At 38.1% G+C, this 58,560-nt stretch overlaps 1 protein-coding gene across 1 annotated transcript; it reads left to right on the forward strand.

Annotated features, from left to right (window-relative positions):
- Window positions 1-11,149: 11,149 nt before the first annotated feature.
- Window positions 11,150-56,817, forward strand: WDR7 (WD repeat domain 7). The gene is made up of 20 exons (XM_010295497.1): window positions 11,150-11,308; window positions 12,491-12,597; window positions 15,800-15,878; window positions 16,423-16,597; window positions 18,456-18,532; window positions 21,653-21,772; window positions 21,955-22,100; window positions 23,139-23,241; window positions 24,237-24,378; window positions 24,935-25,183; window positions 26,728-26,948; window positions 27,680-27,875; window positions 29,010-29,224; window positions 34,362-35,131; window positions 35,690-35,778; window positions 39,451-39,540; window positions 41,552-41,670; window positions 43,240-43,363; window positions 50,569-50,682; window positions 56,765-56,817. The coding sequence occupies exons 1-20, from the start codon at window positions 11,150-11,152 to the stop codon at window positions 56,815-56,817; spliced, it is 3,348 nt and encodes a 1,115-aa protein (XP_010293799.1).
- The last annotated feature ends 1,743 nt before the right edge of the window (window positions 56,818-58,560 follow it).

Genomic DNA, 58,560 nt, shown 5'->3' on the forward strand with positions numbered 1-58,560 from the left:
GGCTGTCCGCCGTGACGCTGGACCTGCCAGCGGGCTTCCCCGGGCCTGGCCTTTCGGTGAGTTTCAAGCCACAACGCACCGTGGGCTTTTTGTAATGCCTCGCGTGGGTGGCGGGAGTCGGTAATAAGCGACCGCTTATTAATAGGATGTAGAGCTCTTGCTCTGATAACGGAAAGTTATCTAGGGAGTGACTTTTCATACAGAAATATCTGGGGAATAATCATTTGTAGGAACTTGAATTTCTTTTAATGACAAGTTTTCATTACTTCACGGCCTCTCTATTTTCTTTTTCTGAGACAGCCACGATATTATTGGCCACTAGGGATGTGATGTAGGGTTTACTTTGCAACTGCTTTGGATAACTGTCCTTCATGTGATCATGACAGTTTTAGGCAGGAAAAAATATATGTGGATTTGATGTGTCATCAAATTAAGTGCCAGAAAAACCAGCAAAGAGCTTTCAAAGGTATCTGTTAACTACAATGAAAGATTTGTAGTTCCAAATTATTATTTCCTGCTCTTTCTTGTTTTATAACCTTCTGTGTATACAGGGAGTGGTGGAGTCTTTTGGGGGGATAACCAATTTTTTTTCATATTGTTAAATATTTTTAAATCAGACTTTTGTAGTCATTCACTCAGCTGGGGCAAGGGGCAAGCAATAATCCTTAATTGGATTGTCACTTGTTATTGCCACCTAAAGGTTAAGGAAGAGCTTGTGTCTTACCTAGTTTTCAGTTTCTGGTTTGGAACACAAGTTTGTATTTGTTGCATTTGTTTTTGATCCTGAGTGTATTGGGATGGCTCGACAGTAACATTTACAATCTTTTTATTTAGATTACTGTAATATGTAATGACCAATTCAAGACATAGAGCCCTGTAACAAGTATTATTTTGGCATGCTTGAAATACAAATATGTTGTACGATGTAGCACTGCAATTTGGAGAGAGCTCTTGCAGGTAAATTGACTTTGGGGGACATAGAGGTAATGGCTGCACAATGTTATGGAGAAGCTCCTGATTTAGGGGAAAAGTGAAGAAGCCTTGAGGTGATGGAATTTTTAGTCAACAAAGTACATGGGGATGAAAGAAGGTCAGGTGCTATTAATGTTTTAATCCTTGGTCAGCATAATGAGAACACTGGTCTGGTTTGTTAGTTGTTATTACCTTGATTGAAATCACCTTTTCACTTCACATAAAATTCAGTGTAACCTAACAGTTTTGACCAAGTTCAAAATAGTAGGTTAGTTTTCTCCTGCAGATATGCTTAGTTCTGTTTTAATGAGTAGGGTTAGTGAGGTCAGTGTGAACACTCATAGTAGTAAAATAAGTATGCTGTGTTTCTGAAATTGGGGCCTTTCAAAAGTCCTTGCACCTCTTCATGATGGAGGGATACATCAGTTCCCCTTCATAGCTGTTGGGGTTTTATTGTGTATATTGAAAAGAATTTCAAAATAAACATGGTTGCCAGTTTAACTCCCCAGCTGCTACCCCCTTTTGTGTGTATTTGTGTGTGTGTGCATGTCCATGTGCATCCGGGTGGCATTAAAACTGCTGGTTTACCTATCTTTGGTTGCTGTCACTGTGAACGAATTGTTTCTTGATTGTATAGTTAACAATTTATTGCATTCTTCACCTGTTTACTCATACCACTCCCTTAGTGAAAAATTGCATTTTTTCAAATACTTCTTTTTTATAAGCAGTTTTTAGCATAGTGTTGCAATAATCTTTTTGTGGTTGCAAAAGAAAGTGTACTGTTAATTGGATAAACTATAAAGGTACAGTTGTCATTCTCTAAGTTTTGCATTCAGTGCTTACCATATGCAAGCTGAAATGATAATGATTTGATGCATGTGTCAAAGCGTAAGATCTGTCCTAATAGATTGTTTGATAGTATTTTGTATCCTGCAGACCAGGTCCAAAATTTCTTTTAGCTAAAAAAACCCCAACAATAAAAAAATCAGGGATTTATTTGCTGAAAAAGTATTACCTTTTTAAAAGCTTTCACAGACTTCCCAGTTGGCATGGATTTACAAAGGGTGAGTTGTGCATAACGAAGATGACAGCCTCCTGCGATGAGATGACGAGCAGTGAGTGTTGTTTAGCTTGACTATAGTAAGGCTTCAACACAGTTTCCCATAAGATCCTTACAGACGAGCTGCTGATGAAAACCCACGGAATGGTCGGGCTCAACGGGCTGCCGTTGTCAGCATGATGGCCAGCTGGAGGGTGGTTGAGTGCTGAAACAGGTTGCACAGGGTGAGGTTGTGGAGTCCCCATCCTTGGAGATATCCAGAACTCCACTGGACACGGTCCAGGGCAACCTGCTGTAGCTGGCCTAGCTTTTGCAGGGGTCTGGAGGGTGTGATTGTCCCGAGGTGCCTGTCAACCTCAGCTGTTCTCTGATTCAAACTTGCTTTGTTAGATTAATGATAGGTTAAGGAAGCAAAAGTATTTCACATTTGATCCCTTTGTAGTGATTCAGAACTAACTCCAAAAGAAACTGAAAATTACTGACAGACCTTCAGTGACAAGCAGAATTTAATTGACATAGCAAACTTTACTGACCATTTGTATTTAATAACAGAAATGTTTATTTCTTCACAATATATTTAAAGAAAGGCATGATTGTTTAAATATGTGGGTTCTTAGAGTGAAAAATCTCTGCAGCTCTGGGTAAAGTACTTAATTTTCTTCTCCCTACCTCATTAATCATTTTTCTCCATCCCCAAGTATTAAATGGATAAGGTAACTTGTAATTAAATCATCAGATTTTTAGAAAATGGACTGGATTATTCAAATGGAAGCCATGATTTAACAGAAATGAGCCTTTATCATAAATGTATGATTTTTTTTTTATGTAAATTGTTTTAGGAGGGGTGTTACAATGCTTAACTAATGTCTTTATGAATGAAAGATTCTGTATGCATGAAAAATATTAGGCATAAAAATTGCTGTTCACTTGAAAATATGCAATCCACTTAGAAGATTTGTCCTGATGTCATGGATGGCAGCCATCTCTGTATTTATTGATGGCAACTCTGAATAATAATGTAATTTAAACACTGCTGAAAATACAGAAAAATGGCATTACCATGTGCTAAACATTGATAGGGAAAGTGATGATTTATTCTTAACCTATCTGAGTTGCTTTGTTTGAACATAAGCACAGTTACATTTATTTAAAAGCAGATGTTCATTTGGAAGCCTTTAATGGTTCATTTTGGAGCTGTTACATACTGAGAACGTATATGATAAAGAAACAGTCAATTCATAGATGTATTTCTTTGGCAGATTCTTTTAGTGTCCACACATATCCTGAGATTAATTCTTTATATGCATGTGCTTTAATTGAAATAAATGTGTTTGGAAACAGTTGCTCTTGGCTTTTGCTGTGCTTTGTTAAGACTAAGGTAGATTTACTTATCTTTTAATTTCTTTCCCAAAAGATGCGTTCCTTTCTCCTGGCCTGCCTTGTATCCTGCCCTTGCGCTTGGTGTACCAGGATCTATCTCCCTGAGGAGACAGGCTCTAGTGCAGCACAGGGCTCACTGAGCTGAGTTCTGGCAGCCTCATACCACAGTGCTGTAATGGGACATGAAAGTACTAATCTGACTGGGTTTATGCACAGCTGATACTCTCTGTCTCTGTTTGGGGAGATATCGCTGTGATTTGTTCCAGACTGCAGTAATTCCTAGCGCTTAGGTGTGCAGTGCTTCCAAAAGTGCCCAGGTAACTCTGAATTCCAGCAGGGTCACACGTGGCAGATAGCAACATGATGATTGCTTATTGCTCATGCACATAGACAACACCTAAAACAGGTTTCTTTTTGGTGACATAACTGAAGTTACTCTCCTGATTTTGTAATTCTAGCAATACTACTAATTTTTAAAGTTATGTGTGCAAACTGTTAGGGCTAAGTGCTGTAAGAGGGTGAAGAATTTGTGTGGTTCTGCCTGCCCTGTCTGTGCTTTGATAGTTGTGAGCAGATCAGATGAGTTGGGCAGTAGTGTTTAGTTGTACTGAAGGACGATGTTAATTGTACTTTCTGGTTCTCTCGCCTGCAATCCGTGTTCTGTTCTTCTATCCTTTCCTTTAGCTTTGTTTTCTGCTTGTGCAGCCTGCAACATCATTATCCCTGCTGCTTCTTAAACCTTTCCTCATATATCTACCCACTGAAATGTTTGAGGGCAAGGAAATCTACGTACGCATCAGATGCTGTTCTGATACTGCCAGCTAGAGCATTATATCCACCTGCTAATGACAGGTGCAAAAGGAAACTGGTTTTATTTTCCCAGGGCAAGGCAGAGGGGAAAAGTCACTCTCACTAGCTCCTTGTCTTTCTACCATAAATTAATTTTGGTTTTGTGTGCTTTTTCTGGCTGTAAAAATCCTTATTATAGATGCTGTTTCAGCACAAATAACTTGAGGCTTGCAAGGTTTAATCAGGTCTCAAGGCTTCCCATCATGACTGAAAGCTGTGGGAAGACTTGAGGAAATTGCAAATAAAATGTTCCTTCAACAGGAACAGTTTGTATACAGGTGGAGGAAGGTTTGTGGATTTATTATTTTTTTGCCTCTCTGTTGCTGTCACTTGGAAAGATAAAAGTATGTGCGAAAACTGGACGGACAGGAACACTAAGCATTTTTTAAAATACTGGACGTTTCCAGGCGTGAGTTGTGGCAGAAGCTAATAACCCATATGATAAAGGCTTTGAGTCCTGCTGTGGTTTGTATGCAGAATCTTCTTTTTCAGGTGTTATTCTGGATTGGTGCATATTAGGTTTATTTTATGAGACAGCTAAAGTAGAGGAACAAAAAAATTACATGACTCTATCTTTAATCTATTATAGAAACAATTGTTATAAAGCCCTCTGACTGTGCATCTGACCTTTGTCTTTATACCTGTGGCTATCCTACCTGGTCATTCTCCTGACTGTATTGAACGTAAGCTACTGTTAACTTGAAAATTTTCTATGCATCTGCCTTGTAACTTCATCATCAGACTTTGATTTGACATTACTATTATGTTTTCTGATTGTAATTTCGTTCAATAAGTTAGCTGTGAATAGTTTATCATAGCTTACTAGTCCTGAAAGTGCTAGTTAGTGTTTAGAGGACGATGGCTTGATAAAGATGTTTATGTGAGTCTTTGATTCAGTATTTAATATGGTGTACATGAGAAATCAGTTTAATAGCTTTATTCAAATAGGAATTTATCCCAGATTATGAAATTTGCCTAAATACCAGCCTTAAATAGTGCAGTTGAAAGAGTCACTTGACTGTTCTACCAGATCAGCATATTATTTTTTTACTTTTTTTGGATCATCTGCTAATCTAAAGAATCACTTCCTCCTCAAATACAAAGAGCATAGCTGAGATGTATTTGTCTATATCTCTAACTGGCTTATATTTTGACAATATAGTGGACCTAGTAACAAAAGCATGAAAAAGGCTGAGGTACTCAACGCCATTTTTGCCTTGGTTTTCACAGGGAAGATAAAAATCCGTAGGAGCAGAGAGTGGCTAATGTGATTGGGAGGCTGCTCTCTACGGTTGGAAGGTCGTGGTGATGGCGTGAAGTCCCTGGTGGCCGTGGAAAGTCCTGGATCTGAAATGGCACATGGGCTGCACAGCAGCTTTGCAGAAAAGCAACTGGGCATCCTGGTAGGGAAGCAGCTGTGTGTCCTTGTGGCCAAGAGAGTTGCATGCTGGACTGTACTAGCAAGGCTGTGGCCAGCCGGTCAAGAAAAGGAGGCTGCACTGCGGTACTGTGTGCGGCCTGGGGCTTCCTGGTACAAGGAAGCTGTTGGTATGTTGGAGTGATCTGGTGGAGGGCTGCCGGGGTGGTTCAGCCTTTGTGTCTGCAGTTAGGTAAAGATACAGCAGCAGAAAACTGGACATCTAGGATACTTCCATTTAAATGAAAAAAATAGACACATCTTTATTTTATATTTCTCTAATTGTTCTGTCTGGCGAAACATGCCCCACTACTCTGGACTGTTCTGGTACACCCTCAGAGAGACGGTGACGCATGGGAGTAAGCGGTTATCCGCTGTAGGCAAATAGCGGAAGAGCCAGCTTTAGAGGGAATTTGAGAGACTATGGGTTTGTTCAGGGTTGTGCAAAGGGACTGAAGAAGAGGGGCTTTGACTCCAAAGATGTGAGTGGAAATAACTTCCTAAGGCACTGCAAATGGGAGTGCTGCTGTGATTTACATTGCAACTTTTACCTTATGAAAAAGCAAATATGAGGGAGAGAAAAGATCCTGTGATGTGGGGCAGAGAATGAAAAAGAGAGCCTCCGCTTTTGTCAAGTCTTTTCAGGAGAGTCTTTTCCCACATCCCTGCACCTGTGTATTGTCTCTTTGAGACAGGTAATTTGAAAGTGAAGTAAAATAACTACAGGTATGCATTTGTATGTACACATGTCTGTATACACACATACCCCCCTACATACATGCAGTAACACCAACCCATTCTTTTATTGGGAGTTTGGAGGAAGGAAACTGGGATTCTGGCACTCATGGAAGTGACAGAGAAAAACTTAACAATCCCGATGAAGACAGAGGGGTATTAAGCAGGAAGAACTCAACTCAGTTTGACATCGCCATTTTCCAGTTCAAAGTTCCCGTTCCCTTTTCTGCAAAAATAGTTTATTCTTGAAAGGTATAAATGACTAGAATGTGGGATTTCATTTATAATGACTCACTGTGTGCTTTTTGACCATTTGTTAGTTGTACAGTGTTTACTTGCTGCTGCAGTTTGTGATCATTGATGTAAAAAAGTTATTGATTGCTTACAGACAGTGAGTGAGTTTTGGTTTTTGCAGGGGATGTATTCAGTGTTTGCCAATGATAGAGAAGGGTTGTTCTTTGTAGACTGAAGTCTTCAGCTGTTAAAATGAGCTTGTGGTACTTTCTGAAAACGAAGTTTTTAATGAAGGCATTGCGGTACCATAATAAAAAACTAGAAGGAAAGAGGTAGTTTTTCTTTTTGCTCTCTCTCCCAAGGGTTGATGTGAAATATTTTAAGAATTCTGCTTCTCTTAGATAAAAGTTTTGAAATATGAATATCTGTAAGCCTTTAGAAAGTATTTTGCTGTTGATGTTTTCAGTACTTTCTCTGCATGGAAAATATAAAATACATTAAGTTACTTATATGTGCTAATACTGTTGTGTGTTGTAATATCCTATATGTTCCTTCTGAAAATTCAGTTTAAGTATATATTTATAGTGCTATTGATTTTAAAGGTTTTTTTATCAGTAGTTTGGAAGAGCATTAAACTGACTGCAAAATTTCAAGGAGCAATTTTATCTCTTGGTAGGGGATCTTCTGTATTTGTTCAAAAGTGCAACCGTTTGCATTGCTGAAGCAATCAGGTGACATGTAAATACTGTGACTTGGTCCCTGAACTGTGAGCAACAGGAAAGGAATGAGAACGTATTTTTACATTGCTTACCAGCATTTTTCCTCGTACATTTTTCATCTCTGAAATTATTGATGGATTGCTTTCTTATCCATTAAAACTTAGTGCATAGATTACACTGCTGATCAAACCCTATTTACTGTCATGAAAAAAACACCCTTGGAGGAAGTGTGGTCGAACAAGTGCTTTTGAGATCACCGCGAACCAGTGTGTCTTCTAGTCGGGGGTGAGAGGAGTGCGCTGTGTGTTACCTGCGGGGGCTGCCATTGTGGCATCTCTCAGGATTAATCTAGGCAGTCTTGCATTTCTGCTCCACCGTAGTGGAGCTGCTGAAGGGAGCTTTTTGCAGGTAGCAAGGGAAGAACACTTGGTAAAGAATATTGCACCGTAATTGGTATTCAAGTGCTTTAATATATAAAAAGCAAAGAAATTTCTGTCTCTCCCTACCTTTCCTAGTGTGTCCTTTGTTTTATTTCATTACAAAAACTGGGTGATAAGAGTTAGATGGGTATTTTTATTTGTTTGTTTTGGTGATTGTTGTTGTTGTTCTTGTTTCTGATTGCATGTTTTTGTATTACATCTCAACTCTTTATTTCTGTTTTTCACTGTGTTTTTATGGTAATTTCACTCTTAAATCAAGTATTTTTAGAAGTGTAGCTCTTAGTAATATCACCATGTTCCTTAAAATTTTTAAATTATTTAACGGTTCTGTGTTGTGATGGTCCAGACAGAACAATTGATCTACCATTGCGTAACAATTAACACTACATTTACAGGCATGTTTTACAACTACTAATTCCAGGGCAGCTGTTAGGATGTTGCAGTAGATTGCAACTGCTTGATTGTTGGTCTTTATTTATACTTGTCCATTAAATGACAACTCTGACTAAAATAAGTAGTTGTTAATAAAGACAGTCCAACTGGATGCAAGAAAAGAGTTGGCATAAAATGGCATTTCATAGTAAGTGAAACTACTGCTTTTATGCTATGGATTTTGTGAAAAAACCTTAACACATTTCTCACTTTTCAGAAGTTCGAGTACCTCTAGCTGGCCCCCTAAGATGTTTTACGGTTCGTCATACTTAGCTATTCATTACACTGCTCTTGCTGCCTTCCCTTCCCCCATTTTTCCATGTACATTATCAGGTTCGATTTCTCTGGCTGCAGAGCTTGGTTGCACTAGGAGTACAGGCAGCATTGGTCAAAATTAATTAAAAAAATGCTTTCTTGTAGAAATCGCACTGTAATTTTCATACAGATGAGATGACATTAATTTATGTTAAACTCCATGTAGTATAGTAAAAAAAAATGTTCTGAAATAGAAGGTATTTTTGGTACAGAAAGCACTTGTTTAAGTGTGGGAGTCACCACTAGGAATGGCCAGGGTAGTGTAAGATCAAAAGGTCAAGTTCGTGGCTGGTACAATCACGGTCTCTGTAGTTGCCTCTACTTATATCAAATCTGAGTTTGTCTCAAAGGGGAGACACTAAACCTTGCGTGATAGTTTTCAGTGGAACAGAATTTTGATTAAGTTCCCACAACTTCCATGGAAATCTGGAGCTCATGCTTGTGCTCCCTTTGCTAAAAGGGCAGGCGGGGTTGCTTTGTGGTGGTTGGCGGTAGCTGGGCAGAGGCTCAGCATGACTCCACTAGGTTTGCTAGTTAGTTCCGTATAACCACGGCAGTTGTCTGATCGGAGTATCACGGGGACACCAGCGGAACTGTGGTTATCACAGTGGGGAAGTAAAGTTCTAGTGAACCCGACTTGGATTCAGGATGACCTTTATTTTTCCTTTGTCATAATTCAGAATTTTTTTCCCTCCTCTGAAGTAGAATGCACTATAACTTAAGTTCCAGCATTTTTGCAGAATATACGTAAAAATATACCCAAATGAGTCATGAGCTCAGCTGGTTACCTGGAAAGCAGAAGAAAGTCTTGTATTTACTGTTTCCTTTCCCTGTGCGTGGGCTTTCTTGTGTTCCCTGCCAGAGGGGTGCAGGCAGGCAGTTCCCAGAGCTGCTGCTCGCATCGGCCCTTGCCCAGCCGTTGACAACATCAGTATAAGCAAACTCACATTCAAGGATTGTACAGAATCAAAACACTGAAGTTGCTGGCAAGCTCAGAATGCTGATAACAAAAACAGTGGTTTGTTTTGGTGTTTAAATCTTGTGCTAATCCTCCTAACTGGTTTTTATTACTACAACTTGAATTTCTATCATTTCTTCCTCTCTGAAGTTATGATTCGAACATGTTTGTTGTTCTCTATTTCCCAGTCACCAAGAAAATTTTGGCTTTGACAGATAAAAATTTCCCCATGTTACTTGTGTCAATATATTTATAGGATACTAAATGTTGCTGTGAAGATAGTGTTGCATCTATTTCTTGTTGGATAGTGCGCAGAATCTTGTTCAGATGGCAAATCACGGTGATTGAAACTACCTTCACATATTTAATAAGCACATCTAGTGCTACTGTGCACATCTAGTGGATCCTGAAGTGCTGTAGTGCAGGGTGTTGCAGGAATAAGTCAGTGCCTGCTTGTTGAATCTCAGTCTCTAAATCCCTTCAGTTCTCGTTTGGGATTGGGCTCATGGTGGTTGGTAGCGGTGGAGAAATGAGAGTGCATCAGAAGTGGTCTGTATTTGCTGTTTTCTTTCTTTCCTAGCTTTCCTTAGTTCTAAATAGTGTTGATAATGCTAGTAAGGATTTTTTCCCCTCAGAGCACATCTTTTGATTTTGCATGTTCTCATTCCTTTTCCATCACCCCGTCTAAGGAGCTTTTGCTTGCATCTGGCTCTGCTAGCCCTAGAAGGCAGGCTATAGAAGTAAATCTTGAGCCACCGACATTAGAGAGGCGACACTTTGAAAACATTTACCGCTCAGGCTTAGAAACCAGAAACTGAAAGGTTCAAAACCGACATAGATTTTTAATCACACTATTTCTATTTCTAATTGGCTTTTGTTTGTTTATTTAGCCTCTTTAGCTGTGTGAGAGGTGGTATGAACTATCAGAGTAAGAGTATGAGTTAAGGAGTGGCATAAACCTTGAAAATGTTTTCTACCTCTAATTTCACCTAATGCAGGGTACTACATATTCTGACACAAATATCCATTTGAAAAAGCCATGTCAGTGTGACACTGTTCTAACAGAACGGTATTTTTGGTAAGTGCATCGTTGTCTATGGAAAGCTCCAGAGCCTATTTTTGACTAAAGGTGGTTGCATTTGCAGATGGGGATGAACCCTACTATCGGGCATATAACAGCTGCTGCGGCCCTTGACTTAAAGCATTTGTTACTTCAAAATTGTTCTAAAAGGAGTGATTGTGGCAAAAGTACCTGCGTGCATAGGGATATAATATTTGGTACCTATACATGTAGATGAAAAGTATCTTTTGCAAAATGTGTAAGAAGTCAAAATTGTGAGGTTATAATCCTATTGCAGTTCACTGTATTTTTTTCAATTTACAAAGAATTTTGTTTGATCCATATAGGAAGTTGAATGCATTCTCTGATGAGAGTAGGGGTAAGATTGTGTATTGTAATTTATTTGAAGAGTGGCATACATGGTGACTATGTTTCATTTGTGTAACAAGTTTATGAAGTTGCTTCAGACTAATTTTTAAAGTTTTTGTGAGGATAAGAATGTGCTAAGTGCAGGAATGGCATACCTGCTGAGATGTAATATTTATCATCTTGATTACATTGGCAGGAGTGAAAGCAAAATGGCAGGAAACAGCCTCGTTCTGCCCATCGTCTTGTGGGGCCGCAAAGCCCCCACGCACTGCATATCCACCCTGCTGCTCATGGAGGACGCATCAGTCATTGTCACAGGATGCCACGATGGACAAATATGTCTCTGGGACCTTTCTTTGGATTTAGAGGTAAGACTAAAGTCTGTGTAATCTTAATTTTATTTGTGTTTAAGGTGTGTACCATTGTCGCCAGTGTGATTTTCTTCTTTGATACTATAGTATCCATTCTGGTCTTCAGTTCTTTCTACACCCTGTTCACCTGTCCTTTCTTCCTCCCTCTTATGAGCCCTGTATTGACACTACATGCTTCCTGTAGTGAATATTTCAGACTAGCAAGAGACACACTTGCTCTTGAACTTTATTGCTGCTCCTGCAGTAATTTTTTTTTTTAAGTAATTACTTCCTCTTTTCTGGAACTGCTCTAAACTGGTTGCTAATCTCAAGTTTAGCTGCTTAATATTGTTTTGTGAAAACCGATGCCAGTGATCAGAGGACTGTACTTTAATAACCTTTAAAAGTTCTCTTTTTATTCAACCATTTTTTTCCTTGAAAGCTGAAAGAGGAAAAAAAGCCTAGTAGCAGAGGTAAAGGTTGATGATGAATTATTTTATGCCAGTGACTGCCGTGGAGTAGAAACCTGCAAGTGTCTGTTTTGAATACGATCTTGTAGTTTGCCTTGGTACAAAGAGTTTTAAACTCTTGGAATGGAATAGCAAAACAATCCTTTCTTTGGGGGGGAGCGGGAAAAAAAAGGCAGCATGCTTCACTGAATACCTAAAAATCTCTGTGAGTTACCCCCATAAATTATGTTTGTCTGGTATATTTAAAAAGAGAGACCAGGAGAAAGCAACTAGTTCTTTTTAGAAAGGACAAATAAAGGGCAGTTTTCTTTTTTATCTTTAATCTATGCGTGGGCTTTACATAAACTTATTTATGAATATATAGAGTTGTGAACTATACTTCATTGGGGGAGAAGGCTATTGTTGCAGTACAACACAATTTTTTCATTCAAATTGGGCCAAATTCAGCTTATGATTTAAAAATGTAGATAGCATGAGTTTGCAAAATGCATTTTTTCACAAATTTGCATTATGGTATTAGGCCGAAACTTTTTTCATGTTACTATAGCAGCATTCTGTGCAAACTCTTAAGATTATACATCTGCTGCTATGCTAATTAAGTGTGTGTATATAGGTATTAACACACATATATTTATATAATATGTAAAATGGAAATCTGGAATATGTATATTCTGGTTAAGTAATAGTGCTTATGCTGTTTTTACTTCACATTTTATTTCCCTGATTCTAGATTAATCCCAGAGCTCTGTTGTTTGGTCATACAGCCTCAATTACTTGTTTATCAAAGGCCTCTGCTTCCAGTGAAAAGCAGTATATAGTGAGTGCATCAGAAAGCGGGTGAGTTTCCTGAGGATTTATTAATATGCAGATCTGTTAAAAAATGGAAATTGAGGGTAGAGATCAGTTTGTTTACATACACAGTATTTTTTACTAAGTATAAGGTCTCTGTATAATGCCTAGTATGATGTCCAAATGATGGTACTTCTGCACTGTAGATATTGAGTGTGGTGTGCATTTTGGATTCGTGGCCTGACAAGAGCATAGGGAAGTGCCGGTGATGCTGGAGGGCTTCTTCTGATGTTTGTTGTACCTTGGGAGGCAGCGGCAGAACGCTGCGTGTTGTACGTAAAGCAGTATGTGGAGCACTGGGTGTGATTTATGTTTGGATGGGCAGTGAGATGTGTGACGTTGTTTCCTTCAGTCAAGCAAGGCACTTCTGTGCTTTCTGTCATCTTTTTGCTTGAGTGAGTTGGTCAGTTCAGTTGACAGTAGATCTGTATTTTGCACCTTTTTCTCAGCTTATCCAAGATCTGTTTCTTGAGTGAAAGCAAGCTTGAATTGTACTGTAGCTTGTTGGCAGGAAAGGATTCCTAACGTTTCAAAACTTGGAAACCTGTCACACAATTTTTCTGTATTTCTGTTGTAATGTTTGGTTTTTATCCTTAAGAAAAAGAAGTAAAAAAATACATTTTATTTTTAAGTGGTTTTATTTACTAATCAGAGCAACTGTTTAGAGGGTGGAAGGGGGAAGGATTTCTCATGCAATTGACATAAATGGGGATTGCAGTCAGGTAATTTGAAGAAAATAAAATCTTATTCTAACTTTTAAATATACTTTGTACACTCACATTTAAGCCTAGATTTTTGGCTAATTTCTTGAAAAGATGCACAATTTGATAAATAGCAGGCCAAAGCTTTGGGGCCAACTAGTTTTGCGGTTTATAACTCACGTGTTAATTCCCTCCACGTCTTCTCCTTCCCGTCCTCTACCCCAAGCTGAGTACAGGATCTTTAGTAACTGACTACCCTCTGCTGGGAGAGCACTTTCAGCTGGCTAAATAACTTGTCCTACTGCAGTTTCATGCTGTAGCTTTTGCTGTCTGAATTCAGTTCCCCTCCCACTATGGAGAGATTTTCCCCGTGCCCCTGTGCGTTAGTAGCCGGCAGGAGCTGGAGCCGTGCTTGGCAGCACAGCATAGCTCAGGCCGGACGGGAAGAGGGCCCAGCTTAAACAGCCTTGCAGAGATGAGGAGCCCTCACCGAGACATCTTCTGGTGCTTTCTCAAGAGCTCTTCAAGGCCAGACAGCAGTAAACAAAGTTGTTCGTGAGCCCAGGCCAGCACCTGCAAGTGGGAGGATGCATTCCCTGTGTCCTTGTGTATGCACTCGTACTCTGGCTGGCTATATGAAAGCGAGTCCTCATTACCAGTGAGCAGTTTCTAGGAAACAGGCCATGGTCTTGGTCTTCTGATAGTATCATTCTGGAAGGCAGGAGACTTTTTTTCCCCCAAAATATGAGCCTAGTTTTCATTCAGGGAGTTGGAATAATTACTGCTGTTACCAAGAGTTTAGAATAGTTTCTGAGTTCCTAAGTAGAGGTGCCAGCACTTCAGTTATAAATGAATTGTCTTCCTCAATGGACTTGCATTGAACAAGATGGGTTGCCCTTCACTCCTGTCTTATGGCAGGCCTTCTCATAATACTGCTGATTTTTAGCACCTCTTTCTTGAGTCTTAACAGCACGGGGAATGCTACGTGTTGAGGTATGGTATAGGTTTAAAAAGGATTAGCTCTCTTTGTGGAGATGGTTACTTTTATTCCAGAATAACAGTATTTTGGAAAGAAGTTGTAATTACACATCATAATATTCCTTCTTAAACTAGTGAAGATGTTGAACACTTTAATGTGGTATGCATGTGCAATTTCTTTTTAAAACATGCCTTTCCACTTTGCCTTTTCAAAGTTTGCTTTGAAAAGTTAACATTTCCAACTCTGCTGCCTTTCATTAGGCAAAATATTTAACCTGAAAGTATTTGCCAAGGTATTCCCTGAGCATCAGTCTGTTCTTGAGGGTTGCTTTTTCATTGATGCATGGAACTTGCTGTTGACAAAAAAAGGTCAAAAAAGTACAAAAGTACTGAATGACAGACTTTTCTGCTGTGCAAAGCAAACTTATAAAAGGAAGAAGAAGTTTGTGAGGCTGCAGTTTTTTTGTTTGTTTGCTTTGTTTTTAAGAGGCTGTTTGCCAAAAGGTGGATCTCCAGGCTGAGGCTGATTTTGATCAACTCTGGTTGAGGAGGAAATTTCTTAACCTCTGCCTGTATAAATGTAGCTGGCCAGGTATAGGTCTGTTATGTATCCAAATAAAATAAAGAAGTTTTTCATCTGGAAAAGGTGGGGAACAATATGACTAAATAATCTTTTAACATTGAAGTTGATAGTAGAATTTCCACCTTGTACTGGTTTCAGTACTAAGTAATCTTTTCCTTTGGATTTTGAACCAAAATATGTTTTTTGTTGTGAAATGATATATCTGATGTAAAGGGGAAAAAGATGAGAAAGCAGCCGGCAGATTCTGTTCTGATGAAATTTTAATATAAAATTTTTAAAGTAATATTTTTTAAATACCATAAATAGGGGGAATGGCTGCTAATTTGAATGAATACATAGGGGTAACTGTAATCTTTGCTTATAAGGCAAATCAGAAAAGTATCTACTGGAACTATTTATAGTTCGTTGCTCAGTGCTTTCAGTTTGCCCTTAGAAGTGCTGAAGAGTAGCAGGTGATGCTTCCACATCTTAACAGCCTGGGCCCTCAGAAAAACCCGCAGGGCCCACTGCCATCTGACACAGATCTGTTTTCTGTAATACTGTTTTCTTCCTCACAAATGCAGAGAAGGCAAGCTAATCTTTAGGTGACTTAGGGGGTGTGGCAGAAGTATATGTAATGACCTGAAACATTTGTGAGAAATTCTCAGTTACCTCCTTGAGTTTACTTAATATTGTTTGTTTACGATGCACCTTGACATTTGACTTGTTTCCCCTTATCTTTTTATGGAAGAAGAGGTTGTGTAGATTCAGATAGAAGGACTGGAAATTCAAGTTGATTTTGATGAAGTTTTCTTTATCTAAATACTGTCCATATAGTCACTAACAAATTGTTCAAATGGTTAAGTTTCTTTCCAGTGTAAATGATTTTTAAACCCTTGGAAGACTGAAATATTTTCCGTGTAGTTTTAATTTGCCTTTTCTGTTTTAGGGAGATGTGTCTGTGGGATGTGAATGATGGGAGATGCATAGAGTTTACTAAACTAGCCTGTACACATACTGGCATACAGGTTAGTACTTTGTGTATGTTTCAGAGGACCTCTTCTACATTGTAAAGCATAGATAACTGTAGATTAGTTATCAAAACAAGGCTGTTTGGATTCTTTTTAGGCTTAATAATGACACTATATGCATACTGAAGTATCCCATAAATAGTTTATGCTGTATCATCAAATGTCCTAAAGCTGGAAATACGTGTGTGCCTCAGCATTTGAAAAAATGTATCATAATTAGAGAGACTGGAAAGAAAGGAGGAAAAGGAGAAGATTTTTGGAGGAGTACTGCCAGGTGAAGTGGGAGCATGAGGATGATCTTAGCAGGGAAGGCTGAGGCAGGCTTTTGTCAGCTACAGGAGCTGAGTGTACAGGGCAAGGATTGCCTTGGGAGGGTAACAGGAGAAAGGAGGCCTCTGCAAAAAGTTCTCCTCATCAGTGCAGTAATTTTTAAACATACAGGCATTAGAATATACTTAGGAAATCATGGTTTTGATTAAAAATGAAGTAATCAATGTCTCACAAGGAGTGTAACTTTTGTATTTTGTTAATATCCATTTAGTTCTATCAGTTTACAGTTGGGACTCAGCGTGAAGGGAGACTATTGTGCCATGGACACTATCCAGAAATTCTTGTTGTGGATGCTACCAGCCTTGAAGTTCTTTATTCTTTATTATCAAAGATATCCCCTGACTGGATCAGCTCCATGACTATCATTAGATCCGATAGAACACAAGGTAATTATTTTAGTTGCTTTTATTATGCCTTTGGCTCCCTCTAAGAGAAATGCTATCTTCAACTTTTCCAAGAACCTGGGGAGTAGCTAGAATGTTACTTCTTGTGAACTTGGGCAACACCCAGCAAGCACTAACCCTTCAGAAAAGCAAAGCATACATAGTTGTTTCCAGTCCCTGAAAAAGAGGCTAGGTTATTATCTATGCAGTATTGTCTCTATTGTTGTTCCATCAAATGGGAGTTCTGACTCTGGCTAAAATGTAACTGCTTTCTCATGAACAGAACCTAAAATTTAGCTACCACTCTGTGTGCACACTTGGCAGGATCCAGGCTCACCTAGTGAATAGATTGAGTTCTGTCATCTTCAGCGTGTGCATGTGCTGAAACCTGAAGGACAAGGAACCTTCCTATAAGAAGAGTGATTTTTTTTTTTTTTTTTTTTTTTAAATAAAAGCGCTTTCCACTAAGGTGATAACTTGTTTTCTCTTTGAGAATTGGGAAAGAGATCTGGAGAGCACTCTTTGACAGCTAGAGCCTGGAAACTGGCACAAGACTGAAGGAAGGCGTACAAGCACTCTAAATGCTATGGCTGTCATCTGCATTACTAACGTGATGTGTAGAATACATCTGAGATCATTTGGCAAACTATACGTTGTAATTTTTGACAAGATACATACCAGGAGTATTTCTTTGTGATTAGTAGCTTTACAGAAAGCACTGTGGTAACATTTTCAAAGCTATTATTGTGGGAAACGTGTTTAAGGAATGTGCTGATTAAAGTACACAATAGGATTAAAAAGCCTGAAGACTGTAGGGGGAGGAACTTCTAAGTGTGATGACAGTCAGTTTAGTGGAGAGGAGTGTGAGTAGGCTTATGTTCGGTGGTGGATTCGTTGACATAGTTTGAAGTGATACCTGTCCGTGCATCTGTTTTGCTCTGCTAGTTTGTGTTAATTTGCTACGCTTTAAATTCTGGCAGCTGAGCAGGAGAGGTGTCGCATTCAGGTATTCTTGTTGTGGAGACCATAATTCCCAAGAGGTTTGGGAAACACTAAGGAAGAAAATCCTGACTTTTATCTTGAATTAAGGCTGATGGCAGTTGTATACTGAGTGTTGACAACGTCCTGTACTGGGAAAGCTCAGATGCTGTCCCCACAACATCTAAGTTGGTGGAACAATTGGAAGTGAACTCTGGTATTAAGTGTTTCCTGATACTGCCTTTAATTTTATTTCTTTTTTTTTTTGTAATCAAGAAGTTACCCCTTGGATTTTGGTCTTAGACCAGACTTGTCTGGTAGAAACAGGAATGTCTAGAAAGTTTGACTAGCACTTGATATACCTTTTTCTTTCGTGAAGGTAATGACTCTAGTGGAGTAACTTAACAGAGATGCCCTTTGGGAACCCACAGTCAAGAGATGCTCAGGCAGCGATACAACTAGAGTATGTTAAAATTCATACTCCCCACGCAACTTCAGTGTCCCCGCAGGCTGCTGTGGGCAGGCAGCTAGGCATAAGCAAGAAATCTCCTCTTGCCTGTGGGGAGAGTGGTGGGATAACACACAGTGTCTGATAGTTGTACTAGAAACAACTGTGACTTCCCTTCCCCCCATTTAATTTGAGCCCTAGTATTAATTAAGAGAGAAGGGAATGAGACTGTAACACAAAACCATGGAATCTGTGTTTGTGCATGTGCATATGTGCTTCTGGAATACCTCTTTGCAAAGCAAACGCTTCAGGAATATTTTGATAAACTTTCATGTTGAGGTACTCTCAGTACATTTTTGTACTCGGATATGCGCAAGTGTGCAACAAAATGAAGACCTCCTTGTACTTACCAGCCTAATGTTTGTTTTTCCCCAGAGGATACTGTTGTAGCAGTCTCGGTGACTGGCATCCTGAAAGTATGGATAATAACCTCTGAAGTTAGTCGGATGCAGGTAAACAAAGGTTTCTGAATTAATGATATTTCCTGTTGTGATGAAGGGAGAACTTCTATTAATGCTGTTTCCTGTTCTTCCGGCTACCTAGTGATACTACCTTTTTTTCCTCTTTGCCATTTGAAAATCAACTTCCTTGCTTTTGCTTTGCTGATTCTTCAAGTTACCAACAGAACTCCTAATCTTTCTCAGCTTTGGCTCAGAGAACTTATTTCAAAATTATGACTAGGATAATCTCTGATTTCTAAAATTTTTTTTTATTTGTACCATGTAATCATTTGTGTTAATATACAAATGTTCTGTACACAAATATTTTTTCTTTTAATTGCCCCCCCTCTTTAAAAGTACTTTTCTTTTGTGAAGTCATCTTCTACTACATTTCACAGGACTTTTGAGTTCCAAAGGGAATTTAGTAACAAAGAATGTTACAGTAATATTTAATTTTCCAAACCAATACAGGTGCTGTACTGCATGCGTAACTTTATTCAGTACAGGCAAAACTTATACTGCAAGGTCTTGCGTATAAAAGTACTCATTAGTTGAAAGAGGTGATGCTAACAAATACATGTTTACTCTGTATAGTACAGGTAGAAGAAATAAGTCACAGAGTTAAAGCTTGCCCTGTACTGCACAGGAAGTGTGTGTCTTAATGTGGTGGTGCCATTATAGGAGTGACTTTATCACAGTACTTTTCGTTTTTAAGATTAAGTTCTCCAGCACATTTCTTGTGCTCTTAAAGATATCTACACTTAACATCTACAAATTTTTCATTATAGTTTTATTATACTATACTATATTACTATTATTAATAAATTTAGTATTAAATTTTATTTATTATTAAATGTAGTATTTCCTTTGAGAAAGATAAGTGCAGTGTTGGATTATCTACAGCTTGCTTTGTTATTTGGCAGTTCCTGCCCTCCTGTATACTAATGAATAAAAGTCTTAAAGGAGATTCGATATGTGACTTGTAGACCTCTGGCAAATTAGCTATTTGCAGAAACCTCTTGTAAAAGATATACCCGACTATAGGTGTTTATGTCCTGGTTTCCCAGCAGCGGGAAAATAACATGATATATAAATGAACTATTTTTTTTATGAATGTGTTTATTTCCAGAATATTTATAATGCAAAAGCAACACAGTTTGCATTAGCTTGGAACACCAATATAAAGGATTCCTTGCTTTTGGCCCAGTCAGGGCCAGAGGTGGTATTCACGTTTGTTTCATAGTTTCAAACTTGGTGAAAGTATGTTTGCTCTCAAAGCATTTTCTGGAAACCCTTCTCATGCAGCTACTAATGTTTCAGCTAACATCACATTTAACAGTTACACTTTAAAAGGCAACTGTGAGCAGTGAGGAGTATTGACTGTTACTAAAGTAAGAAACACAAAGACATAACTAAATGGGAGCTTATCACAGTCTAGTCTATCTGGGATATGGGGAATCTTGAAAGAATGAAATGTGAGCTGAATCTGCTTACTTTTTTGGCCGATTATCTGGATGCAAGGTAATTCATTGACACTGATGATACTAAATAGGCAACACTAATCTGTCCAGCTGGGGAATTTGTTAGACTTAAGTGACAAAAGAGGATACCACATGTTCTTGCAGGTTGTCTTATGAGGAATAACAGAATAATAACTTCTATGAGTGTTTGATTTTTCCTTAGAAGTTAGCCATCTAGCATCTTATGAAACAGCATAGTCCCTTTTCCATCACATGGTCTCTGCCATGTTCCTAAGTTCAATCTGAGCAAGAAAAAGAATCAGCTGGGTATTTTCTTGTTATCCAATTTACATCTGCATGTTGTTCTGTGTTTCTGTGTTTTCTGTGAAACTCAGTTGCAGATGCTGGTTGCTGTCACACTGTCTGAGCACTTAAATGGTTTCTGTGTAGAACAGAATGCGTATTCCCCATCTTGAAGATGAGGAAATAATATTTCGGGAAAATAACTTACCGCAGAGGTTTGTAACAGTAAGGAGTTATGATCTAGAACATCTGGGTCCCTGCTTCTCCCTTAGTTGCCTGGATATCCTGGTTTTCTCTGCCCTGTCTCAGTACAGTGGTTTTTTTAATGAAAGAGAAGAGCCCTGTGAGATTGGTTAAAGTGAGTGTCTTTGCAGGCAGGTCTTTCTGTAAGTCTCCTGTTTATACCCACAGCAGGGTATCTGCAACCTTCTGTTGTTTCAGCCAGGTTTTTGTAACTGTAAGCCAAACCCTTCAAATGATGAATGGCATGGCTGTCCCTCCTTCCTTCAAGGTATCCTAAGTCAGAGTGAAGATGGACAATCAGTCAGATGTTCAGCTCACAACTGTGGATTAGGTTGGGAGCTAGTTTGTATGTGTTCTGGATTTGGACAAGTTAGCAGTGACCACCCTCAATACAACCAGAAGAGAAGGTTTTGTTCTGAGGTGCGCTCAGACGAATCAAAGTATGGAACCAATGTGATGGACCAGTCTGATACTCAGACTCAGCAAAGGGTGTTTGGCCAAATGGTTAAGCTCCCGTGCTATTTGATAGTGCTAGATTGAATCTCAGAAGAATGTCATCAGCAGTGACTGAATCTTAACCTCTGGCCTAGGGTCAGTCTACGGCTGAAAACTTTGAGATGTGGTCGTGCTAGTGGACATGAGGAAGGGAACGGGCTCATGTGTCCAGCAGTTGGGTGCTCTGGCTCTGCTGACCTGCTGGTCAGTTACTTGCACCTGATTATGGTTAATAGATATGCTCTCTAAATAAAAGTGATAACCTCCTGTTAGTGTCACTTTTGTCTGTCTCTACAAGCCAATTTCTTACCTATCGCTTCTTTTAGTTCTGTGCTTCAGCATATGTGCTATTCTTGTACTTGTGACAGAGTCTGCAGGTTTGACTCTTTATCACAGGAAAGTTGGTATTTTACATATGATATTAATCATAGGAGCATCAAAATAAAATATTAAGTGTTTAAGTTAAAATTTACAGAAACAAGCTCATGACTTAAGCAAATTTAAAACCATTGAGAACTGCCTTTTTTGGAGATGTTGCTATTACAGAGGGTAATATGGCTGTCTTTTTATTTAAAATTATACACCTGAAATTAATGTGGTTAATTTAATGTTGGTTTTGTTTGTTTTTTAGGATACAACACCAGTATTTGAAGAGGAGTCAAAACCTATTTATTGTCAAAACTGTCAAAGCATTTCTTTCTGTGCATTTACCCAGCGGTCGTTGTTGGTAGTGTGTTCCAAATACTGGAGGGTAAGGAAAGCTAGCTGCTTTTTCACTGTAGAAGCTGATTTAATTAAATTTCCAGTAAAACATTTAGATCAAGATGCTTTAAGTCCTTTTAATGTGGCTATATTGAAACTGAAATTAGCTGCTGTCTGGGCATTTTAATCTGTAGTTGGTTAATGACAATAGACTTCTCTGTTTCTTTTCAGGTTTTTGATGCTGGAGATTACTCCCTCTTATGTTCAGTTCCTAGTGAAAATGATCAGACCTGGACTGGTGGCGACTTTGTGTCAGCTGATAAAGTGATTGTATGGACGGAAGATGGACAAAGTTTCATATATAAATTACCAGCCAGGTAGTCAACGATGAAATGCTCCGTTTATTTATTTTTTGAGATAAAAACATGAGCAACTTTGAAGAAATATTGAGTATCTTTGGCTTTTATTTTGATACAAAGTCATATAGATGTTGCAGAAACTACTATTCCATGAGCATACGTTAAAGTGTGGGTCCCCTGAATGTATCATGGTGAAGCAATGCTGAGTAATTTAGATTGCTTCAATCAAGATTGCTTCACTATTTTCTGATATTACACTCTTTTTCACTTCCTAATGGAGCTTGTGATGGGAAGAGGTACATTTTGCTGTTGAACAAGTGTCATAAATTACAATAAAATATAATTTAAATATTTCCTTAACCAGGTCCAAATAAGGAAGAAATAAGGTTTTGCTATATGGAGTAGAATGGAAATGATGATTGTATTATTGTAACAGAGTGTTGTTTCAGCCCATTAAGAGAAGGCACTAACAGCTGAGTTTGTGCGTGTAAATGTGAAAATATAAAATTAATTTAAAATTAGTATCAAAGAGGCTAAATAAATGTAGAATGACAAAAGTAAAATAAAAACCTTTTTAGTTTTCTTTGGATATCTTCATGACATGCAAACTTCTCTGTTCTGGGTAGACATACAGTTTTATCTTGGAGACCTTTGAATATTCTCACATAAATCAGGCAAGGACTGCTTTCTCACCCTCTTATGTCATAAGAGCATAAGAATGCAAGCAGATCTATCTGATGATCTGTCAGAGTCGTCCTTGGGTTTGGTGTGTTTTGGTCCTGAGTCTGAGGCCAGAGGTGTTGAAGCCCAAAGCAGACCTAAAGCCAGGCTTCCTTCATTTTTTTTTTCCCTTCAATTCTGAACGTGTGTGGGAACCGAGCTGGATACATCTAATGTAATGTGAGTAATGATCTGCTTTATGCTGTATTAACAGTTGAAAACATATAATGTTTAAGGGCTTGGGTGTTGTTTTTGCTTAGTGTTATTCAGTGATGTAGTAATGGCTTTCTAGTAATGTAAGGAATTTTATTCCTCTGTCTTTGTTCTTAAACCCAGCTGTCTACCAGCTAGTGACTCATTTCGCAGAGATGTGGGGAAAGCAGTAGAAAATTTAATTCCACCTTTATTGTACAGTGTGTTGGACAGAGGAGATAAACAGGTAAAATATATGTTTGGGATTTCTTTTATGGACTGCATTTCTCTTTGTGAGTTGAAACATGCGTACGTCATGACCAGTTCTTTTTCAAAGTAGACCTTTAGGATTTCTCCTTTCCCTAGAGAAAGTAAATAGATGCAATTTCCTTGCTGTTTAGTTTGGTTTGGTTCTTGTTGGTTTTCAGATAAATGCAGAGCTTAGTCTCTAGTGAAGTGAATCTTCAGTTCCTATATACTAACAGTTTTATCATTCGTCAATGCCTGGAGAATTAGAAGTCAAGTTGTGATGTGCATGATGATTAGGCAATAACTGAGCATGTACTTTTAGAATCACAACTTTGAATTTGAAAGCTTAAATCCTTGCGAAGTAAAGAAAATACACTTTTGTAGGCCAAAGTCCTCATTGAGCTATACTTTATTTTTATATTGTACTGTGAACTGTATCTGCTATAAACTAATATATCTAAGACTGCTGTATAAGTAACTCGGATTTACAAATGCTGTTATTACAAGACTATTGTAGGAATCCTTTTTTTATCTTAACCATTTAGTCTGTTGTCAAATTTGGACACTGAAACATTTATATGTTTGATTTTTTTTTTTCTTTATGCTGTCAATCTAATATTAAAACTTTGCTTCTGTCATGGACTGTGTTCCTTTGAGTAGTGTGTCTTCAGCTCACCACTGCAGTTAGAATGTTAACAATTGTAGAACAAGCACACACATATATAACATGTTCTAAATATATTTAGAACAAAACCATATGTATATAAAAGTCTTTTTTCTTCTCCTCTAAACCTGTGACTTGTAACTAACCACAGTTTCTTGTGATTCATATTGCTGTATTTATTCTTTCTCCTGTGAGAATGATAAAGCATAAAGTAGCTCGTTTTTGTCCTGCTTGTAGAAGGTACAGTGGATTATGTGGGGCAAGTATGTTTTGAGGTTAGTACCCGATTTTCATGTGTTCTGAGGTTGTTAATTATGTTTCTTTAACAGCTGCTAATATGTCCTCCAGTTACTCGGTTCTTCTGTGGACACAGGGAGTTTTTCTACAAGCTGTTAATCCAAGGCGATTCTTCAGGGAGACTGTGTATTTGGAGTGTGCCTGATACTGCTGAACAACAAGGTAGTGCAAAAGGTATACCGAATTAACAGACATCTTGCCAAGTCTTTTAATGGGCATCTGGGCATCTCTCTGTTTTGTTACGTGTTTTGTTGCTGGGTAAAACATTGCTGCTTTTTCTACAAATTCATGAAGCTGGCTGCTATTTTAATTGTTAGCTTCTTGTAAGAGTTGTAGTAACTTAATTTTTTTCATATATGCTCAATATCTTAATTTACTATGAGTATTTTTCAGGTATTGAGTTTTAACTGCTTTTTTTTTTTTTTTTTCAAATACTAGCTATGGTCATTGCTGTCTGCCTGCGTAACTTCCTCTTGCAGCTTAAATCATATACTTTTCCATATGTTGTTTCTGTGTTACACAGTCAGTAAATTAATCTCTAGTATGTAACTTTTACTTTGTTCAAAGTGTTATAACATGGCATATTTGAAGTTTGAGATCTTGCCAGAAAAACATTCCTAATTTCTATTCTTTTTTATTTTGGTTTGGTTTGGTTTAAATCCTCCTCCTGCCTTACTGCTGCTTTTTTTTTTTTTTTTTTTGGTGTGGGTGTGTGTGTCTTTTTAAACAGGGCTGCAAACAACAACTTCAATATCCCTCCAGGAAGCTTTTGATAAACTTACTCCTCGCCCTGCTGGGATTATAGACCAACTAAGCTTAATACCAAACATCAACGAACCACTTAAAGTTACAGCCAGTGTGTATATCCCAGCACACGGGCGTTTGGTTTGCGGTCGTGAAGATGGAAGCATTGTTATTGTGCCAGCAACACAAACGGCTATTGTTCAGCTGCTGCAAGGAGAGCATATGCTTAGGAGAGGTATGCGAATAAGCTTCGAAAAGCATGGCTGGGTAACAGCGTGCGCCTGTCATGAGATAAATTAAAGTACAAAATAGTTCCATGAAGTAAACATTAAGTCATTTTACAGGTAGAAATCATAGAATTGTTTTCTTAACAACTCTGATGTTCTATTATGTAATGAGAAACCTAAGTAAGAAATTAACTGTGGCCAGCTTGCATCAATTTGAGGGGTGGTCCCTTCACTGGAAAGCCTTGGATATTTCTCCTGGGTTTTTGAAATGCAGTAGCAAAGATGTGGCACGGGACATCTCCTGTCTCTTCCAGAATAGTTCTGGCACTGCGTTCAGCTGGGGTGTCTTCATTGGGAGAATAATGCATCTGAAAGAGAATTCCTCTTTGTGTATTTTGTGGTTAGTTGAGTGTTATGCATTGGCCTGCTTTTGTATATTTTGGTTCCATATAATGTTGTTATAATACTTTTGTGATCATAGTTGCAGAACAAATATTTGGGTTTTGATTTTTACAAATGCTGATAAATGAAAAAGACATGTAAATATATTTCTGTAAATATACCTATGAGCTTGTCAGTTATATATGAAGCTGTTTGTTGTACTGTTTCCTTTCTATAACTGATTTACTCTACATAACTTTATACAAAAATGATTTTTTCTTAATGTGAAGTTTAATTGCATTGAAGTTGATACATTATTCTGCAAATAAGCATTGGTGGTTCATACCCTCATAAAGATACAAAAGTACCTGTGCGTGTTCTACGTAAGCTTTGCTGTGCCTGCTAAAAAGCATAATCACATAGAAGAAAAAAGTTAAGCTATACCATGCAGGTATTGCATAGAATACTTGATGCTGGTATTTAATTTACTGGGCCCTTTTTGTCGTATTTGCCATCTAAAGAAGACATTTTTTCTAAGCATCTTTTGCAATAGTTAAAAGGTTAGAATGAGAATGATTTTACTATTGTATTTGATCTCAGTGAACAGAAGACTCGCCATTCTTGCTCTGTGTTCACAAAAACTATTTTCCTTTTTAAATTTAGAATTGATGTCATTAACCTGTTCTGCACAAGCACCAAAAGCACAACACTGCAGACTTGCATGCTACTGTTGTGGCTGTGCAGAACAAGACTATGAAATTTTGCTGGTACTGGTCCTTTTGGTTACAGCTTTGGATAAAGTCATCTGTGATGGGGAAGGAAATTTATTTTTCATATCTTTGTGGCCTTTTTAAATTATTTGTTTTTCTGGGATATTTTTTGCAGGAGGCTGTTTTAAGACAGCTTAATTACTTTAAAGTGAGATTGTACAGCAAGACAAAAGGAATTATTTGGTACATGTGCAGTAAAAAAAACTATGAACATTTAAAAAAAAAGACAGGCCTAATTCTATAAGAACTCTGTCAGAAATTGCAGTATGTCTGTATTATTTTTTTTATCAAGAACAGTGTTTTGGATTGTTAACTGTTCTATTGAATTATATTTTTTTTCCTCTGTTTTTCTTTTTTTTTTTTTTTTCTTTCCCCCTACCACCCCTTACCCAATTTCACAGGCTGGCCACCTCACCGGACTCTCCGAGGCCACCGAAACAAAATTACTTGTTTACTGTATCCTCATCAGGTTTCTTCTCGTTATGATCAAAGGTATTTGATCTCGGGTGGTGTGGATTTCTCAGTCATCATATGGGATATATTTTCTGGAGAGATGAAACATATCTTCTGTGTACATGGTGGAGAAATCACACAACTTCTAGTTCCACCAGAAAACTGTAGTGTAAGTTTTACATAATATGTCTGATAACCTGTCTCACTTTCCATAAATGGTACAACTCCTCAGATCCTTCTCGATAATGTGTGTAATATGAAATACTGAAGATTTAGTACTGTCACAACGTATAACTCTTGCAGACACTTAAAAGGAGTTTAATTGTTCTTTTAATCTTGGTTTTGTTCGCATCATGTTTTAGCTACATAAAGGATTAAAAGCAGTGGAGAAAACTGAGTAGCAAAACCTAGCTAGTGAAGGAAATGCTTGGCATTTTATCAAATACAGCATTAACAGTGGGAGGGGATTTCCATGATGTAGAAGTAGTCCTTCCCTGAAGGTGTTTGAGCATGTAATAAGCAAGCATTCCCCACCGGTCAGCCCATAGGTTTTAAAGGCAATTTTGTCTTTCCTAACTTGGATGAGTCGGTAGAATTTAATGAACAAAATGACATTGATTTACTTGAAAATGGTGCTTTCTCTTTTCTGTTCAACAAAACAGGTTCTAGTACCTGTTTGCTCTTAGTGATGTGCAAGAGATGGGATTCAAGTGAGTTTCTGCAAGTGAAATTCTGTTTCTAGTGGCCTCAATGAGTTTAGCCATAGACTTATGAGCCTGTTTCTTGTTTATAAAATAGGTTGTTGATCACCATGCTTGGTCCAGTGAAGAAGAGACTATTAAATGCAAACTCTGCATTATGGTTAACATTTCTTTTCTTTTTTTTCCCCCCTTTTATTAGGCAAGAGTCCAGCACTGTATTTGCTCTGTTGCCAGTGATCACTCAGTAGGCCTTCTGAGTCTGCGGGAGAAAAAATGCATCATGCTGGCATCCCGTCACCTTTTCCCTATTCAAGTAATAAAATGGAGGCCTTCCGATGACTATCTGGTGGTAGGATGTTCAGATGGGTCTGTCTATGTCTGGCAAATGGATACTGGTAAGGTTAAGTTCAAAGATGTTGATTAAACAATTTTTTTAATATATATATATATGGTTATAGTTCTGTTTAAGTTGCATCTGAGAGAAGAGTTAAATTTTTTTGCACATTTATATTTGGAAATTTAGCACTCCACACATTCCTGAAATTTGTAGATTATGTAAGCTTTTGTTAAATGTATATTTTAGTATTTGGAATAACTTATTTAATTTTGGAGAGGTATAGCTTGCTGTGGCTATCTTCCCTCTATATGTTTTCCTAGTTATCTTTAGAGACACTAGTTAATGTTGGCTGCACGTGTAATGTCCTCTCAGTTTGTTAGTGTCTATGCTTCCTCAGCAATTTTCTTGAAAGCTTGGTGTGTAAGTCCAACACCTTGAATCTACGATAGTTACCTCATCTGCAGAATGAAGAAAGTGTTTGTCTGGGTTTTGTTGTTTGGTGTGGTGTGTTTTTTGGTTGTGTTTTTTTTTTTTTTAGAAAGGGACTAATGCCTAGTTTTTCTTAAAACTAAAAATGAGCCTTAACAGAATGAGCAACAAGGCATAAAATAAAAACAGCTTTGTTGTAGAAAATTTTGTGATATTTGAAAGGGAGAAAGTGAGGGGAAAAATGTATCAAAATGTATGCAGTATATAATTACCTTTTAACTCCTTAACTCACTTAAGGAAAAACCACAAACCTGCAATAATGCCTGAATATTACTTTCACCTTATTGTGAAAATTAGGTGAGAACTGTTTTTTATTGAAGCTCTAGGAAGCAGAGAGGAACTTGAGATCCATCGTGGAAAATTTAATCCACACAGGTGTTTGGGTGGGAGAGGGAAATCGAAATGATTGAAAACAGCCTTCCACTAAAAATGTTGAACAACTGCAGTCATTACTCTCTGGTCAGTACAGAACCATACTGTGGGGTTTTCAAACTTGACTTTTGTTAATGTGTTTTTTCCTTACGCACTTCAGCTTCATGGAAATTTAGGAGAATTCCATCCCTTTTGGAATATTAGTTCTAAAAATAGCTGCTAACACAATGGAAAACTTTATGCATTGCACCCTGTAGTATATGTTATTTTTGCCTTTTGCTGTACTTGTGATATTTTGGGCATTCTGAATTGTTTCTGCTTTTCAAAATAGGTGCGCTGGACAGGTGTGTGATGGGAATAACAGCAGTGGAAATCTTGAATGCCTGTGATGAGGCAGTCCCAGCGGCTGTGGATTCCCTGAGCCATCCTGCCGTCAACCTGAAGCAGGCCATGACTAGGCGTAGCCTGGCTGCTCTGAAAAACGTGGCGCATCAGAAACTACAGACTCTTGCCACTAACCTGCTCGCTTCCGAAGCGTCTGACAAGGTAAGTTGTGTTTCAGTTTGTTTTTAGTGCAGCACCTGGAACATCTATTTCCATAAATAATTGAATAAAATATGGGGAGTCTTCATCGTTGTAACTGACAGGGTCTTATCCAATGCTCTCTGAAATTTTAATAAAGACCTAAACTAGCTTTACCTGGCCTGGGGTCAGTCTCAGGAGTTCACTATCCTTGAACAAAAAGTATCAGCCTGCTACTTAGCACTTCGGTGTGTGCTCCTCTGTATTTTTTCAGGCTGAATTTATTTAAAATCTGGATTTAGTAGCATTTCATAGAATCGAGACTATTTGTTCAATTGTGTATGTCCTGTTAATTTATGGTATTGATGGGTACACAGGGAAACCAGCCTGTGATCCATATCCATCAGAAGCAAATCTCTCCCTTTTGTTTTGTGCTAACTTTGAGGAATGGAATCAGCATTGATATGTTGTTTTCCCCTTTTTCCCCCCATATTGGACATGCTTTATGTGTTCCTGCAGGTCTTGCTAAATGTGGAACTGGAGCTTGATTTTATTTCATTTTGGTAATTGCTGCTGTGTGACAATTCAGAAAAAGTATTATTAAAATATATGTACAAATAGATAAAAATAGAGCCAAAATAACTTAAATGCTGAAAATTAATTATGGTTTGGGAAATGTTTTAAGTGTTTAATGCTAAAAGATATTAATGGGCTTAGCTGATTCCTAAATATTTCAATGCTTAATGTTTACGGACTTTTTAAAGTTATGTGTCTTCATTTAGAAAACACAACTTTACAATTTATATCGATGTTACTGACTACAACAACAGGCTGCTTGCTGATCTGAGGAATAAGTAAATGCTTTTCATTAAGAACTCTGCTAAGCAGACCTTTCTGATAATACCATAATGTATTTTCGGATGTTAGAGCAATAGCTGGACAGTGATGGTAGTTTAGCTGGTGGGCTCAACAGCATGTCAGTGCAGATCGTCAGAGAGCTTTAAGGAAGACCATTCTCTTGGGCTTTGCATCATGCATTTTTGTTTTGGCCAAATACAGAGAAAAGGTAAGTCCTGACCTTGTGAGGGTTCTATGAGCTTTTTCACAGAAAAAATATGACCCCTGACTTTTAGATTTTTGCCTTTCTGTTAAAGATTAATGGAAGGAAGTGCAAAATTATCTTGAAGGAAACTAGGGTAAAAAATCCTTAGAGTGGCATATTAGAGAAGTAAGAAAGAGGCTTTCCTTGCCCTGAGCAACTTGCCCTAGTGGATACAGCTTTGAGCAGGGGTTGGATTGGAGGATCACCAACCTTAAGGGATTCTGTAACTGCATCCTGCTTACCTTTGCTCTTATTGATGATTCCAGCACTCTACCCTTCATCATAACCTTTTTCCTAATAAAGACCTGTCAGAGTACACAGGTAATAAATTTGTTTAGTCTATCAATGCCACTCAAAAATGTTACCCGAGTTCAAGCAAAAAGAGCTTGTATTCTCCCTTTTCCTTCCCATTAATGCAGACTTCTAATGTTCTGGTCGCCTGGGCTGCGACCAGCAGAGAGCAGCAGAGCTCTGCTCCCGAATGGGCTTTTATCACTTGTTTATTTATTTCGCTTTCTTCCCTTGTATTCTGCTTGGAAAAGAAATGTCACTTTGACACCATCGTGTTTCTACAGATATGTTATGTGCTATTCCTGACTGTTCATGTACATAAGTATGAATGTTGCACTTGTACATGCTGTGCAAATGTATGTGTTTTATGTGCAGGTTCCTCATGTTTAATGGAGGTATTGCTGCCTACAAAGGCGTGATACATAGCACAGCAAAGTGTGTTCTATACCAGAGGTCAATGATGATCAATAGCTAAAATATTTTGCTTATATTGTTGCTTCTAATTTTACCATTATGACCATCACCAGACACCATTTCATAAGAAATTACCTGCATTACATTCTGAGAAAAAAACCTAGATTTTTTTAAAAATAAATAAGGAATATGTGACTAAATCAGTCCGTTGCAGAAGATAATTTGCAGCTATTATTTATTGACACTTAATTATTCTGGTTTCTATTATTTGCTTTTCATGGCAAATTTATTTAAGAAGCATAGTTTATTTGTTCTCCCAGTTGACCACAGGGAAAGGAGCAGCATGTGGCTATTTGTGCTAGTGTTGATTGCGTTAGGCCCTGGTTGCTTGGCTGGCGCAGCAAGCGAGCCAGCGCTGCAGCTCCTCCGAGAAATGTAAGAACAGAGAGCGAGAAGGATGGCCTCTGTTTAATTTTCCTTTCATAATCCCTGTGACCAAATGTGAATTTTCCTTCTGGTAGTGCCTTGACTTAGTTACATAAGTGAATTAATTGTAATGTGAGGACAGACAGAAGTTAAAAACTACTTGATTCTAGCGGAATAGCAGTTGGTATTGAAGATTTTGCCAGGTCTGTATTGCATTTTTGGAGAGTCTTTTGATGTGTTTTGAATATTGCTCTGTACATGTGCTTTTTGTATCTGGTTTGTTTGTTCTTTACAAAACGAGTGCATTGGAATAATGTAAAATATTTATGTGTGTGTGTTGAGAGTCATCCTCTGAAAGTCAGGAAGAACTAGAGAGTGCAGCAAGCAAACCAGTAATTATACTTGCTCTTCTCTACTTCGACACCATGCAGTAAAATATACGTGGGTATTCATTCTAAGTAAGCAAAGTATTAGCAATCTGAAATTAAGAGGCTATAGATGAAATAAAGTATTAATGTGGTAGAAAAATGAAGATTACAATATCAATTAAGACTAACATAGTGGATTGTTTTAGATAAATACACTTCCAGTGTATTATGTTTAGACAGGATTAAAGGAGCAGTTTTTTACTCTTTTCTTTTTTTTTTTTCCTTGGCGTCTTGGTGTGAAACTGTCAAGGAGAGAGGTTATTCTTGAGTTGCTCCAAAGTAGCACTCCGAAATGAATTGCAAAGAAGCTGTGGCTGGATCATCAGCTGCTCAGGGTAACAGAGCCTCTTTCAGACAGATCGGCTTCCAAATATAAAGCTCATGTAAAACTTTGGAGGGGCCAATTCTTCCTGTGAAGATTTTTACTGTAAAAAGCAATCTCACATTGTTCAGGGTTATACAGTAACCCATGGCCACAGAAAAAGCAGAGTGCTTTACAAGAGAGAAATCTGTGTGCATGAGAACCTTGAGAATTAAAATAATATGCTTATTTCAAAGCCAGGTTCATACACTGGACCAATAACTGAACATGGTGTGTTAGATATTATATTCTTTCATGTTAACAGCATTTTGGGGGTCTTTAAAGCTATAAAGGAAATGGAATATAAAAAAGTTACTCCAGTTTTCAAACACATGCTGTGAAATTTGTACAAAACTTAAAGCAGCCAAGTAGTTGTAGGACTAGAAACGCTTACTGTCTTGAAAGAAAGTCCTTGAGAGAAAATAAATGGTACGTATGCACATCCAATTTTCCAATTACAGGATGTTAAGTAGAATATACATCTGTTTCCGTGATTCGTGGTGATAAACATGTGTTAGTGTTCAGAAGTAGGATAAAAAGGGTTGAAAAACGCAAGATTCTACCAATGGATGTTGGTAGAAATAATGTAGTTTTACAGCTCAGCAGATTTTCAGTGGTGACCGCTCCTATAGCCCAGAGTATTTAAGGCTTCATAACAGGTGCGTGTTGCTTTACGTCAGTGAAAAAAGGAAGCAGTATATCAGCAGGTACATAGAACAGGGTACAAACCTATTACCAGTTTGTGTATGTATACAGAATATTAACATTTTTGTTACATGTAACATGTATGTTATTTGCATAGTCTGTGTATGTGTGTATATGTAGGCATACCTATTTGTAACTATATATACACTGTATATATAAAAGCTGCAAGCTTTGTTAATTTCTAAATAAACTATCCTGCTGTAAAATGTGCTTTTGTGGTTTAAAAAAGAACATAAAGAATGGAAATTGGAGAGCCTACCAAACTGAAAGAGTTTATATTAATGTTAAGGCTGTTGAGTTATGGATAAGAAAAGATTTAGGAGCCCTTAGCTGTGTTGCTTTTATTGGTGATATATTAAGAACTTCTGGATCGTTTCTAACTTCAGTAAAGGATGATGTTTTCTGAACAAACCATTTAGCCTGTATCAGTTGTGGAAAAAACACCATTTCTCCTGCAGCCCTTCTTAGACTTGTGTAAGGTGATGGTTTTTATGTGCTCCCTTAGATTTAGCTGTCGGTTGAGCACGGGGTTTAACTTCCGCAGTGACTAATACAGGCATCAGGAATGCTTCTTCATCACTGAACCTAGTGACTGCTTCTCCTGCAGGTTTGTCTTGCTCTGACTTTGTAAGTCCGTGCATCAAACATGCATATTCAACCTTAAGTCTTTCAAGCCGTTAAGTAAATTGTAAAAAAGGAGAAATAATACTTGACTTACATTTGAACAAGGTTTATTTCTGTTAAAAGTTTCTTTTTCACTTGTTTGAGGAAACTAAGTACTTGAGCATAATTCTGTGTTGCTTATGGAGTGAATAAAATTCTCACAGTACTTAAAAACCTATGTTAATGTTCTTTTGTCCAATCCCCTTTTCTGACTTTTTTCAGCTTTTATCCCTTAGCATTTTACTTTGCTCTTTCCTCCCCAGCCCACCCCGCCTCTCCCCATTGGGAGGAAGGGAAGGACAAAAGAAGGTGGACTTTAGTGGAGTGAAAAGTGACACACTATTTGCATATCTGGACAAATTTATTAGTAGCTTCTTTTTCAATGGCATAAATTGATGCTATACTTCCATATCCAAATATGAAATATTTAATGAGTTTTAAGTTTAATAACAAAATATTGAAATTTTATTGTTTCTTGGAGTATAACTTTTCTTTTAGATTTCATGAGAAAAAAATGTGAACCTCTGTTTTATCTAGAGCTCTATTTATCTCATAAACTGATAAGAAGTCTGAAATTCCTGACACTGTGAAAAGTGCTGTAAAATTCTTCACTGATGTTTTCAAAACATTTGTCATAACGTGTTTTATACTTATGCAAGTTTTCAAACTTTGATCATCCAGATCTTCCTTATTTTTTGAATTAACTTCATGGGGGGAAAAAAGTAATCCAATTAAAATTTCAATTTTTTTTTTTTCTATTTTTCTTTCCAGGGGAATTTACCTAAATATTCACATAACTCCCTGATGGTTCAAGCTATAAAAACTAACCTAACAGATCCAGATATACACGTGCTCTTCTTTGATGTAGAAGCACTGATTATTCAGCTACTGACTGAGGAGGCCTCCAGGCCCAACACTGCGCTCATTTCTCCAGAGAATTTACAGAAAGCCTCTGGCGGGTCTGACAAAGGAGGGTCCTTTTTGACTGGTAAACGAGCAGCCGTCCTCTTCCAGCAGGTCAAGGAAACAATCAAAGAGAATATAAAAGAGCATCTTCTTGATGATGAAGATGAGGATGAAGAATCGGTAAGACAGAGAAGAGAAGACGGTGATCCAGAATATCGCTCTAGCAAATCTAAACCATTAACTTTATTAGAATACAATCTAACCATGGATACAGCAAAGCTTTTTATGTCCTGTCTTCATGCCTGGGGCCTGAATTCTGTTCTAGATGAGCTTTGCCTTGATCGTCTTGGGATGCTTAAGCCGCACTGTTCAGTGTCTTTTGGCCTCCTGTCCAGAGGAGGCCACATGTCTCTGATGCTTCCTGGCTATAATCAGCCAGTAGGCAAACCATCGTATGATAGCATGGAGTTAGGAAGGAAAATGTCCCTTACAGAAGGACTGGGAAAAGGGACGTATGGTGTGTCACGTGCTGTCACGACTCAGCATCTCCTGTCTGTTATCTCACTGGCCAACACACTGATGAGTATGACCAATGCAACCTTTATTGGAGACCACATGAAGAAAGGTCCAACCAGGTATGGCATATGTTCACTTCAACTTGTGATAACTTTCTTTCGGAGTCTTTGTTTTAATACAGTCTTTTATTTTGTTTAATTTTACTGTGGGGTTTGATGTATGAAATGGCTATGGAAACCTTTAGTACCTAGATGGAGTTGAGTGTATTTCTTCTTTCTTGAATGTAGTATTGTTTTATGCCACAATAACTATATTGGTTTGAATTGAGTTACAAAAATTACAACATTAATAGAATATGGAGTTGTATTAATGTATGTGCCAGCAGGTCTGAGAGGCCATTTTTGTCCTCCTTTTTAGTGCTTATTCTTTTTAAAACGTTTTTATAATGAGGAGGTCAAATTCTAAATAAATCAGTACGTTGAGATGAACTTTTTAATCACCAAAGTATAAGCTTGCCTAGGAATTGTAAATGAGATTTTTTTTTTTTCCCAATCTGGCTGGTTTTTACAGGGTTGCTTTTCAAAGTTTGTTTAGTCACAGTATCTTTAGCAAATAATCTTTTTTTTTCTCTCCCCTATTCTCTTCCTTCTTCCCCTTGATGTACATTTTGTGTTTAGGCCACCTAGGCCAGGCACTCCTGAGATGTCAAAAGTGAAGGCACCCCCTTCAATTTCAAGTCATGCAGCACAAGGACAAATTAAGCAAGGTAAAAAATCACTTGCTTTGGAACCGTTTGATATGTCATTTCAGCTCTTGACATTGAAGTTATTGCCTTACTATCAAGTGATAAAAGTATTTCTAGCTTCTATGTGGGAGTAAAAAGTAGTGTAATATCCTAGATAAAAATTTTAATGACTAAGACCTTTTTAAGAATCAATATAAGATGCTGATACTGTCATGAAGTCATTCCCTGACAATGAATTTTTGCATATTTTAAGTGCTCCCAAATATTCTGGTGTTGAGGTGATGGTAAGAGGTTTGAAGTTGTAACAAAGGGCTATACAGACTAATACAAAAATGGTTTTGAATGTTATAAACTAAAGCATAAAGGTAAACGCATCTTAAGTATGTATACATTTCCTGTCCTTCTTATGAAGGAGGAACAAATAATTTTATTTTAATGCTACTTTTACCACTGCTGCTATTTCATCACGTGCGGTTACGAAAGATGGCAGTGGATGACACTGAAGGATCCTTTAATAGTCTGCACTGTATCTTTCCTTTCACGAGTATAATGGTTAAGTACAAGAAGTAGAACAACATGTGATGTAAAAAAAGGATGGACACAAGATTAAATGTGAATTTTCCACTGGGGCAGAGTCAAGCAGGGACTAGAGCTTCATCCGAGCAGTAGGAGCACATGGAAATGGTCCTGCTGGGACTGGAGAGATGGAGGAGGAGGAGGAGGAGGCACCTGCCTGCTCCTCCTCTAAAGCAGAGCCACTGTTTGGTGGGGCAAATGAGCTACTCAATGCCAAAAATAAAGTAACTGTAAACCACAGTGACGTGGCCAATTCTGACTTGGCTCAGGAGCAAGTGAACTGTTGGGAAGAGTGTGGGGTGACTCTTGGAGGCAGCCGGTGCAGGCTCGTGGTATGCCCGTGGTGCCTGAAAGAGAGGGGCAGGACTTACCCGCTGGGTAACAGGGGAGTAAAATCCACATGGGACCAGGTGAAGGTTGTTTATGGCTTGAGGAGAACATATTTTTGTAACCTTTGTCATGCATGGTTTGCTGTATGATAAAACAAAGAAGAAAGGTATACACATCATTGCTCTTTTTACAGTTCTTCGGGATTTTTGTGGGTGTGACCCCAGCTGTGTGCATATACTGTCGGGCAGAAGACAGAAGGTTTTTCTTTTTTTGCGATAATGTGTTTGATTCTCTTTTTAACCAATCTACAAAGCAGATATCCTTCAGGACTTATTTGAAATTTCCTTTGAAAATTGCAATTGTCTTTTATTTTTAACTTTTAACAATTAAAGACTTTTCAAGCTATATGAATACAGAAAAACTTGCAATTTGTAAAATTATTGGATTTTGCAGCATACAAATACTTTGTCATTGTGGCATTTACCACAACGTACAATCTTTAATGATGTATGTACATCTTTAAATATATCTTTAAACTGTGGAACTGCTCCTGTATTAGAGAGCTAGTAAGCACAACAGGTAACATATCAGCTGTGTGATTTTCTTCACTCACATGCAAAAATGGGTGATGTTTATATCTGAGGAGGGAACTTGTGCACCAGCAACATTTGTGGGTAATTATTCTTTTCCTAAATATAAATATTAATTTACTGTGATTTCTGGTTGGAAAGGGAAAATCAGTTTCAGGAGTGGTATGCATCAAGTTTTTTTTTGTGATCAAGCGTGCTGTATAAATAGAGAAGTAGCAGTGGGTAACAAAAAGCAGGAATAAAAAAAAAAGGGCTCTTGTCTCAACATGTGGGGCTTTTTTGTTTATTTGTTTTGGGTGTTTTACAGCCATTTACATTTCCTCATTGGGAGATAATTATTTGAAAGGTCAGGATTTCTCAGAGATGGTGTCTATACGGCAAATTCAATACAAGAGAAAACATATTCATCACAGAGAGGGTCTGTGTTTCGTTTTTAAATATATAGTTCATTATGGTTTTTCTTTCCAGAATGATAACTATGTGACTTCTCTTTGAAATAGCTTTGCTAATTTTGGGGATAGACATACTTTAGTTACCTGGTGGAAATATTTCTAACTTCATGAGAAACAATTGATAAAAATGAAATTCTGTGTGCTGTCAAAAATACGGAAAAATACTCCTGTTCCTGAATTGTCATTGTCTTCTCTGCCTGGTGGCATGTCTTGCATGCTCGTGGGGGAAGATGGGTTTGTTTCTAAGTGGTACTCTGAGGTCATAAGTTTTCTTGGTGTCTTAGCTTTTTTTTCCTCATTGTACACTACTTGCAGTACCTTGCTACTCATAAATTTCTAGTGCTATTTTTCTTAGAAATCAATTAGAGATACAATTAATGCATTTTATGACATGCTTGATCTCTGTCAATTTGACCTGTGTTTGTCCTGAGTTGAGCACAGCTCTGGGCTACTCAGCTACTGGGCCAGCTGCTTCCAGTACAGTGACTTGTAATCACTGATGTTGGAAGAGAGCTGACAACAACAAAACAAGGCAAAAAAGGAACTTCAGAGTAAGACTTCAGTTTCAGTACGGGGTGGGTTCGTGTTTTTATAAACACTTTTTTCATAAAATAAATAGCTTTTTTAATATGTCTATTGAAAGCAGGTTTTGCTGTCATGAGGTGATTTACGCTAGTTGTCCCGTCACTGTACACGTGCCATCATGATGCATTTGTGCGGAAAGTATGGAAAAAGTAGTTTTGATGCAGATGTCCCACAGTGACAAAAGAAGTTCACTGCATGAAAAGCAAACAGGACATTCAGAAGACAGTGCTTAATCGGTTCCGGAGCTTGAACCCATTGTTGTTCTGCAACGGAATAAAAGAGGAGGATTAATTTGAAGATACTTGTGCATGACATATGGTAATTTCCCTATAGGAAGGAAGTGTCAGATAGTGACCTCTAAATCTCCATGTTGACCTCAGGCTGTAGCATGTGTATGCCATAAGGTCTGCGCATCTTTTCATGTGATAATATTAAGTCATGAAGCATTAGTGGAAGCATAATGTTAAGAACTGCTTTTAAATTATATTTGCACCAAGATATGGTGCAGTTTACAAAATAAATGTCACAGATACTGCTTGAACTGTGCTTTTCTATATTTGCTTGCCTGTAGTCATAACACTGTACGCTTTGTGTGCTTCTGCTTTAGATTCTTAGTCCTTTCTTTGGTATAGGCTTAAAATTATTTGAATGGGGACACATTTAAAATGAACCTGTATTAAAACTAGCCATCGGTAATACATTCGGTGACATTTTAGAGTGACAGATGGGACAGCCCAGGTTTAAAAGGGGTTATTTCTGGGGTTATTGATGAGTACTGCAAATTCCAAACCTATCTAAATATGGGAAAAGCAAAGGAAGAAACAGTGAAACTCCTGGTTTTAAAATTCATAGTCAACCGTGCCGTCGAACCAAATCTAGCTATCTAGAGACACATTTGTAATCTCTTTATTTACAGGTACTTTTGTCTTTTCAAAACATGCAAATTTCTGTTAGTGTATCTGTGTTTCTCTGCAGTTGCATGTCTTCCTCTCACTGGCATTGCACTTCTTGTAAAACCTAGAATTTTTTTAAGTTTAGTATTATCAGTTTCCTCCAGTTTTTTGTTTTTCATTCTTCAGTGATACTAATCTGTTTTTCAGAAGCTGCTCTCCTCACTTTCCTTTTTTTTTCTCTTTATTTCTCCTTCTTTCCTGTGCAAGTTGCTCCTGCTGTTTCTTCTAGCACTGAAGCTGGTCACTCTGGCTCTGACACTGCTCCTACTTTACATACCTGTTTCTTAGTCAATGAAGGTATTCTTTCCTCACTTTTCTATCTATTTGTCTTTTACTTTCAACTAATGTCCTTTATCATTGTTACGACATGACTTTAATTTGATCTATGTAGGAATTTTTCTTTGCAAAAAAGAGAGGCAAGGGGGGAGGGGGTTGTACTTTGCCTTTAATGCTGGCAGAGGGTGAGCAGATCTAGTTTGTGTGTCGTGGCTGGTCTGTAAATTCAGTTCTCAACTAGTGTATCAAAGATATTTCAGATCTTGTTTGGGTTTGCTGTTGTCTTTTGACAAAAAAATCTCAGCCCTTTTTAAGTAGGGAAAAATACACGTGCCTTTACCCATCGGTAGGTCGTATGTGCAGGAGAGAAGCCACAATATATGCGGTGTGTTCCACGCTGGTGCCATGTCCTGGCTCCCCACAGTGGGTGCGAGTGCTGCTTCTCCGCATGAAGGTCCAGCCCCCTGTAGAGCCTGCAGAAGACCTGCTGGGATGAGCATGGGATGGGTCTTCCACTCCTGAGATGAATGAGCACCAACACTGTAGACCAGCTAACAAATGGAAAGACTAAACATTTAATGCTCCTCTTAATGAAACAGAATCAGTTTTGTGTCATTTAAATGTTCTTTTTGGTGTTTATGGAAACTTAGTGTTTATTTGAACCACTTGGCTTATGTTTTTGGGATTATTTTTTTTTTCTAATAAATATTTATCCACATTATGAAGGATTTCTTCTGCCCAGAAGATTGGCACAAAGAACAAACAAGCAAACAAAAAGCCCTTGTATCCCTGTAGGCAAGTTGTTTTAAATCAGAATTTTTATGCCTTATTACTAAGCTATAAATTTCTGCTTTCATGCATCGCAAGTAGTAGAAACAGCACTCTTTTAAATTGGAAATTCCTTTTTTTAATCCATTTTTCTTTAAGGAAAATTGATATAATGTTTCTTTTCTTGTAGCACCATGAACAGCTTTATTAGTGAAAATGTTTAGATTTTTATGCTCAGTATTGCTGACCATTTAAAAATATAGATCTATATGCTCACCTGAAGTATTTTGCCAGTTTCTCAAGTCAATGTAGAGCATAATACTAAAAGAATTCTTTTGCCTAGAGTACTTCACAAGCATTTTTACAAGCTATGTTGTTTGAGCTTGATATGCTTATCTTAACTGGTTTTAACTACAGAATATTGCAGACTTGTAGTATGAACGTACCTGAAGTAAGTATGCTGAAGTAACATATAGCTGGAAAAATAAGGAAAGCGGACAAATGTGCACTTGTTCATACTTGCATACCTTTTAAAACAGGACAGAAAATTCTATGGAGTCTTTCTAGTGGTAATTCATATGCTAAGTTTTCTGTAGTTGAATTATATCACACTTGCATGTAGGACGTTAAAAATCATGATAAGTAATGCTAATTATGGTTTGAACAGGGCATCTAAGTCTTGAACTCAGAACCGTGGCTTATGCTTTTGAAAAAAATCATCCATAATACTTTTAGGGACTTTTTTGTGTTTAGTATGTATGTTGAATATATTCTTAAGGCTGCAAGTTTAAAACCCAAGCATGCCACTAGATACTGAAGTCTTTTTGAGAGGAGGTGGGGAGGAAGAGGGATGTCTGTGTTTAATCAGGACTGACTTCAGGCAGTCTTCTGCTGATGTCTCTCTTGACCCTTGCACATGTTTGAGGTCTGATCAGCTACTTCATGAGGCATGATTTATGCCTGGAGGAGCTCATTCCTGTTCGATACCGAAAGCACATGCTCTGTACAGCCTGCCCTGAGGTCAGCTGGAATCTGTAAAGATGGGGTGAGCCCCGGGTTCCCACGGCAGGGGAAACAATTCTGTTGTTCTGCTGCGAAATTGGTTCTATTTTTTTTTTTCCTCTCCCTCTTTCTCCCACCTTCTCATAAGACCTACTGCATACCAGGCCAGTGGCCAATGTAAATTTACTTGATAGCATTTTAAACTTAAAATTGCTTAAGTGTTTTATTATGTTTATCTTCCTGTTGTGATGTGTTTTAACAGGGTGGAGCCAGCTCGCTGCTATGCATTGTGTAATGCTCCCTGACCTGTTGGGACTGGATAAATTCAGACCTCCTCTTCTGGAGATGCTGGCTCGCAGGTGGCAGGATCGATGCTTGGAGGTGACTTCAGTAGTGATTTTGTACTGCTAGGTTTTTGGGGCTTTATGTTGTTTTTTACTGATCACATTTTCCCTTGATATAAAAAAAAATACAATTAATTTCTGACACAAGTTCCTGCAGGTTTTTTTCAGAGTCAGTAAGTTAATTTTCCCGTTAACCAGTCTATGTTGAAAAAGCAATCGTGTCTAAATATATATATGGGAGTGTTTTCCTTCTGAATGCTGTACATGTTTGTTTTAAGAAATTATTGGATTAAACCTTCAGCATTCCATTAAGAATTTTACTAGGATTAAAAACTAGGCTATGTTTTTCAAGAGACTGCTGAATTGCTTTATTTTTTGGAGCATGTGTACAGTGGCCAGTAAATGGTTTGTCACCCAACTGTTTGATAAATGACTACTGGGCCTTAACACTACACCTGTGCTGTTGTGGCAAAAAAAATTGACGACTGTGCAACTTCCCAAGTAGGAAAGGAGTAACAGAGCTGGGCTGTAGACTGTCAGTCCTCAGTGGTCCTGTAACTGAATTGGGAATATGTTTTTTGCTACCTGAGTGCCTGTTCTTCTACTAGATAGTGTATGATGAGAGATGGTTTCCTGAGAGGGTAATTACTTTGAAACTCATTAAAATTTGTAAGCAACAGAAGTCCAGTTACTGGTTATGCTTAGGTGTCAGGGTAGTGTGTTTATATTCCATTTGTCCACAATTTTTTATTTTAGCATGATCAAGTAACTTAACTTCCTTGTGCATTAAATCTTTCAGACTGAAAACAACATATGTATTTATGAATATGTGTTTATGAACTCTTCAGGTGGAACAAGTGTTATTAATGGGGGCAAATAGTACAAGATAGTATTTTATATTGGTGTAAAAACACAGATTTTTTTTTTTTAAACTTTCAGAAACAATTTATGTATGTTTTCCTTGGCTTTCATTGTTCAGTCTTCCGTTACATGTAGTACATGAGTAAATCTCATGTGAAAAAAGAATTTGAGGTTTTTTTGTTTTGTTTTGCTCTTACATTGCAATATTCATGACATTTAGGAGTCTTTACTTATTGCACATTTGGAATTTTGGACCGCACTTTGGATATGCTGTAGAGAAGGGTGATCACAAATTGTTTCTAGAAAACTAGAATTTTGGTGGCCTTTCAATGCCTCAGCATGAACATAAGGTTCAGCCTTATTTCCCCGAGTGAGAAATCTGTGCTGCCGTTCCCTTCACGGGATGGCGACGGCCTCGGTCGGTCTTTCTGCCTTGCTGCGAGAGGCACGTCTGTGGAGGCCGGCAGGAGGTACAGCTGTTTGGTTTATGCACTGCACTCGTGCCGGGGACCGAGTTGTGACGTTCATCCCCTGGTTTTCTCAAGGGGCTGCACATCTTTGCTGTGTCCTGTTGAGAGTTGTCACAGTGGGAGGAAGTCCTACTCATGGTTATGTTGCTTCTGTGTTTAAGGTGTTAAGGCTTTTTCTTTTAAGTGGTGCTTTTTGTTCTTTCTTAATTATACTGAAAGCATACTGATAAATATTTGATATTTGAGTTTGTGTGACATTCCTATTGGCTTTACAGGTAAGAGAAGCTGCCCAGGCCTTGCTGCTAGCAGAACTGAGAAGAATCGAGCAGGCAGGTCGGAAAGAAACCATTGATGCTTGGGCTCCTTATTTACCGCAGTACATTGACAGCGTTATATCACGTAAGTAGTGCTGTGTTAAACCTCAAAATAACTTGGTTGCTAGATAAAAGGAAAAAATGCATTTTGTACTCAAAATTATCAACAGTACTACCAGTATTAACAGTATTAACAGTACAAAGAACAGCGTAGGGGAAAAATCTAGCATTATATAGAAAAGTTTCTTGAAACTTTCAGTGTAATTTCACAATCTTGAAATCACTTAAGGTCATGAATGTTGATTAGGTAAATCGAACACTTCAGTACATACCATGGGGAGTGGAGTGCCTTTTGCAAAGGCTGCCCCTGCTGTTGGGGGGCTAGGCTGTAGTTTGGAGGTTTCGGGGAAGAAACCTGCTATGGAAAGGGCTGATAAAATTACAAAGTACTGGTGGTAAAACACTGACATTACTTTTCAAAGAATATATAATTAGATTATAGAAACTGTTACCAATGCATCCTTTGGCACCTCAAGACTATAAAAAGATTCTGAAAGGATCAAAGGAGAAAAGAGCAAATGCAGGGTCATGCAATATATGTCCATCAGCATCTGTTAAACATTGGATGCAACTCCTACCCAGTCAGGTGTTCAAAGCCATTGGTTACCAAGTGCTGCAAGGAGATATTAAGTAAAGATTATTCTCAAAATAAATTAAATAGCTACTGACCACTATTTAATCTATTGTATTTTTCTCCAAAATACCTGTTTTCATTTCATTCATTGTTATTAAAGCAGAGGTTGTACACACTCAATAAAAGTATATTCTTGGAAGACCTGTCAGCGTCATTGGATACTCTATTCAGTTATCCAACTAGACACTTGCCTTTATAAAATAATGTCCAAGTACATCTGCTGTATATAACAAACCAGTAAAAATTTATATTTTCTTGAATAAAAATGTTTGCTTTTAAGTTGTAGGTGTTCTTTTTTCTTAAAATGAGATTCTTTTCCCACTGAAGAATGTAGTTTCTATTCAGAGAAAGATCTCTATTAAATACCAATTGATTTTTGAGAGATGTGTAATAGTCTTATTAAATCTAAATTGAATGCATAAATTACATGGAACATGGTACTTTAAAGTGATGTTGAGAATTTGTTGGTAAGACTAAGCTGTTGTTAATTACAGCCTTTAGCCATGTAGCATTTGCCTTATTACGGGGATGGTGTTGCAGAGTTAGATGTGCAGCCAAGCAGTGAATAATAAGTAGAAGTATGTTGTATATACATGCCAAAGAGCCTTGATTCATACTGATAGGTATTTCTGCCATTTTGTATGTTAGGATGTGTTTTTTAGTTGATCATCTTCTGAGGTTGGTTAAACTCAGTTTGTAGTGTACAGACAGCTATAGTTGTCCTTTACTCTCAGGAGTAGCTGCTGTCGCAACTGTTGAGGATTACTAATTTCGTTTCTCTGGACTGATACTGTATGACCTTGTTGGGTGCAAGGTTATGGACATAATTGTGTTGGTGAAGTGTATCTAAACCACGCTGTAGTGCCTGCTTTAGCCAGTTAACTGTTTCCAAAAAGAAACTTCTTTTTAATGTACTTGAAAACAACCAGTAAGTCGTATTAGTTTCAATAATTTGCTATTTCTGGTACTCCTCATTACTTAAACAATTACGTTTGAAAGTTTTAGGTAAGAGTGTGCAGTTCTGTTTTGCATGTGCATCATTTGGAAGCATAGTATTTTGTTCTGCCTCTTGTGCTTATGTTTGTGATCGAGTTAGAAGCATGGCATGTGTTTTTTATAGCAATGGTCAGGGACTAACTGGCTTAAGAAAAAACTTGAGTATTTTGTATGCATTCAGTTCAAGTATGCATACAGCAGTATTTTGACCTTTGTTAGCCATTAGCAAATCAAAGCATAGCATTTGTTTTAACACTAAATTAGGATATGCTTATCTATTGGAACAAGAAAGTTTTAAAACATAGGGAGAAAATATAAAATAGAGAAATCAGCTGAGCGTGGCTGAATTAATGACTTGAATGTAAATGTTCAACATTGTGAAAGCACTGGTATTGAAACCTTTCAAACAGGTCACGACTAGCAAATTGGAATTAATTTTTTGTATATTAATGGTGTTGAAAACTACGTGAATTAAGGTTACAGAGTCTGTGGTTCTCCTGAATGACGGAGCTGAGAAGGCATTTAATAGCGTTACTGTCTGTATGAACATACACAAAGATGCTGACAGTCTGAAGAGCAATAATAATTACAATATCAGAAAGGAGAAACAAAATGAGGAGCTACAAATGTTGCTGTTGTTGGTAAAGAGTGAGGTGTATATATTAGTTACTTGTTAATTATGTCTTACAATGTAACATGGTTTTTAAAGGAATTATAAGAATTATTTAGGTTGGCCGAAATGGATGCAATGGACTTCTGAAAAGTAGAGTTTTATGCTAGAAAGGTAAAGAGAAGAAATATGAAAGATAAAGAAATACTGCTTTGATTCCTTCATCCTCCAATTTTCCCAATTTTGCCTCTTGATATAGGGGCATAAATTATTGGCATATTTTTGTGTCCAGTATTTGTTATTACTCTGCAATAGTTCTCAGATGCATGATGTAGAAACAGTGCTTCTATTACACCTTAACAGGTTTGTTTTAATTAAAACAACCAATAATCACTAGTAGAAGCTTGCTGCTAATACAAGATACTTTGTCATATGCATTTGATTGGCTCTTGAATGAATCAACTGTGTAGTTCTAGCAAACAGAGATGAAATCTCTTCTCCATTTGTATATTCAGTGCTCAGATCCAACAGCAATTTTGGGACATGACCCTACTCGTACAGATCAAGCAACTGGCATGTCTCGCAGCGTTTTCATAAAAAGCGTTCAGAGGACTTGAAAGGGATGCAAACTTGCACAGGGTTCTCTCTTAATAATGTTTTAACCCATGCAAGAGAGATTATTGTGCCCCCGTAGATGGTGGGGTGGAGGAGCGGAGAGAGGGCCGAGCAGATCTTATTTTCTCTTTTGCGGGTCTGCCAGCACACCACAGCTGGCGCTGCGGGGACCGCCTGGAATGGGCCCCGTTAGGCTGTCGCCGCTCCGAGCGGCTTGCTTACAGCTGCCTGCGCGGCTTCTGCATCACACGATTTGCAGTTCAGGTGTTCGGACGCTTTCGGCTTCGTTTCACAATGCCTTGTAGGGGGAACAATAAATCTTTGTTTTATTTGGGCCTTCAAATCCAAAATTGGCATGTCAGCTTGTTGACCCCACATCAAATGGGAATGGATGTATAAGTGATGCTGTGAATTAAGCCTATGAGAGATGTTGCAGGTGTTGGTATTTTTCAGGCTCCCACAGGGAGGAAAACAGTTAAGCTTTCAAAGCTTCATCTTGTATCTACTGAGATTATGTCATGCGGCTGTAAATATTTGCCGTGGCCTCCTCTGCTCCTCATTTGCACAGCATATGATTGTTTCTGAAACGCTACATAGTCTGTGGGGCGTTTGCCACGAGGACGTGTTTTCAGGTGGAGTTCAAAAAGAGAAAAATACTACTGCCTTTTTCTACCTGCTTATTTTTAAGAGCCAGGATCAAACTTCAGCATCAAACTGATTCTGTAAATTAAATTATCTTTTTAAAGGGACTTCTTTGCTGAATATTGTGTTTCTGTTTTATTTCTTTTATTTATTTATTTTACCTTGGTCAGTGTAAATGTTACCTTAAAACACTGAAGGCACGGTTTTGGGGCGCTGCGCAGTGGGACACCTCCAGGCTCTCGGTGGTGGGTCTGTCCTCCAAGCCCTGGAAGGACAGATATATTTTTAAATATGTGATGTTACTGCAGATAGAAAAATGGCTACTAGGGCTTCTACGGCTTTAATGGAAAGCAAAAGGTTATCTTGCCCTGGCCTTTGTGTGTGTGTGGGATGCGGATGGAGCCGGCAGACAGGCAGCGCGCGTGGCGGCTGGGAGCTGCCCGGGATCGATCGGAGCAGTGTGGAGTGAATTAATGCGAGGCAGGCAGGCTGCCTGTCACGGGCTGCCGGGGTGCGGGCAGTGCTGGTCAGTCTCTACAGAAACCCATTTTCAATGCATTCTGCCCAGAAATTCAGTATAGACACTTCTCTTGCTTCCCATATTGCTAAAACCCAGTTCATTCAGGTAAATGTTTGAATCAAATTACTGTTTCTTTTTAAGTGAAAATCTTACATATGGCAGCATTAAAATTAAAGAAATTTAGATATCCTTAAATTGTATCTCTCTCTCTCTCAACTGCTTCAAATTACAATCCATGTTATCACTGGAAAGCAAAATAAATATGACAAGTCTATAGTAACAAATATGCCATTGTCAGTTATTTATCAATGTATTTCTGGTAGGCTTATATTTCTGTTAGAAAGTTTTATTTAAAGCCAGATTAATTGAGTAAAACTTAATTAAACTTCCATCGATTTAAATGTGAGTTTTCATTGAGTAAGGATAGTTTGATTGGACCCCAAAGGCTTTGCTATTTATATATGTGGCTGATCGTTTTCCTTGTGCAAGTTTTGGCTTAAAAGTGCACGAAGAAGTAAGGCAAATAATTTTGTGCTGCAACATTTTAATGTATTCAATGAATAATGAGTTTAGGATGACGTAGTAAATAGTGAATTGTAATAATGGTGTAAGTTTCTAATACACTTGTATCTTAATTGTTCAATATTTTTTAATAGTATCTGGCTTATTTCTAACACATTCAGGGTTTTATGATCTTTTCACTTCTAAAACGTGTTTCTAAGATATTTTTTGAGAATTATGTAGAAAACACTTGTGTCCAGGAAAACATGTTCCTTCCTACTGGTTTTTCATTGAGAGGAAATGATTATTTACTGCCTGGCATATTTGTGTGCTTGCTATTTTTCTCCCCTTTTGGCTTTATCCATTTGGTGGCTTTTGGAGAATGTTTAATCATTCTGATTAAATAGATTTTGATTTACACTTTTATTTTAATTGTATAAAATTGTAAGAAACTTCTCTAATTTTTTATACACTGTACTTAGAATCAACTCATGCAAAGGCACTTACGTCCTTCAGTTGAGTTATAACTAGTCTCGCTAAGCTCTTTAGAAAGGTGTAGCACCTTTTAATGTGGAAAATCAGCCTCTTTACAGCAACCCAGGGCTAGAAAGCAGGGAAAAAAGTGAGATAACTAACTAAATAAAAGGCTTTGAATTTCGGCCCAACCTAAACCTACTGTTTAGGGACTGCTAGACCCTTGGCTTCTACCGACTTGGATGTTCAACCACAGAAAATGGTCTTCGGAGATGAAAGCTCAGCAGTCAGAGCCTTCACACTGTAGTTTTCAAAAGGCACACTAACTCTTCACCCTTGGCTGGGTGTGGAAAGGAATCAAAGAATTTTAGACTATGAAAGTGATATTTAGGGAACAGCTAGATGCTTGCTGTGCCTGCAGAGATTAGCAGCTGCTTATACTAACTGTAATGCAAAATGTAAAGCAGTGTTTTCAAAAATAACCTCCTCTCTCCCCCTTCACCCACAGACTGACTCCAGTAGGTATATACAAATAAATAGTAGTGTTAGAAAATAGTTGGAACTTGAAGGTGAAAACCAAAAAGTATTTTGGCAAAGCGGTGCTGGAATCCTGATGTCTGTGTGGATGCTGATGAAGACCCCAGGGAGAGATGCCCAGGGGCTGCATCGGCTGCACCGTAACAGCGAACTCCTTATTTTTTAAAAGTGTCCTGAATAAGGTTCATGTGCAATTTGTAATTGCATGTGATCTCTGTACAGTCATGCCAGTATGTTTAATGAAGTGATACGCTATTGATTCGGCAGTGTGTTCCAATCTGGTTGTATATTTGTTGTCACTGTTTTCCATATGTGTTGACACAACAAAATGGATATTCAGAAAGTTATTAAAAGGTACTAGTTTCTTTATAAAGAGGTTATGCCAGAATAAGGTTAGAAATTGCTGTCAGACAATCACTGTGTTGAAGTAATTACTTTGCTGTGAATACTTAGTATTTAACAACAGCACTGAAACAAGTAAAATCTGGAATACTCATGAGAATGTTAAAGTTTCTGAACTGGTTTAAAGATGACCCAGACTTAAATGGCTTTTGGGCGTGGATTCACAAACCTTGCTGTACCCAGCCAACAGGATTGCCCCCTTGAGATACTGTCATCTTTTCATTTATCAATCACATTCATATGTTTGGAGAAGACTAGGAAGTTATTACATGAAAACTACTGAGAGCTGAGGTGATGCATGTTAATGATTTCATAAAGATGATCTAAAAGCAGAAGAGGAGCAGCAGCAGGTACAGTGGCCAGCGCTCAGTGCCGAGGCGTTGCATGGTGTGTGTGTTGGTCAGGGAGGGCTGTCTGCAAGGCAGCCATTTACAGAGACTTGATGTCTTGTTGAAATTTGGTTGGTGCTGGCAAAGGGCCGTGGCCCTTTTTTATAATGGGGACTTAATGCCGCTATGCATTGCAAGTGTAATGCCACAGTCCGTAAAGCAGGAACCTCTTCATATAACAAGATTTGTGATAGTATAGGCTAACATAGAAGATGTATTGGGAGGAAAGAAATCGTATCAGGGCATCCCTTCAGTCTGCTTAAAGCTCTTTGGATAGGCTATTTGTGAGACTGTACTTTTTTACCCTGACCAAAACACTTCTTTTGACAATGATTGAATTGTGGTAAGGCTCATATAGGGAATAATTAAAGATTATAACTGGTGGATTCTAACTTGAATTGCATGGTGTTATGTGGCATGATTTGGTGTGCACTGTGTAGTTTCTAATAGCAACTAACAGATGCATCCCAACCCAAATGACATGGAATGAGTCAGCTGAATTAATATACTCTGAAGGTCATCTGGAAAAACACCACTTTTTTGGCAAGAGATGAAGTATTGAGCGGGGATGTAAGAGAAGTTCTGCTGGAACTCTGTATTTTGTGGCTAAATAAGTTGTTAGTGTATAATATGTGTATCTATTTGTAGTGATGCTAGAAGATGGCAGAAAAAGAAGAAAATACAAAAGAAATGTTTACAGTGTGGAAAAGACTTTTAAAATGTAGATTTGTGAAAAATCTGCATACAGTATTAAGGGAAACCAGAAAATAGTTGCCCTTTGTTTTATCTGTGTTTCCTAGAGTTACATTGCATGGTTCAGAATATCAAAAGATAATGACTTTTTTTCTGATCTAAGGATGTTCTCTGCAAATATTACTGACTTTTGCGGGTGTCCGGTTGTTTCTTTCAGCTGGAGTAACCACAGAAGCTATTCAAACTGGTAGTGCAAGCCCAGATTCATTGGGAACAGAGGGAAAAGTTCAGGAAGAAGAGCATGATCTGGTTGATGATGACATCACGGCAGGTGAGCATTAATATAATAAGTTATTTTTTAATACACTAGGTACTGTGCAAAGGAGATGGAATACTTTCTGCCAAATAGCGTATTTTTCATGAGAAAACGAAATACTAAAGTTGCTTGTGAACAAGTGTGTGCTATTAGAAACAAAGTTATTCAAAAGTAGAAAAGAGCTGTAGAGAAAAACTAAGTATGTGCTTAACTGTAACTTCCATAATATTATTGTGTTACTTCTGAATCATTATCTGTATTTTAATATATGTGTTTTGAGCTTTTAAGTGTGCCTGCAACAGACATGTTTAGCTTGTAGTTCTCGAAGATTAAAAGCTTTATAAGATTCTTCATAGTTATCCTTTGAATTATTTACCTTGGTGGAAGATCTGATGTAAGGGTGCTACCATCAGTCTGCTTGATTGAATTGAGGGTTTTTTTGCAACAAGTAAGCACTGCGATTTTGTTGCACATAGAAATCAAGTGTATTTAATTTCTACAATACTCATTCCTTTTTTACTGTTGCTCTAGTTTATTGTAGACTGGCAGGTAAAGTCAAGAGTTCTGGTCCATCAAGGCATATTCTGAAATGAGAGACCATACAAAAAATATGCATTTAATTATAAGCAGTTATCTTTTGAATCTTTTTTCATGCTTACTCATGCAGTGTCCTAAGGAAAATACCTATATGCTAGTATCAATATCCTTGGAATTTGAATTATTACGGTATGTATTTTAGCATAGCATCCTGCAGATTGTAGAGTGTAGAAAACTATCTTTTTTTTTTTGACTGAGCTTTGTATAGATTTTTGTGAAAGTCTAAAAGAAAACTAGCTATTTCTATTGACCTAAAGATGGTTAGTATGACCAATCTAGTTTTGGGTCAAGTCTCTGGTTGAAGGTACCTGAGACAGGATTATTGCTGGTGGAAAAACAGCCTGTCTGGAGTAGGGACTGGTAAGACCTGTTGGGGGTAGAAGGCTAACTGGAGATAGCCAAGAGGCAGGTAGGGTGCTGAGAATGCCTTTAGCAGCTAGGGGACAATGCAGGACTTGTCAAGAAACAGCAATGAAGAGAGGATGGACCCTTGGAAAAAATAAAAATAAATGAATAAATGGGCTCGGCATACCTTGAAACATAGATTTCAGCATGTCAGATCAGTGCTTCCTTCCGGAACATACACAGTCTCCTTGGCTCCACATCTGTTGGAGACCTTCTGGTTCTTTTTCTGGAAGCTTTAGCAATAGTAGTATTATAAACAAGCATGTGTTACATCTGGGACAGCTTTCTGCCCCTTCGACATCATATGTTCTTTTCATGGGAAAGAGGTTGAAGATGGAATAAGTTCCAAATTATGTATGTTTTTTTGCTATGTGCTAGACTGTTGAGTTTTGAGGTTTTCCAAAAACTTAACCACTTATATTGGTACAGTCTGATGGTGGTAACAATTTTATTTACAGAGAAAGTGTTTCTGTTTTTTAAAATTGGTCGAGATTTTAAAAAGTATCCTGAGTAAAGATGAAATTTTAGTCTACAATTGAATACAATTAGTTTTGTGTTGGTAGAATACAAAAAAAGTTTTGAGACAATTTAAATTTAACCTTATCTTAAAATGATGCAGCTTCTTTCTGTAGTCCTACCAAGGCTAATATTTATTGATTGACTGCACAAAGTAATGCTGGTGTGCAGTGGCCAACAGGATTTTTTTTCAGTTCAAATTGAGATTCACCAAATGCTTTCATTTATCCGAATAATTTCTTAAAAGGATCACTTTCACATCAGTCCTTTTAGAGATTAAAGCATTTTAGCTTAGCTGGCTGAAAAGCACTGAAGCCTGTTTCTGGAAAATACTTCAGTAATACGCTACAGTGCCTCCTAAGCATTTAAAAACACACACGCAGGAGTTATTTAGAAGATTGGGTCTGTCTTCAAATGCACTGAAAATACATGCAAGAATAGTCTTCTGATGTAGTAGTAGTATTTATGGCTATCTTTAATGCCTGAAAGGCTTTTCTGGATAACTAAAACTAGAGCAAACGCTTTCCTTAAATAGTTCATGTATGGACAACAGCATTTTTTCCTAGTTGGGCGTAAAATCTACTAGCTTTAGTGGTCAACACTTTGTAATTCATCATGATGGTAAATTGGCTTTTTCAAAAGAATTTTTTTTTACTTTTGTAACTTGTAATCTATTTGTATTTTCAATGCAAATTTGGGATCCAAGATAGCATCTAAGTTTTATTTTAGAAATCCAAATAGGTTTTTCCAATAAATAAAGGAAGAGCAAGATACTGTAAGAAGAAAAACCAAAACACCAACAGCATAGCACTGTTAGATACTTGGAGATACAAATGCTTGTTTTTATGTTTTAACGTAAGTGCAGCAGCATCTATAGGGGTAGTAAAGCAAGGACGTGGCTGAGCACGCAACAGGGATAAATGGTCACATGTCACCGAGGCTGTGCAAAGGGCAGCGCTGTAGTGCTTTGCGGGAGAAGGATGGACTTCACAACTCTGAGAGTTATATTCCGAAGCCGTTTGTCTTGTCTGACTCCAATATATATCATAATTTTTGTTTAGTCACCGCGCACACACTCATGATTGGTTACAGCTTGTTACACGTTATTGCAGTTGGCTATATACAAAATATCACGCGCTGTCCACGCGCCCCTCACACTGTCAGGATTCGCTGCCTGCAGGTGTTCCTGCGCTCCTTTGCTTCCTCTTAGTTGTTTACCACAGCTCCTTCTCCTCAAGGCCGAGCCATGCAGAGTGATCCCAACAGTGCATTGCTACCTCTGACCCATTTATTCACTTAAAACGAAAATGATAGGGCAGCACAAACAGACTGCCTTTAAAAACCCGCCAAGGTTACTGTGTGGAGCTGTTTGGGAAACGAAGAACTTCAAGGAAGTAACTTCCAGGTTTGCAGGAATGTTTGCCTCCGAGGTGTGCGATGTTACCTTCGTAACGGAAATAACTAACATATTGGGGCACAATGACATGTATATTCTGAGTATTGTATGGATTGCTCTTATACCTAATCAACAGAAACTTCTAGCAAGTTTAGAATTAATTTAGTTCGAATTAATTCCCAGGGTCACTGTAGATGTTTGCAGACTTAGGCAAGTGTCCTGTCGGTGGGTTTTGGTGTTGCTTGTTGTAATAGGAATGCCAGGACTCAGTTAAGACCTTGTGGTGATGGTGCCACATACAATGAGAGACGGCTCTTGCCATGAAAGGTTTATTTTTGTCTCTGTTCCGCTGACTTCGATAATACCACCAACCTCTTCAGCACTGCATAATGTGGAATTTTTCCATGGCAATCGCATTTTGTAACGATAACCTTATTCACGTTACTATTGACAATGACACTTGCAAAGTACAAACCTGTTCCTCCTTCTAATTAAACACTAATTTTTTTAAATGTTTTTTTCCCCACTTCCTTGAACTCTGAATGGCATGTACAGCCATCTCGGCTGCAAAGACTATAGAAGTATTGACTACCTTGGTTTTGTAGATACCAGGTTTTCAAAGGCATGCCTCTGTTTGGTAAATCTTCACCTGGACCATTCTGTGAGCACCAGCAGTCAGCTCAGCCAACTTCTTTTCCACTTCTTTGGTGGAAAAGAAGGTACATGCTGGAACTCATCTGGGCCGTTGTCTGAAGCAGTGGGACCACGTACGTGTGTGCGAGGTAGAAGCAGAAGCAAGCCCTAAGAGCTTTGCTAGATGGTTTGCCTAGTTCTGGGAGATTTGGAGGAGTTTTAAGTAAGACACGCGGCTCTTGGGGAGGGAGAGTTAGATGTCCTTGGAATGCTGTTCTGACCTTAGCAAGCAGATTTTGTGCCCCCTAATTGCTTTGGTTACCTACTCTGTCTGCTATTAAACAGTAAACAGTTTATGGGTTTTTTACACTTTGTTTTTAATAGCTGTATGAAAATAAAATGTCAGTGAGTGGGAAATTCAAGGAACAGACTGCTGTGACTGCTCTTGTGCCTGCTCCTAGGAGGTAACACTGCCCTGAGGAACAGAACCGTAGTACTGACAACTCGCTTAAGCTGGCTTGTTTGTAAAACGGTAATGCTCCAACAGGTGGCCTGACAGGTAACAAATTAATTAAATACGCTGTTCTTGGACCAGTTATTCTGTTTTGGTATTTCCATAAATACAAACAGTGACAGATACAATTCTCATTCAATTCTACTTGAGCCAACATAAACATTTATCGCTTTAGGAAGCACTGTGGTATAGCATAGTCAAGTGCTGCATCAGGATAGTGGGGAATTGAATTGAAATGCAATTTATTCCTAAGGATCTGTCATTCCAAAAAGCTGGGAGGTAGGGCATGTGGACTGCTTTAGCTACAGAGATAAGGCTTACTATTTGGTCCAGTCCATTTTCTGCTGCATGCTGCCGTGAGATGTTAGTGCACAGAAAGGGAAGAAATAATGGTCAGCCTTCTTGTCCCTTGGTGATCCCTTGCACAGAAGGAGAAAGATCTGTTTGAAGATGTCTTGTGGTAAGGCAAGGGTAAGGCAGTAAACAGGTGCTTTAAAAATACTCTTTGTTTAGCCATGTAATCAAAAGGAGTCTCAGTCAAGCAGACTCTCATCTGACTTGTGCATTGTACAGACACTTTTTTCTGGTAAGAGGCTGACCCAGCAGTTGCAGTAGTGCACATACAAAGGTTTATACAGAAAATAAAATCTGGGAATGCTCCTGATAAATGTTCGTCAACTTGAAAATTTAATCTTTTAAATCTTCTGTCAATATTCACAAATCTATTTTTGTGCATAATGAGTACTATTTTTTAAGCAATAACTATCCTTTAACCAGCAAAGTCAGAAGCAGGATATATTGCTAGATTAGCCTATAGTCTAAACTTGAATATTGTCACTGATTAAAGAGCTATTTTTGTCTGTGTTAAAGATTCAACAGTGTAAGGACAGGGGTTCTGTTTCTTGTGATTCACGTTGCGTCTTGCCGCACCATCGCTGCTGCTGAAGTGCAGCAGTATATGGAATGCATTTGCAGCTGTTTTTAACTTCCAGCATTTTCTCATATCTTGCATACTACTTATTTTACCCCAACTGTCTAGACTTTCTGATTTTGGTACCATCTAACTATTGAAATAGTTTTAAATTAGTTCCTAGGTGATGTATTTTTCGCTGTGTGTTGTTACAATTTCTTACTCAGACTTACACTGTAACAGAAGAACATATTTCAACAAACTGTGAGCTGAAAGTTGTGGACGGTCATCTGTTAAGTCATATACTATGCTTTTTTTTTTTCTTTTGTTAAATTTTTTATAATATGTTGAGCTTCTGGACTACTTTGGTGGTTTCTCTTCATTCTCTTTCATACTGCTGGAGCTGGCCGCTTTGAAGCGGGAGCGACAGGTGCCCTTGCCCATTGCATCCCTCCCGTTACCAGCCAGGCTTGCACTGAAAATTTGGGGTGGAGTGGAGGTACACAACAAATGACACCATCTGCCGTCCCCAGCAAACAAGCCAGTGGCCCACTGTTCAGCACAATGAGGGTGCCAAAAGAGTCAGTGTCTGGACAGGGGTCCTGCTGGGTTTCTTTTTAAGTAGGTTAGGCTGAACCTGAGCACCTTCCACAAACCCTGTCACATACATTTTTGTATCTCCAAAGCCCACCATGGAGAGATCAAAGAGGCTTTTAATTTGTATTTAATCACTCATTGGGAAACCATCTACCGTATCATGCACTGACTATTGTGTAAAACGCCAGAAAAGTGAGGTTTTATCATCTAAAGCAAACTTCATCCCTTTCAGATGCTAATTACAAAAATAGAGAAAATACGCACCGACCCGTCTTTGTCACTTGGGACTTCTGTTACAATTAAAAATGGTATGTGAGTTCAGACACGGGTTATATAATGTGTAAAAGTTAATTTTTGATCAAGTTTTCTTGTATACTGACACGAATTCTGAAGCACCGCGAGTAATGTGTCTAATAGGTAATTGTACATCAAGTTAATTGAGAATCTAGGTTCCTACAATTTGTAATTAGCTGTCTACAAGGAAGCATGAAATTATGGGTAAAATTCTGTTTTGGTTGTTTTTTTTAAGGAAATGTAATTCACGTAAAAACAGGGTTTTTCAACAAAGCTGCTTGTATTTGAAAAGATACGGGCATGTGCCAGTCAGGCAGATGTCACCCCGTAAACGCCATTAAGAGCTCTGCTCCCTGTGAGGGGGTTACGGGCTTGACATCTGTCTGGATGGCGTCTGTCAGCGGTGGGAGAGTGCCGCGTGTACTCATTAAGGAAGCACGAATTCAAGAAAGCTGGTTTGTCTGGGGGGCTGCTGGGGTGGTTTCTGGTGAAGGGAGCAGAGCAGTTGTGGGCTGGGGGCCGTGCCGAGCGCTGCGGCGGCAAGGTCCGTCATCAGCCTGGCAGCTGCGGCAGCAGCACTGCTCGCGGGGGCACTCCTTTCCTGCAACCGCGCCGTCCCTCCCGTGCTACAGAAATACTGGGATGCGGCAGCCTGGTTAAATGCAGACGTGAAATGAGAAACGTAGTCGTAACCACATGATTTCCTTACGAGAGGCCTCTTCCAGTGCTGGAAGAGTAAACTCTTCACACATTTAGTTTTGGTTACTTTTTCCATCGTTAACAGATCTCTTTCGCTACTTCTCAATAATTTTTAAAGTGTTTTTAGCTATGCATAACTTTTCACTTTCTATATGCAAACCACTCCTCTTCACGCAAGTTTTGCAGGACCTGATGATAGAAAGAACATAAAACAGGAGGGTTTTGGCTGAGGTCAGTATTAAGTGGATAATGGAGCTGCTACCAGAATACCTAGTCGAAATCTTGCATGATTTAGCAAGTGAAGAATTGCAGCTGGCTGCACTAGACCTGTTTGAAAGAATCTTGTAGTTAGATATAAAAAGAGAAATTGTGCCCATTCACTTGTAATAATTTTAGGGTTTACTATTTGATACGTATATATGCATTGTGTTAAGAAATCAGCCAGACCCTTTTCCATGGTTAACCACGTATTTTAAGTGTATGATTAGCCACAGCAAAGTTAAAGGATGTTATTCTTAAAATTACTTCTATTGTACATTTTTAAATGGTATTTCCTTAGCCTGTGTTGCAGTTTTTCTAGGTGGATTGATGAAAACAATTTTTAAGTTTTAAGACCCGTTCCTGTTGATACTGTCAGATCTCAATTTATTCTAAACAAAGGGATTTTTCATGAAGGCCAAGGTCTGGTATGAAACTTTTAGCAGCTTTTTTGTAACATGTTTTAATAGCAACTGGTCTTATAGCATTCTACCTTTCTTCTGGATAGTCAGGTTTTCAAACTAATGGTTTCAAAACAGCAGTTATCTACATAGTGTATAAAAAAACCTGATGGAAATTTAAAAAAAAAAAAGCAATATCTTATTGCACTGGAAATTGCTTGTTTTCACATTTCAGCTGTAGTTTGGACAGCTGTAACTACTAAAAAAAGATATAATGCAAACCCATTGAATCGCGTTAAAAGACAATAATTTCAGTAGTACTTTTTATATGCAAAAACTTTAATTTTACCTACTTACGCAAGAGGGAAAAGATTAAATTTCATACATTGCATTCTTTTACCAGCCTTTGCACTTTGATAAATAAATAGATCATCTAAGATTCAATAGACCAATTGCAGCATATAATAGCTATTCAGAGGCAATTAAACTGCCTTTTTTCATGCCGGCATGTGAGCCTGCCCTTTCACAACCTTCAACTTGATTTGTGGCGATTCAAAATTAACTTAAAAGTCTTGTTTGCTGACAGCTTAAAGCTTAATTGACTGAAAGCCAAATAGAGTGTGTTCTGTATTCAGCGCTGGAGCCCTCGATAAAGCCCTGTGTAAATGGCGCG

The sequence above is a fragment of the Phaethon lepturus genome, unplaced genomic scaffold (assembly GCF_000687285.1).
Source record: "Phaethon lepturus isolate BGI_N335 unplaced genomic scaffold, ASM68728v1 scaffold50489, whole genome shotgun sequence".
In the NCBI taxonomy this organism is placed as follows: Eukaryota; Metazoa; Chordata; class Aves; order Phaethontiformes; family Phaethontidae; genus Phaethon; species Phaethon lepturus.

Bases quoted from the DNA above. Each gene is read 5' to 3' on its own strand.
- WDR7 (XM_010295497.1), top strand. From the start codon at position 11,150: ATGGCAGGAAACAGCCTCGTTCTGCCCATCGTCTTGTGGGGCCGCAAA. The intron at 15,879-16,422 runs GTTAGTACTTTG...ATATCCATTTAG, and splicing joins GTACACATACTGGCATACAG to TTCTATCAGTTTACAGTTGG. The intron at 16,598-18,455 runs GTAATTATTTTA...GTTTTTCCCCAG, and splicing joins TAGATCCGATAGAACACAAG to AGGATACTGTTGTAGCAGTC.